At 41.4% G+C, this 72,089-nt stretch overlaps 1 protein-coding gene and 1 long non-coding RNA gene across 2 annotated transcripts; both read left to right on the plus strand.

Annotated features, from left to right (window-relative positions):
* Positions 1–18,819: 18,819 nt before the first annotated feature.
* Positions 18,820–23,471, plus strand: LOC124275503 (guanine nucleotide exchange factor subunit RIC1-like). Its single transcript, XM_046711085.1, has 2 exons — positions 18,820–18,836; positions 22,796–23,471. The coding sequence occupies exons 1-2, from the start codon at positions 18,820–18,822 to the stop codon at positions 23,469–23,471; spliced, it is 693 nt and encodes a 230-aa protein (XP_046567041.1).
* Positions 23,472–30,343: 6,872 nt separating this feature from the next.
* On the plus strand, positions 30,344–56,259 carry LOC124275475. The gene is made up of 3 exons (XR_006898298.1): positions 30,344–30,494; positions 38,274–38,279; positions 56,249–56,259. It is a non-coding gene; the product is annotated as an uncharacterized LOC124275475 (long non-coding RNA).
* The last annotated feature ends 15,830 nt before the right edge of the window (positions 56,260–72,089 follow it).

The raw sequence follows: 72,089 nt of genomic DNA on the forward strand, positions 1-72,089 counted from the left end.
ACTCGGCCCATACGCTGCCTGTTCTCTGTTTCAGAAGAACTGTGAACAGTGGGACATGAAACTAGTAAGCATTACGTCACAGGATGAACATGACTTTCTACAATATTACCTTAAATATACATATGGTGAGTTTAATATATACTCTCCCAAACAAGAAACGCATATAGGAATTTCAACTGTATTTTTATGTTTATTTTGAAACATCTTGTAGGCTTTATGAGTCAATGAAATATAGCGAAATTGCACACTGGGAATGCAGACTTATCCGTCTTTGGCACCAAGTCGAGGAAAGTCAGTTTGAGTGTCACATGGAGACGTGTGGTGGCGCTGAAGTCAATACCTCGTGTGACCACCGTGGGCATCCCGAACTGCACGGCATCGCCTCGGCATCGAACGAATAAGTCTCAGAATCTCGTGTTGCCCAATCGCAGCCCACTCTGCCTGTAGTACCTGTGCGAGTTGCTGAAGTGTCTGGGGCTGAGGGTTACGGCATCGCACCCGTCTGTCCAGGGCATCCCACAGATGTTCGATTGGGTTTAAGTCCGGTGATCTTGAGGGCCAGGGGAGCACATTGATGTTGTGGTTCTGGAGGAAGTCTCTAGTGTGACGTGCTGTGTGGAGCCTGCATTGTCCTGTTGAAACAACTCCCACTGGCGATCAATGATTGGAAGGAGGTGTGGGCCTAGGATTTCGTCACAGTACCGTTGAGCTGTCAGGTTGCCCTGGATCATCACCAAATCACTTCTCCAACGGCATGTGATCGCTCCCCACATCATAACACTTCCCCGGCCGAATCTGTCCACCTGGGGAACGCAAGCGACGGCGAAACTTTCACGTCGACGTCTGTACACCCGCATTCTTCCATCGCGTCGTTCCAATAGAAATCGTGATTCATCACTGAACCAGATTCTACGCCAATTCGGTAGGTTCCAGGCCTGAACGTTGGTGCACCATTGAACTCGATGTCGACGATGTTGTTGTCGAAGCACCAGGCCAAAATAAGGTCTTCTGGCACGTAAACCAGCCTCCCTCAACCCGTTCCTGACGGTCTGTGCAGAAAGCCTCCTCAATCCGGGTATTTGTCGAGCGGTACTGGTCGCCGTAGCTGTTCGATGACGCAGGTGATGTACCCGGATGTAGCGATCCTGCGCCGCAATGGTCGCTCGAGGTCGCCCACTACGAGGGGCATCTGCTACCGAATTCCGCCGGCGATATCTCTCCCAGAGCCGTGAAATGGTGCTTTGTTGAATATTCATGCGTCGGGCAACTTCACGTTGAGACTGGCCAGCTTCAAGCAAACCAATGGCGATATGACGGTTGGCTTCACTTAGACGTGGCATTTTGCGTTCGTCAACAATATTCCAAATACAGTGAATAATCGACAGACAGCGATCAACCTTTTTTACCCATCATTGAGACTATCTGATCCCCAACTTTCACGTGCATTGCATGTGAATGGTGTATTCTGTGACACTACACGCCGAAATTGAAAATCATGCTGTTAAATACGGGTATTTTACGGATGGTGCGTTTTGTTGTGATGTTTCAAAACATAAACACCATAGGACTCATAAACAGAGCAAAACCTTTTGTAAACTGAATCATGTTTTAATTCATTGCTCCATGAAATTGCTATTTTCATGATGCGTTTCTTTTTTGGGAGAGTATACTTACTTATTTCGGTGTCCATCTGTTCTTGCATTAGCATGCAATAGCATCATTCGGATGCGGGAATAACTCCACCTAGGGAGTCATCTTATATATAAGCAAACACATGTTGAGTGTTTAAGCTACCTCGCTAGTTCACCGACACCATTGAAGATACAATGGATGATTTCGACAGAAAGTCTCTTCACTCACTGGGGCGGTGGGGTAGCCCAGTGGTTGAAGCGTTCGCTCGTCACGCCGAAGAACCGGGTTCGATTCCCCACATGGGTACAATGCCTGAAGCCCATTTCTGGTGCTCCCCCCGCCGTGATATTGCTGGAATATTGCCAAAAGCGGCGTAAAACCCAACACACTCACTCACTCATTGGTTAAATTCACTTTATAGATACGTTTGTATATGCTAGCATATATGTTTGTTTATCGCATTCCTTACAAAATTGAAATGTGTGATATTATTTATTGTTTTTTTCAGTTTTTCCAACTGTAGTCGTAATAAAGCGTACGACTTAATGGTAACAACTTCTTGTTGATTGCAAATGACGTTTATCAAGCCCACGTTTAGCTTGATAACGGTATAAGAATCTACACCAAAAGGTCGCTCGAAGCAATTGAAAAGAAGTTGCTATCCTTAAAGACGTACGCTTCAATATTAACTCACCAGCTTCTAGAATCCCGTTCAAACAATTCGCTGTAGTACGTCGTACTTCAGAAATATTCCCGGAGAGCGGAAGGTCGATGGTTACATCGCCGCAACAACTCATACACAATGACGTTAAAAATTGACATTATTTTGTTGGTGCGGTCTGATTCTCATCATTCGTGTTATAATATCAACATTGTATCTCACAACAAAACACGGTTGGCACAAGTAACCTCGAATACGTGCAAGCACGTTGCTTTATAAGTGGATTAGAAAGAATCCTTAATTCGAACATAAAACAATTTCACCTCATTTCGCCTATGTAATCAGGATGATCACTTTCAGACTCGAAACGCTTATTGCAAAGACTGCTTAGTCCCTAAACAGGAATTGCAGTATTTTCCCTTTTACGGGCTCTGAAACTACAAATAACTGGCTGACGGTTACAATACCTGCATCGTGTGTACAAACCGAAGCCATCTGACGTATTCAGGTCATGATTAAATACTGTTATGCCTGTCAGATCTGGGTAACGATCAATAGCGTCCTTTATCTAGGAAACACCTCCGGTCCCTCTTCGTTCAAGTGCATGAGGTGAAGTGAAATTGGGTTTAACGTCGCGCTGGAGAATATTTCGCTCATATGACGACGTGCATGCGTGTTTATGTGTAGGTGCGGCTGCTTGTACTAGCCCAGACTGAAGCTGGTTTTATAGTGCTAGCCCACTGAGATACCATGCCGCAGTGAAGCATGAATACCCCACTCAGACACATTATACTGACTCCGAGCCGACCAGTCCTTGTTGTACCCATTAATGCCGAGCGCCAGGCAGGGACCAACAAGTACCATATTTTAACGTCATTTGGTATGACGCGGTCGGGGATCGAACCCGCGACCTTCCGCTCTCCGGGTGGACGCTCTAACCACTACACCACGGTATGAACCCTATGTTGATATGTAATTCACTCCCCTTCCTGAGCCTAGATTTTCGAAGCTCTCTTAGGGCTAAGATGGTCGTAAGTTAATGTTAATGTATGGCACTAGACTCACGCTCAGTCTCTGAATATATATATATATATATATAATTTTGATAGTAACAAACAAGCCCATATAAATTGAAAAGGAGCCCCAGGGAGACCAGAGATTCCTGAACCTGAGGAAACCTAGACTGGCTTTATTTATGGCTTTAGCATTGCAGAGAGGGCTGGGCAGTAGGGTAAATAATGTGGTTCAGGGACTTTGAGACAGACTACAGGGAGACTAGAGATTCATGAACCCGAGGAAATGTAGATTTGCTTCATTTTGGGCTTTAGCATTGCAGAGAGGGCTGGGCAGTAGGGAAAATAATGTGGTTCAGGGACTGTGAGACAGACTAGTTTGACACTTACGTCCATCTTAGTGCTATGAGAGCTTCGAACATGTCGGTCCTAGGTCCGTTCCACAACACGATCTTAGCACTAACGTGCTCGTAACTTCCACGTCATCGTAACGATACGATCCTTTTAGGAACGGAGCCCGTGGCCGGCTGCTCGTTGGTATTGTAATGCAAATGTGATCGTAACTCCCTACGCCAATCGAAGCACTAAGACCACTTTGTGGAACGGAGCCCGGGTTCTGCTGCACATGGGTAATCTTGTGCAGACTGATCGTAAATCCCTACGCCAATCCTAGCAATAAGACATCTTTGTGCAACCATTGCCAGTATTGTAAGCAATGACAGATACTGTTTTTCCTGTAAGTTTTGTTTATGTCGTGTTCAGGTACTGATCTTCCCCGATGCATATGGATTGGTTTGAATGACCGTCGAGTTGAAGGAACTTGGGAATGGCAGGGGGGAAAAGAGTCTGTGATTTTCAAGAATTGGGCAGCTGGGAAGCCCAGTGATGTTGAAACAGAGTACTTCTACCCCAGTGACTGCGTGGCTCTCAACAAAGACCGACAATGGGAGGACATGAATTGTGGGCTTCAATGCGATTTCATATGTGAGCTTACATATGACAAATGAGGTTCTAGCGAGAGCTGATCCAGGTTTATAGTCTAAGGGTCTATCTTTGCGGTGTACTATTAATCTGCAATATACAGTTTATGACCTAAAAGCGTGTGTCAGTTTTAAATGTCAGGGCCCTCAGCAATCTCTTTCTCAGTTTTACAATTAGCACACGAATGAGATTAACAACGTAGTTTTTTTTATAATTAAGAAATAACTACCTTTTATTTAAGTTAAATCAAAATTTAATTACAGATTACCTCTACCAAGCGATTTGATTTGTAATTTCAGTATAAATTCACGAGGGATAATCCGTACTTCCATGTTACGAGGGAGCGATGAGCTAGCTTAGCTGTTAAAGCGTTCGCTCGTCACGTCGAAGGCCGGGGGTCGATTCCCCACATGGGTTCAATATGTGAAGCCCATTTCTGGGGTCCCCCGCCTTTTTTGCTGGAATATTGCAAAAACCCAGCTATCTCACTCACTGCAGGATACGTGTATGTTTTACTTTATAAGAGTGCAGCCTGAAGCATTATGAGCCCAGCTATAACAGACTCTGTTTAAGGCGTTGGGCGATAATTAATTTGTCAGTGAGCGGCGCTCATGATACCAGAGTGTCATAAAACAAGAAACACGTGGATTGATAACTTTTTTATTGCTCTCAACTAGTTGCATTAAGAAGCGACAATATTAAACATCAAAGGTAACTAAATTACCTTCTTAGCAATTAATTATGAAGTTGGAAGCGCTAAGGAATGACAACAATGGATGGATCCAGCCAAAAGCAACAAGAACCAGTGGGTACCAGTGCAATGTGAGCATGCGTATGTTGATGAAAGATTCAGACCCCTTACAACCCGAATCAAAGAGCGGGGCGGTGAGGTAGCCTAGTGGCTAAAGCGTTCGCCCGTCACGCCGAAGATTCCAGGGTGCGATTCCCCATCCCCCCCCGGCCGTTATCATGATATTGCTGGAATAATGCTAAAAGCAGCGTAAGTCTAAGCTCACTCACCGATTCAATGAGCATAATGAGCATTAGAGATCAGCAGTGGCGGATCCGGGGGTTGGGGGTTTCAGTGAGTTCGACACCCCCTTTTGAAACTGACTTTAGACCCCATTGAAAAAAAAAATTGCGTTGGCGGAGCCAAGGGGGGTTCATGGGGTTTTAACCCCCCCCCTTTCAAAATTCCTGGATCCGCCCATGATCAGTATCACCACTTGATTCAAAATCAGCCTTGGCAGAGTATCTCGGAGACAGTCCCGTCCACAGCACCCAGGGGGACAAAGTCTAAATCCTCACAACCCTCCTCAAAGACTTAAAGGGCCACCAGAGCAATTTCCGTGGACTGGTTGTTGCTTTTGTTATTGTTTTCTTACCCTGAATACCCAGAAGATATCCCAGAATTCATGACTGGTTCTTTACCTCTGCTGCGCCACCCTCATGCGCAATTGATAGTATAAGTATAGACTGATCAACAAAGAAGAAATCTTTTTTACTCGATAATATTTCCATCTTCATTATTTTGAAAACAAATGAAAACATTTTAAAGTTTAACCATCTGCCAGTGGTAAAAAATGTTAGGACTGAAATAACGAAGTCAATGTACGTCTATATATTTTGTCTTTTAATCCTAACTAGTTTATTTTCGTATTTGTATGCATTTTGAAACTTGATCAAATGCACACGATCTGCTTATACTTAGTGAATTTATAACATGACTGTAATATCTAGACATTTTTTAGATTGCCAACGTGAATCATATTTCACACACACGCCCTAAGTGCGCCCTAAGTGTATGTTGTGTGCCTCATTACACTTCACGGCGATAAAAATGATTCTGTTGAATGCTGCAACAAATGAATAAAACAAAATGCAAATATTAAAATTAAAAGAGACTAAAATATAGCAACAATGTCAGGCTATTACCTTGTTCGAGGAATGTATCCATCAATATATCCACATAAATGAACGATATGCCATTCATCTGCAGCTGACATAGAATCCAGGGCCTAGATTTTCGAAGCTCTCTTGGCGCTAAGATAGTCGTAAGTGCCATATATTAACATTACTTTATGACTATCTTAGCGCTAAGAGAGCTTTGAAAATCTAGGCCCTGTTCCATGTCATGTGTCTTGTAACAGTCTAATATGCGGAATAGTGATAACACATCTGGCACCTAATTGCATGATGTCCGCCATTCTTTAAAAAAGGTAATTTAGTTGGCCAATAATGAGCAATCAATCAACGTATTGGCGGTTAATCAGACACTTTACAACAAGGTGTATTCAGTATAGATTAGTAAATCTACATACATAAACACTACCTTTTGACAAATCCGCCGTGCAAGATAAAAGTAATAAATCAGCGTGTTATCGATTAATCCTTTGATCGATGTTTGTTTTCGAAACTTAGCTGATAATTCCTCTAGCCGCACTTCCATACGCATATTACATAAGATGTGACATGTGAAGATCCGGGGTAGAATAGGTTTTCAGCAAACCACGCTTGCCACAAAAGGCGACCATGCTTGTCGTAAGAGCCGACTAACGGGATCGGGTGGTGAGGCTCGCTGACTTAGTTGACACATGTCATCGGTTCCCAATTACGCAGATCGATGCTCATGCTGTTGATCAATGGATTGTCCAGACTCGATTATTTACAGACCGCCGCCATATAGCTGGAATATTGTTCAGTGCGGTGTAAAACTAAACTCACTCACTTACATAAGATGTAATACATTTTCCACATCAGACCTTAATTAATAATGTTGAGTATTTAGTCCAGACACGAGAAATGCCAAATGGGAACCTTTGTCGGGTAATCTGAGTGGTGTTACCACTAATTATACCTGTTATAAATTCATTAACTGACCATCAAGTGAATGATGACAAATAACATGTGTTGGCTTACCACCAAACAAGGGTTACAGCAAGAGAGTAGTAATCGCTGCATTGCATGCAAGTTTGATTGCCTGAAAACTTTAGGGACCGTCACTGTTTTGAGAATACGAACTTCATTGTTGCATAAGAAAAACATATAAGTATTTGCTGTGTACTTAGTTAAAAACTGTATATACCTATGTACCTGAGAAAAATTTCAGATTTTTTAGCAATGGCAAAGTAGGGTTGTTTAGTTAATGGATTCAAATACATCAAATATGTGTTTTTGATATCATAGCATAGGTAATAGACATCATATGTATATCGAGGTAAAAAACACAGAAATAGGATCAAATTGGATCAGTCACTATACCATCCAAGCATTTGAAAATCTGAAAAGGCTCCTGGGATGGGCATCCACCCTTCCTAATTTCCCACTGTTTAGGTTGAAGAAATTCTGCCAAGGTGGACAGTGGCCGAGTCCGGTGCGGTGGGGTAGCCTAGTGGTTAAAGCGTTGGCTCGTCACGCCGAAGACCCGGGTTTGAATCCCCACATGGGTACAATGCGTGAAGCCCATTTCTGGTGTCCCCCGCCGTGATGTAGCTGGAATATTGCTAAAAGCGGCGTAAAAGCAAACTCAGTCAGTCAGTCAGTCAGTGGCCGAGTCCCCGTTTTCATCTCGGTCGAGGGAGCAGGGGCTGACCAGTTTGCAGCTAGGTTTCGTAATTAGACTGTTGGCAGGAAACAATAATCGCTCTGGATCAGTGGCCCTTTAAAGGTAAAAAAACTCCAAGAAGCTATCTACATCCAAACACAACAACGATCATTCAACCGTGATCTAAACTATCGTGTATATAACGGACTTCCCAAAACTATTGCATCTCTAATCCAATCGCGTCATCCAATCTCAACTACGTAGGGCGATGCTCATGATATTGATCGCTAGATTGTCTGGTCCAGGCTCGATAATTAACACACTGCCGCCATATAGCTGGAATATTGCTGAGGTCGACGTTAAAAAAACAAGCAAATAAACCAACCTAATCCAATCGACTGTAAAATCACTACACATGTGCACATGTCTCTCAATATATACTCTGTTCAGGAAGGATAACAATATATGGATAAACAAATTTGTGTACAGTGGGAGCGATGTTTCGGTGTAGGTTCTAACAACCGTTAGCGTGTTCATTACTTCATTCATACAGGTGTTAAAACATACACCAAAACGTCGCACCTAGTGTAATTGAAACAGTTTGCGCTACCGTCTTAAACCTAGAATGGTTACGGGGAATTAGCTCCGGGATCTCCACGCCTTCAAATACAAACAGAGAGGATCTCAGGCAAAACAGGAATCTTTATTAAATATATGTGAAAGCAACATACATTCAATTAGCATTCTATAGTTAACATTTAAGTTCTTAGTTCATCGTTAACACAATGTGATGTTACAATATACATTGTGTAAAACACTTATATATATTGATCACTCTGCAATACTCTTCTTGATCAATGGATCAATGAATCCATATTACATTTTCGTAAACACTGTAAAGCCAGACACTATCATGAGATAATACAGCGTGGCAATTAATGTTTCACCTATTCTTACTCTCACCTAACTATTCATTCTGACATTCATATACTTACATTTTTAACCTTACATTTCCCATAGCTTAGAATTTAAATGTGACAGATAACAGGGCTACTTAGCTTGTACAGAAAAGTAAATATGACAGCGCGAATATATCTGCCGTGTAACGATGGTAACTACAGCAAAGATTAAAAAGCCGGGCGTCACGGTCAGTGCGCCGTAAAGTAAACAATGACCTGACGGCTGTGCGAACCGTATTACTTTCCTGTAAACCAAGATAACCCAAAGATACTTACAAAAATTATGACGATTAAACATTATAACATTAACCTAAGTTTTATTGAGATGCCTGACACTTTGTGACTACTCTACAACATAAAACACTAAAACGACCGGTGCTTCTAGTTAATTCAGATACATTAAATGAATATATATTTAAAAGACATTGCCATATCTGTGCGCATTTTGTTATAGAAAGAGCATTATATTCTTGACATATACGGTCACAGACTGGTTATCTTTAAATAAATACCTTCTGCTACCGGCAATCAGAAAATAGATACATAGCTGTAGACAATACTCGTATGGACATTACAAACAATATCACAAGTGATATGGCAGAGATAAAAATACAGATTCTTGGAATATGTTCCAAACGTTACACACGTTGGGCATATATTGACGATCGGCATCCACGACTCCAGTAACTAAAGTGAGCGGTATATTCTAGCTGAGATAGTTTAGGCTTCTGGTACACTAATGGTGGCCTAGGACAGTAATGATTCCTTATCTGGGATTCGCTATTATTCATAACCTATTCAATATCTATTGAAACTACAAGGAATTAACATATAGCGACTAAACGGAAAATTGGAGCAGCACTTTAGAATAAGTAAGATGATTTCATTGTTCAAGCAGGATAACACGGTTAGAAGGACTTTAAGTAAATTTAACCAAATGAAAAAGTAAAAAGTAAAGGTGACTTACCTTCAAATACAAACAGAGAGGATCTCAGGCAAAACAGGAATAACTCAGTGGCGAGTTACACCTGTATTTATATCCGAATCTCCTGTCCGAATTTGAAAGCAAGTCGAAGACCGCATGACACACTGGTCATATTACGCAAGTTTGACAAAGCTGAGTAGCCAAAGCTGGGGGAAAGTTAGCTAATTGGAAAACATAATTGCTGCTGGAATGTTACCGTTCGGGTCGGTGTCCTTTGTTAATTATTTTGGGTTGGCCAGCCGTGTCTAGCTCGACAATGCACCTACTCTGATAATCACTGTGTGTTTGAGACACAAAGAGCAGTGGCCTAACACTTACTAATCTCCCAGAGTCGCTAGTCCGGTTCTGGCAGCTTGAATGTTATAGATTTGAGGAAAGTTATGTAGGTTCTGAAAACTATGTGACTTAACTGGACTGAGAATGTAAAATTATAAGATTGTAAAACAAATCCAAAATAGATAAAAACTTGAAGAAAAGTAAGGTAAATTTTGGCACTGTTATAGTACCCCTGGTCGTCGTGGAGCTTTTGACCACAAAAGCCTTTTGTTTAGCTTCTGCTATTGTAAAGACAAAGATGTAACGATGCTATAATGCATACAATACAAAGCACACAATAAACTTCAGTGAAAGAATGTACAAACAATATAATGATATGACACTAGGTATGTACTGCGCAGACAGCCCACTTAAAATTCTTTTGACATAGAGGAATGATTTATGATTTGATAACGACCATCCTTGACCATACCAAAACCACCACCGTCCAGATTTCACAAATTTTGTCAAGCTGTTTGGTTACAATGAGGATCGACAGTGCCTGCTGTTCCCATTCTATTTAGAGGGGACAGCCAAGGTATGGCACCAAGATCTTCCCAACGATACCAAACAAAGTATGACCCATCTGGAGGAAGCCTTCACATTAAGGTTTCACAGACCAAGAACCTTCGACGTGAATGTGTTACAAATGTCGCAGTCTACGGGAGAAACCAGTGCAGATTATTTGGCAAGATTACAGAAAGCTACACATAATTTAGCACTGCCAGTGTCTGTGGCTGTGGCAGTAGCCGTCAATGGGCTTAGGCCTAGCATCCGTTAGTGGGTTATCAACAAAGAGCCTGCCACCCTCGAAGATGTTCGTCATGGCCACGAAGGTAGACCACATTTTCGGAACACCTGAATCATCTAAAATGTGTTTTTCAAAAGATAAAGCAGGCGGGCTTGACTTTGAAACCAAGCAAATGTAAATTTGCAGCAAAACAAGTCCAATATCTAGGGCACATTTTCACAACAAATGCTATTGAAGTTGATCAATCTAAAATAGAAGGAGTCACACAAATTCCCCCCCTCCCCAAAACGTACATGATGTTCGTCATTTTCTCGGTCTGTGCAGTTACTATAGGAAATGTGTTCCCAATTTCTCAGGTATAGCAGCACCTCTCTATGATACTCTCAAGAAAGATGTTAAATTTTCTTGGACAGACAGATGTCAGCAGGCTTTCTCTCTCTTAAAACAAAAACTGACAACATCTCCTATTCTTGCCTATCCTGATCCAACAAAACCCTTCATTCTCACGACAGATGATTCCGCCACATCTCATGGATACATTTTAGGGCAACTTGGTCCAGATGGTATGGAACATGTCATCTATTATGGGAGGTGATCACTTCATTCGTCAGAAAAGCACAGCTAGAATGTTTGGCAGTCGTAGAGGGCATAAAAACGTTTAGAGTCTATTTGGCTGGAAACAAATTCAAAATTTACACTGATCACAATGCACTTACTTGGCTCAAGAATATTAAAGAAGAAACAGGTCGCCTTGGGCGATGCTCAATCATGTTACAAGACTATGATTTTGAAATCGTCCACAGGCCAGGTAAATCAAACACAAATGCAGATGCTCTATCTCGCACTAAATACCCTGAGCCTAAGATTGCACCTGTCACAGATGACATTCCGTACCCTTCATTGCCCTCCAAAAGGAAGTACATTGTATGTTGTCTCATGCAAATCCAACACCACAGACAAATCAGTTTTAGTCGTATCTGCATCTCCCTTTCTAACCCCTTCAACCCCTGATGCATCCCCAACCTCACCCCTTCCTTCCACATCAACCTCTGTCCCTCTTACAGACCCACCATCAACCTCCCTATCTTCTCTTCACCAGAATCCAGACACTCCTGGGCCACTAGCTGTTGATTTGTATTATGCCACCAAACCAACCCCATCTGGTCCATCTCCCATCGTTGCAGCGATTGACACAGACGATGATCAGTTGGTGACACAGCAATACAATTCCCCTGACCTTAGACCCATTATTGACTACATCTCCAAAGGTGAAATCCCTGCAACTTACAATGATGTTCAAGTCAAAGGTCTTGTAGGTCGCTCACAGGAATATGTTGTCAGAGATGGTATTCTCTATCATGTTTATCAAGATAAACATAGAGGTGCCAAGGCCCATAGACCTCCTCAAATTACACAGCTTGTTGTCCCACTTATCAAGTGCAAAGATCTTCTATTTGCCTATCATGACTCAAAAGTAGGAGGTTGTCATCAGGGTAGGGATTCTACTTTTCAAGCGCTCGTGTCTAAGTATCACTACATTAGGTTGTGTGAGACATGTCAGAAAATTAAACCCATAACTCATGGCAGACATGCTCCTATGGTCCCAATGCCCATCAAGGATACCTTTTCACGCATTCATATAGATATCCTTGGTCCCCTCCCTGAAACCAAAGATGGTTTTAGATATGTCCTGCTGGTAGTGGATTCCTTTTCCCTCTGCACAGAGGGCTTTGCTATCAAAACTCAAGATGCCACTGAGGTAGGCAGCATTCTTTTCAATCAGGTCATCACTTGCTTTGGTGCTCCCAAAACTCTCCTTTCTTTTAGAGGTCGGCAGTTCACTTCTAAACTTGTCAATGCCCTTTGTGAATTGTTGGACATTAAGCATCACCTGACATCGTCATATCATCCTGAAACCAATGGCATGTGTGAAAGACGCAATAGGACCATTGAACAGGTACTCAGAGCATACTGTGACTCTGACCAGTCCAACTGGGCAGACCTAATTCCCTGCAAAATGATGTCAATGCGCAGCGCACCATGTGCCTCCACTGGCTACACTCCCTTCTATCTGCTCTTTGGCAGAGAGATGCATCTCTCTATTGATGTTGCCCTTCTTCCCAAGCCATCCCTAGGCAAAACTGCAGAGCGTCATCTTAAGACTCCTCTGGACAATCTCAGAGTAGCCAAGACCATTGCCAAGGACAATATGAAATTGTCCCAAGACATCAACAAAGAGCGCACTGACCTCAAAGCCAGAGAGCCCTAATTCTCTATAGGTGATTTGGTCCTGATGAAGAATTACCATGTACTTCCCGGTCGGTCCCCAAAGCTGTCAGTTAAATGGTTAGGTCCTTACTCAATTCTCGAGTTAGGTCCAAATCACACCTTCAAACTGCAACATGTCCAAACAAAAAACCCGCACAAGGCCCTTATCCACGCCAATCGAATCAAGCCTCACATTGCTCGCCAAGCCAATGACAGACTTCCAGATTACATTCCTACCCCTGGAAGTCAGTCTCCTAATCCCAGCACTTCCTGCTGAAGACAACACACGCCCTGACACACACCAGGCCCCACTATCCAGCACTTCTGCTGACAATGACACTCAACGCAACACACAGATGGTACCTCCAGAGCCACACATCTCTGATTCAGGCTCTTCACCATCGACTTCTCAGCAACAGGAAGACACATCACAAGACGATGAAACATATCCTGTTGAACAAATACTTAGATGTAAACGGGCAAAGGGTACCAAAATGTACCAAATCAAATGGTTAGGCTATTCACAAAATACTTGGGAGCCTGCTTCCAATCTTGATCCATCCCTGATCAAGCATTTCCATAGGTCTCGGACAATGTCCGGTAGGCGGCGCAAACTTGGTCGCAAGTTCTTTCAGTAGGTCATTTGCTTAGGTGTTACCTGGCTACCACAGTGATCTCTGTGACGTGAGTCAATTTGCCATTGTTATGAGTGACCAACCCCTTTTGCAGTTACCCAGTTTCTGTGTCCTATAGTGCTAGGTTGTATTGATGTTGGGGGCCACAACATTCTTCTCAGCCAGGTCAACTCTAATGGCTTCCTAGAGTTGTTATGGGGAATTAGCTCCGGGATCTCCACGCCTTCAAATACAAACAGAGAGGATCTCAGGCAAAACAGGAATCTTTATTAAATATATATGAAAGCAACATACATTCAATTAACATTCTATAGTTAACATTTAAGTTCTTAGTTCATCGTTAACACAATGTAATGTTACAATATACATTGTGTAAAGCACTTATATATATTGATCACTCTGCAATACTCTTCTTGATCAATGGATCAATGAATCCATATTACATTTTAGTAAACACTGTAAGCCAGACACTATCATCAGATAATACAGCGTGGCAATTAATGTTTCACCTATTCTTACTCTCACCTAACTATTCATTCTGACATTCATATACTTACATTTGTAACCTTACATTTCCCATAGCTTAGAATTTAAATGTGACAGATAACAGGGCTACTTAGCTTGTACAGAAAAGTAAATATAACAGCGCGAATATATCTGCCGTGTAACGATGGTAACTACAGCAAAGATTAAAAAGCCGGACGTCACGGTCAGTGCGCCGTAAAGTAAACAAGTTCCTGACGGCTGTGCGAACCACCAACCGTATTACTTTCCTGTAAACCAAGATAACCCAAAGATACTTACAAAAATTATGACAATTAAACATTATAACATTGATGTAAGTTTTCAAGGTTTACAAATTGTATATGATATATATGAGAAATGGCTGTTTATAAGGGAAATGTTGGTAATTGCCAACATTGTATTTCTTACGTAGTTATTAAGATGCCTGACACTTTGTGACTACTCTACAACATAAAACACTAAAACGACCGGTGCTTTTAGTTAATTCAGATACATTAAATGAATATATATTTAAAAGACATTGCCATATCTGTGCGCACTTTGTTATAGAAAGAGCATTATATTCTTGACATATACGGTCACAGACTGGTTATCTTTAAATAAATACCTTCTTCTACCGGCAATCAGAAAATAAATACATAGCTGTAGACAATATTCGTATTGACATTACAAACAATATCACAAGTGACATGGCAGAGATAAAAATACAGATTCTTGGAATATGTTCTAAACGTTACACACGTTGGGCATGTATTGACGATCGGCATCCACGACTCCAGTAACTAAAGTGAGCGGTATATTCTAGCTGAGATAGTTTAGGCTTCTGGTACACTAATGGTGGCCTAGGACAGTAATGATTCCTTATCTGGGATTCGCTATTATTCATAACCTATTCAATATCTATTTAAACTACAAGGAATTAACATATAGCGACTAAACGGAAAATTCGAGCAACACTTTAGAATAAGTAAGATGATTTCATTGTTCAAGCAGGATAACACGGTTAGAAGGACTTTAAGCAAATTTAACCAAATGAAAAAGTAACAAGTAAAAGTGACTTACCTTCAAATACAAACAGAGAGGATCTCAGGCAAAACAGGAATAACTCAGTGGCGAGCTACGCCTGTATTTATACCCGAATCTCCTGTCCGAATTTGAAAGCAAGTCGAAGACCGCATGACACACTGGTCATATTACGCAAGTTTGACAAAGCTGAGTAGCCAAAGCTGGGGGAAAGTTAGCTAATTGGAAAACATAATTGCTGCTGGAATGTTACCGTTCGGGTCGGAGTCCTTTGTTAATTATTTTGGGTTGGCCAGCCGTGTCTAGCTCAACAATGCACCTACTCTGATAATCACTGTGTGTTTGAGACACAAAGAGCAGTGGCCTAACACTTACTAATCTCCCAGAGTCTCTAGTCCGGTTCTGGCAGCTTGAATGTTATAGATTTGAGAATAGTTATGTAGGTTCTGAAAACTATGTGACTTAACTGGACTGAGAATGTAAAATTATAAGATTGTAAAACAAATCCAAAATAAATAAAAACTTGAAGAAAAGTAAGGTAAATTTTGGCACTTATATAATGAAGAATTTGTTCATCCATAGTGTTGAGCCGACTGACAACTCCTTTGACAATACCACAGATCACTTCCATGCCACAATGATGGGCTAAATGCAAAATCTCATGGCCATATTTCCTGATATTACTCTTTGAATATGTACATTTCTATATATAATGTTAAGGGCTGGGGCTTAATAGCTTCAGCAAGAAATTTTACAGTTACATTTCACAAACATCATGATTTCTGAAGGTGATTTCATTGAAACGTCGATTCGAACTTGAGTAAGAGAACCTTGGCACTCTATCTACCCCATACTTATAAGAGTTCGTAAATGGGTCATTCGAACCCACACCGTCAGAGGCAGGCACCTAATTTCCACCACTCTGCGGAAGCTAGTCTGTCATACAGACCCTGAAACAAATATATCCCAGAAAGCCCATGCAAGTCTAGAATATGTGGTAAGTCTAGATTTCAACAATATCTGAAAATAAAGAAATTGTCAGGGCTCCTTTTCATTACATTTTATTTCTTTTCTATTATGAAGTGTTTATTTCAGAGACTAGTTGTTACTCTATGTGCATGTCGCGGTAGCTGAACGGGTTAGTTTTGTGGAAGCAGCGGTGGCTGAGTGGGTTAGACGGCTGACTTTGTGTGCTGGCGATAAGGTGCCTGACTCTGAGGTTGTGGGTTCGAATCTCGGATAGGACTCAACCCAACAAAAATTACTTAAAGAATCTGTACTTTACTGTGAGAATGTACTCCCAAATATAACATGTGTTACAATGGAACAGTACTAAAATATTTTGTCATATTTCATGACAGTATGCTTTTGAGTATTACAAGGAATTCAACGTTTTCACAATTTAGTGTGGGGAGGAAGACGGAGTATATCTCAAAGTCTCAAAACTTCGCAGAAGCAATTAAGATTTTTGTCCAAAATTGAACTTTTAAACTTTCCGATCAGGTCAGAGTTGATAGGTTGAAGGGTCAGTAGGTCATGACGTCTAATAATTATGGGAAAATGTCTCTTGTATCACATATACAGAGAAAGGGGAAGTGCAGGTGCTTGTGATAAATGCATGTCACGCTTTTAACATAGCTAGAATATCTTGCCCAAGTTAAAATCTTGGGACAATGACTAAATCACAGTTCTATGCAGCATGCATGGTCCACATATGTGACGGATAAGGAGCCAATTAAAGTCCAACGTTTAAAATAAGAATGGATTATAATTCAAAGGCAGTAATCAAATGTAACAAGTGTCACGCTTTCTAACACAAAACCTACGAATACACAATGTTATTTTAGAAAGTGGTCAAATGTAACATATGTTATATTTGGGATTACACTTTCTTAGTAAAGTTCAGATTCTTGTATTTTTTGTTGGACTGATTCCCATCGCGGATTCGAACCCACACCTAATCGCCAGCACACAAAGTCAGCCGCCTGAGCGGGTAGTTCAAAAGTACTAGAATCTGTACTTTACTAAGAAAGTGTAATCCCAAATATAACATATGCTATAATATAAACCTTTTATAATGAATAACCATATAATTTGAAGTAATGTCAAGGGTATTTCAGTAAAGTGCAGACATGATCATCGTTAGTAGAAGAGTAATTTTAATTATTTTAAATAGAAATGAATATCTAATCGGTAACGTCCCTCAGGTGGATTGACTCAGGTTTCATTGCTAGTCGTTTGCGCCACAGGAGGAAATTTCTTCATTTAGAAACACCGATAAAAAATGTTGTTGTCATGGAAGAAAGAAAATAATGTCAGTGTCAGGCTACATTGAATGCTGTGCAGATGTCAGCACTGATGACACTTGCCTTCTGTATCTGATTACTGCAACGTATCTACCAGAACGAATGTAGCTAAAAATTAAGATGTAATCTATCCTTTTCACAAAGATGTAGTGTTTACGCATTCATGGTAGCTGCCTAATATTTTGCTGCAGATATGATCAAAACAGACAGATATACCACTCGCGTACGTGTATTCATAAATTATGCATGTAAGACAGTTCGTTGAACTCATTTGGTCGTTGTCAGTATCAAGTCAGCTATCAAACACTCAGCAACCGATGCTTCAACACAATGGAAGCCCGACAAATGGTTGTCAAGGTCATATACCCCACGGAGAAGTGTTAATTGCAACGACCCCCATGACCGAAAGCTATAAATACCTTTTAAAAAGTGGCCAAATATAAAATAGTTTTCATTTGAGATTACACTTTCCCGCAGCCTGATAGTGAGGCACCAAATCGCATGCGCTGTCTAACCCATTCATTCACCGGGACGTCCGCAACCCCCTGTCGGACTTCTAGTTCTGTGGAAACCTAGGTTGCCCAGTAGGTTTGATCGCTGACTGGATCACCCTGAGAGTACGATTTAGAATCCTGCATGGGTCACAGACCCAAACGTAATACAAATATAGCATGCAGCTTTGTGTTCAACTCGCAAAAGTCATCAATGACGCCCTTATGACACACGGGCTGTGCTGCGATCATCTCGCACAAGTCATCAGAGACGCCCTCAAGACACATGGGCTGCGGTGCGATCATCTCGCACAAGTCATCAATGGCACCTTTACGACACATAGGCTGCAGTGCGATCAACTCGCACAATTCATCAATGACGCCTTCACGACACATAGGCTGCAGTGCGATCAACTCGCACAAATCATCAATGACGCCCTCAAGACACATGGGCTGCGGTGCGATCAACTCGCACAAATCATCAATGACGCCCTCAAGACACATGGGCTGCGGTGCGATCATCTCGCACAAGTCATCAATGGCACCTTTACGACACATAGGCTGCAGTGCGATCAACTCGCACAATTCATCAATGACGCCTTCACGACACATGGGCTGCGGTGCGATCAACTCGCACAAATCGTCAATGACGCCTTCACGACAGATGGGCTGCGGTGCGATGAACTCGCACAGCTTTTGACTCGCGCTATCATGTTACTGCAGGAGCGGAATGTTCAACTTGTTGAGGTCAGTAGTGATATCATAATGATACCCAGAAGACCGTGCATGAACGTAGTTGCTATCGCTACCAGCCACTGTTTTGTTGGATTCATGTTACTGCTATGGTAAAGCTGATGTTACAGTAGTTTAATACCACACACTCTGGCTCACTGAAGCGGATGTTAGAAACATCACGACGAGAGTACTCGCCATTCGGTAAAGAGGGAGTGGTGTGAAAATGCAGTCCTGTGTTAAACAACAGGAATATAACAGTCGACATGGGGGCTGTTATTGTAACAGATACTGCGCCATTGCTGTAACGACTCAAGTAATTTCATTCAGCATTTTCAAGTTCTCGCTATTCTATTTTCATTATGAGTCGTGGGTTCTGTCGTATTATCATCGATGGGTTGCGTATATTGCCCTCCTGTTATCCTAACAGCACTTAAGTGGTTTCGTTTCCAGGTGACTAATTGACTTGTCCTTGCATGTATTTGTTACGGCTGTCACAGATGAGGGAGGATACACCCAATTTGTCTTGCAACACAGTATCTATTCCAATAAGAAGGGGGGTCTGTGGGATAGCCCAATGGTTAAAGCGTTCGCTCGCATGCTGAAGACCCGGGTTCGATACAATGTGTATAGCCCATTTCTGGTGTTCTCCCGCGGTGATATTGCTGAAATATTGCTAAAAGCGGCGTAAAACTAAACTCACCCACTCCAATAAGACGCATTGGTTTTTTTCAGGAGAACATTTGATTTGACCTTGTTCAACTAGGGAAGGGTATGTTCGCCTTCTTGTGACCACCTTGTATCATCTCTATGTGAGTGAGTGAGTATGGTTTTACGCCGCTTTTAGCAATATTCCAGCAATATCACGGCGGGGGGACACCAGGAATGGGCATCTCTATGTGATAGTGGTCTATACACCCATGGTTATGATAAAATCGGAATCGAACATGGGCTTTGCTTTACTAAAGGATTGTTTCGTGATTATGGAATCAGTCTCCTTTATTGTTATCTGTGTACACAACATGTAAGGTTCACGGTTTTATTTTCACCTTTTGCATAAATATTTATAGAATATTAGGTTCCACTTTGTTACACTTGTAAGTTGATACATTTATGGATCGAAAAATGTGCCTGGAAATTCAGAAACGGTATCCAATGCTAGCCCTCTAATATAATGAGTTCTGAAGTGTGGAAATTCTCACAGTATCATATAATAGAAACAGTACCCCTTCATGCCAGGTGCACCTCACAACACATGTCAGAGCTGTTCAGTAAGAACGTTTCAGAATGTCTGACCATTCTTGTAAAAGACATTCATTTAATGATTAATATAAATACTCCCTACTCTTTGTAAATGCAACATATTCAAGCAAACCATTTATCACCGTAACGAGGTTCACAGCAATAACAGCCAGATCGAAATGCTAAGATGTCACGCAGACAGAAGGAAATTACTTCAGATATGAATAACGGTACCTCATAAGCCATAGTCATGATTTTAAATCACCTGGGAAACATGATGCAGGGAACATGGTCACCTTCTTTGTTTCAGTTTCTAAACAATTAGGCTAAGGCTTTTCCCATTCCTGACACGTGCCTCAATATGCTCGTGGTCAAGTCTCTGCTGGACTGTGCCCGCCTGTGTGCCATCATTGTAAACTGCACCACCTTTAATTGCCGTACACAGACATGTGCCCTGCTGGATATATTTGACGACGATCGTGTGTTGGACAAGAATTTGAGATGCTTCACAAAATCCAATGAAGGTACAAATATCTTTGGTCTGAGTGAGTTAGTGAGTTTTACGCCGCATTCAACAATATTCCCGCTACATGGCGGCGGTAATCGAGTCTGGAACAGACAATCCAGTGATCAACATCATGAACATCAATCAAACCGAAACATGAGTCTCATTAACCTATTCAGACAATGACCTACTTTTCAGCCGATCCGAATTTTCTCGAGTGAAAGGGAAAATAGATATATTACAAATAACTATGGTTACACTGAATTCCAATTTTTTGTTTATTAAGAACATGGTATTTATAAATGAATTTTAATTTTAAACTTTAATAACATCGTATTTCTATATTTTATGGCGAGGTGTAGGCAGCATGTCGTTAACTAAGACGTCACAGACTGCCCCTAGTGGATGAGGTCGTAAAATGATTCACAATGCATCTGGCTCACTGACTACACCGGTTATGTGTTTTAACGCTTATTCAGTGTAGTTCTGTAACGCACAATGTGATTGATATAATATCAATTCCGTACCAGACCGCCAAACTTTTCTAGCGACATAGCCTCGTTTTGAGATTTCCACGATTTCCAGGTTTCCGTTTGTCAGAGCTCGCTGTACGACAGAGCACGCTGCACGACGTGTTTGCAAGGATTAGACGGAGCGTAGTGTTGCACTATACAAGTGCTTAGATGTGTCATATTATACTGATTAATATTTATGTATCCAGTTAAATGATTTGGTCTCAAAATTCTGGACTGGTTATTGTACTAAGTTGCGCAAGAGGACGCAACCTAGTCAACAGGAAACGAAACTGTTGTGTAATCAATGTTTTGACTTGCTACGCAATTGGGATACGATGACATGTGTCAACCACGTAAGCGAGCCTGACCACCCGATCCCGTTAGTCGCCTCTTACGACAAGCATGGGTTACTGAAGATGAATTCTAACCCGGATCTTCACGGGTGTCTTTGGTCTGAAGGTTACATGAATCTGTAAACGCATGTACGTCGCTTAACAATTCAACAATGTCATTTTATGTAATAGACTTTAACTTATAGGTCGTATTATGACAGAAATGTTGTCATCAAGGATGACATCCTTTCTGATCAAGTTCGAATACTCACGAACGCAATGTGCAAGGCCGTTGATGCCGACTTAGAGCATAGACCGTAGACCGCACAGAGTGGCGCCCAGACCTCCACCCTATCGAACATGTGGAAAAGGGTTATATATCTCCCTCTCTCGACGCCATGTCCTGGCAACAAGGCTACAGGAACTTGACAATGCTCTTCCTGAAGAGTGGAATATACTGAAGACCATGGATCATTGACTACTGGGAGTTTTGCGATATTTTTACAAAATTTTGTTGACGTTTCGGTTTGGTGAGATATTTTCATATTGACAGGTGATCTTTCTACTGGTTGCTTACTCTTCGTTGGTATTGTGTGACACGTGTCAACGTATCTTTGTTCATTAAAACATGTCTCCTCGCAATATTGTCTTTAGCTATTTCAGCCAGATTCACACAGTTTGTATTACCCTTTAAAATGGGTATCTTAGTAAACTTAGTTTTACATTCCATTTCCCAACTCTTCACTGATTAATATGTTGAGATGTAAACTTTCGAAACTTAATTCAACTCGAAAGTTCAACAGGTTATTTATTTCAATGTGAGATTTTGTTAATAATCAATAATCAATATATTTCATTCTGTTGTTTTGACAGGACTCCCTGCAATGTCAACATCTACTCAGGCCTCGATGGGATTAATTTCCTTTACGTCATGTCGTGGATCTTCATCCAAACCTGAGGGAGAACAGCCTGTATCAACATCATACGAAACCTCCCCCTCTGAGTCCGGCTCTGACATTCGAAGCACAAAGAAGACATCTTTGGTTTCATGGGACAACGCACCGACTACTGGGATCCCTAACAGAAAGAATTTCACTATTGCTGGAAGCAGGGTGACATCAAAGATGCCTTCCACTGCGTCAATGTCCACTTCGATCACAACACTCAGTATCAGCAGCCCTACAACGTCCGGTTCTCCAACTACTGACGCTACAGCTACTACTGCGTCACCTACAGTCGACACGACCCCTACCACTACCGCCTTTAGTCGTGTTGCCTTTGCTACCGGTTTTACTAGCACAGCAACTACAGCGGTAGTTAGAGACAACAATGTAGATCACACGACTTCATCTGAGCCATCTCGTGAACCTCCCACAACAGCTACTACTTCAACAACTACCCATATTCCCACAACAGTTTCCCCTACTGCGTCATCTACCCAACCTCCCACGACAGCAACTACTTCAGCAACATCTACCCAACCTCCCACTACAGTTTCTACCACTGCAACATCTACCCAACCTCCCACAACAGCTACTTCTACTGCAACATCTACCCAACCTCCCACAATAGCTACTTCTACTGCAACATCTACCCAACCTCCCACTACAGTTTCTACCACTGCAACATCTACCCAACCTCCCACAACAGCTACTTCTACTGCAACATCTACCCAACTTCCCACAACAGCTACAACAACATCTACCCAACCTCCCTCAACAGCTTCTTTTACTGCAACATCTACCCAACCTCCCACAACAGCTACTTTTACTGCAACATCTACCCAACCTCCCACAACACCTACTTTTACTGCAACATCTACCCAACCTCCCACAACAGCTACTTCTACTGCAACATCTACCCAACCTCCCACAACAGCTACAAGGACATCCACCCATCCCCCCAGAACAGTTTATTCTACTCCAGCTACACGTTTTCATATTTCTATAACTGGTTTCTATCCCACTCTGTCTGCAACAACTACTTCCCCTACACCGGCTACACCGGCTACACCTACGACTACAGCCACTGCTGCAAAGTATTCTCCTGCCCCTAATGTAGAGACGGAAGGGACTGATGTACTAACAAACACTACCACGAACCCTACTGCGATCATCACAGCAACCACAAGCACCGAGGACCATATTCCTGCTGGTCATCTGAGTATGTCTGTATCTGGTCGTGCTATTTGACACATATGTTCTTCTTAATTGCGGTCGGTCGGGTAGCCTAGTGGTGAAAGCGTTCGCTCGTTATGCCAAAGACTCGGTTCGATTCTCCACATGGGTACAATGCGTGTTGCCCATTTTTGGTCTCCCCCGCCGTGATTTTGCTGGAATATTGCTAAAAGCGGCGCAACACTAAACTCACACACTCACTTATGTTAATTGTTTGATTGTTTGATATAAACATTCAGACCATGTGTTTATATATTTAACGTATATCTTGATTCTGGGGGGTTGGGGGTGGAGGGGGAGGCGTTGGGATGGGTGGGTGTGTGTTTAGCCTAGTGGTTAAAGCATTCACTCGTCACGCCACAGACCCGGGTTCGATTCCCCACATGGGTACAATGTGTGGAGCCCATTTCTGGTGTCCCCCGCCGTGATATTGTTCGAATATTGCTAAAAGCGGCGCAAAACTAAACACACTCACTCTGTGTGGACTGACACATTAAATATAATCCGACTTAATAGTGATCTTTGTAAATATCAATGAGAGAAAGTTTTGATTCTCAAATACCCTTTCAATTTTTGATGAGACATTATTTCCAGGAATGTGTGCGTTTGGAGGAACATTCTACAACGGTTCATGCTATGTATTTTGCAACAGGCAGGAGTCATTTTCATCGGCACAGGTAGGTATTATACAAGTTATATTCAGTTAATACCATAGCCCCATTCGCCAAACATAGATAAGATTCGGACCCGTCACCAAATCTCAAGCCTCGTTCAAGTGGGATTTTTGATTTTTATAAAGCGTCTTGAACGTAGCCTAAAAAAGAACGACAGTAGCGTAATGGTTCGAGGGTGTTTGTCCTAAAACGAATATAACACCCTGGACACACGAAATGATGACATTCTTGCATAAATCCATTTTTTATTTGAACAATTAATATGAGCATGTGTTTGTGACGCATGTCACCGATGGTGTAAAATACAACCTTATATGTCGTAAACACCTTGTATCAACAATATTGTGATTCATTAAAACGTGTTTAGTGTACAGTCGGAATTGTGTACAGTCGGATTCCTCGTGGCGTCGGAAGGAGTTTCGTCACGTAATATTATTCTCTATGGGAATATAAAACAATTAAATGACCTGAGAGGTTCACTCTCATATTAGAAATATGTTACGTCTTCTTAAACGTAACCCGTGAAGATCCGGGTTAAAATTGATCTTCAGTAACCAATCCTTGTCGTAAGAAGCGACTAACGGGATCGGGTGCTCAGGCTTGCTGACTTAGTTGACCCATGGCCTCGTATCCCAATTGCGTAGATCGATGACCATGCTTGTTGATCACTGGATTGTCTGGTCCGGACTCGACTATTTACAGACTGTCGCCATATAGCTGGAATATTGCTGAGTGTGGCGAAAAACTAAACTCACTCACTGTTAAATAACATGAAATGACACTCGCAATTTGAACCACTTTAGTACAGAAACACGGCCACGTGGTAATGTCCTGATTAACAAGGCTTCAACATTTTCAGAGACACACCATTAGATTAACTATTCGTAATTTTTCAGACTAACTGTAAAGCCAATTCAATGACAATGATTGAAGCCAAAAAACGAAGAGATGGATAAATTTCTGGTCCGTTTTTTGTCTGGAAAAAGTAAGTGCGCTGTGCTAAAAGTTCTGTAAGTGGGCTTAATAAAGAAAGTCGTTAACTTGAGACCCTGGTTTAAATGGCCCAGTTCTAATCTGATATGGTGATTTCTAGTGTTAATATTCTGATAATATTCTTCTCCATTAGTTGTTTGATTACAATCGCATACTGCTTTATGAATGACTTTACTGACAATCGGAAAGTACAGTAATTATTCTTGAAATTGCCAAATTGTCTGTGGATTGTAAAGTCATATGCATAGACTTCTGTGAAGGCATATCTATGGACTTCTATGAAATATATATATGGACTTCTGTGAAGTATATATATGGACTTCTGTGAAGTATATCTATGGACTTCTGTGAAGTATATCTATGGACTTCTGTGAAATATATCTATGGACTTCTGTGAAGTCATATTCATTGTTTTTTGTGAAGCCGGGGGCGGTGGGGTAGCCTAGTGGTTAGAGCTTTCGCTTGTCATGCCGAAAACCCTGGTTCGATTCCCCACATGCTAAAAACGGCGTAAAACCACACTCACTCACTCACTCACGTACTCTGTGAAGCCATATACAGTCTGGGGCAAACGAAACGATACCATATTATTGAGGCTAATTAATAAAATATGACAAAAGATAAACAGAAAATCAATGTTGTAATTAGAAGACAAATAGGTGAGGAGCATGGAAAATCAAATTCATTAATCGAGGCCAATAATTGTTTGAGATAATTTCAAAAAAACACATTATATTCATATGTCCTGTATTCGATCACTCCAGTAAGATGAGATACGTCAATGTCTCTGACACAGAGACACTCCTGCTAGTCAATATCGAGTGTGGTCACCACCGGCATCGATGCAGGCTCTAACACGACGTCGAACAGATGAGGTCAGACGTCTGATCACGTGAGGAGGTATCCTGTTCCACTCCTCCCTCAAAGCTTGGATAAGGGTTTGTCTGTTGACTGGGGCGACCTGTCTGGCACGAATCTGTCTCCCAAGATGGTCCCACAAATGCTCAATGGGTGAAAGATCCGGAGAGCGTGATGGCCATGGCAGGACAACAACGTTGTTAGCGTTGAGAAAGCCTTGCACACGTTGTGCTGTGTGACATGGGGTGTCGTCCTGTTGAAATACAGTTCTTGGATTCTGTTGTAGGAAGGGTAGAACAACTGGCCGAAGGATTTGGTCGATATAACGCTGCCCATTCAAATTCCAACAACCAGATCTGTCTTTCTGTCACCACATATATTCCCCCACACCATAACGCCACCACCGCCAAACGGCTCAACCTCCTGCACGCAGCAACGTGCCGTCCGCTCTCATCTGCGTCGATGCACTCGTGTCCTGCCGTCAGGTCTGTTCAGGAGGTATCTGCTCTCATCGGTAAACAAGACTCTGTCCCATTGTCTGCGTTGCCAACCTTGAACGATGCGCCCATCTCACACGTCGACGCCGATGTACACGCCTCAGTGCTACACCACGGTAGGTCTGTAGGATCGGATACCATGCTGACGAAGTCTCCTGGACACCGTCCTTCGGCTGATACGATGACCCAGCGCAGTCGATGCTGATGATGTCACGGTGAGGAATCGGTTCCGCAAATGCAGGGTACGCAAGTAACGGTCGTCAGCTGGGGTCGTGACCCGAGGTCTGCCACTCCTCGGCCTGTCCTGAGTCCTGCCTGTCTGTCTGTAACGGGTCATCAGCCTGGTTATTGTCAGTCGGTTACAACAGAAGATCCTGGCGACGTGATTGTAGGTAGCGCCAAGCTGGATCATGCCGATTGCCCTTTCTCTCTCTTCTTGCGATAATCTCGGCATGGTCGCAAATGTAATCGTAAAATGTGGATGTCCATAAACATTTTCACGTGCTTTTATACCGAATATTTGTCACGTGTGTCATGTGTGCACGTGCACGAAACTATCGTGAATAAGTTCACTTTTCTGGGTTCTTGCTTTGCACGTGCATCACTGTTTCATTGAGTCAGCTTTGTTGCGTTCGGTTGAATGTTTCTAGCCATAAATATTCAAATATCAAAGTCCAAACACAAATTATCATTTTATAAAGTTTGGTATTGTTTCTTTTGCCCCTGAGTGTATGTGGGCTTCTGAGTGGGTTAGCATGATTTTACAATCACTTTCGGAGGTATTCCTTCAATCCCATAAAACAGTATAGTATATATACTGTCAGACGAAATTCGCCGTGTACTCGCCGAAACACCGCAATCTTTAGATCCTAAACACATTTTCGATTCTCATAGTAAACGCAACACCATCGATTAACCCATTCCTTGTCTGCTTCAGTTGTAGCCGCCAGCAAACATGGGTGTACATTTACTTTCGCATTGCAATTATTTAACACAATTAACGCTATCTATAGGCTGGTAAATCGTGACATACGTATATGCGGGGTAGCCTTGTGGTCAAAAGGTCACCTCGTCACGCCGAAGACCCGGGTTTGATTCCCCACATGGGTACAATGCGTGAAGTCTATTTCTGGTCTAGCTCGTCATTGCTGCAATATTACTCACTCACTCACGCAATGTTAATATTATATAATACCTATTTAACTATCATTTAAAACGTAACACGTAATTTAACTATCATTTCTAGCTGTCACACTAACCTTATGCATCTACACACTGTGAAGGGTGCAGTGGCTGGTATGCAGGTGTAATTCAGCTCTGTGTTCCAGGCAAGTATTACGTATGGTTGTCCGGTACCAAGATAGGTCAACATTGGGTGTGGTCAGAATCCACCCAAGAGTTCACATACACAAACTGGGGGACAGGTCAGCCGGACAACATGGGACGGTATCATAAAGACGCTGACTGCTTGGCTCTCCGAACTCAAACCTTCCAGTGGGAAGATCTGGCTTGTGGCGAACGCTCCGATTACGTGTGTGTCTTTAAGTAAGTATAACGATTGTCGTACCTGATAGTCTCGATACTGGATAGTTTTCTGTATGTAGGTGTGATAGTTTTCTGTCTGTAGCTTTGGTAGTTTTCTGTCTGTAGCTTTGATAGTTTTCTGTCTGTAGGGTTGATAGTTTTCTGTCTGTAGGGTTGATAGTTTCCTGTCTGTAGGGTTGTTGATAGTTTTCTGTCGGTAGTGTTGATAGTTTTCTGTCTGTAGCTTTGATAGTTTTCTGTCTGTAGGGTTGATAGTTTTCTGTCTGTAGGGTTGATAGTTTTCTGTCTGTAGGTGTGATAGTTTTCTGTCTGTAGGGTTGATAGTTTTCTGTCTGTAGGGTTGATAGTTTTCTGTCTGTAGGGTTGTTGATAGTTTTCTGTCGGTAGTGTTGATAGTTTTCTGTCTGTAGCTTTGATAGTTTTCTGTCTGTAGGGTTGATAGTTTTCTGTCTGTAGGGTTGATAGTTTTCTGTCTGTAGGTGTGATAGTTTTCTGTCTGTAGGGTTGATAGTTTTCTGTCTGTAGGGTTGATAGTTTTCTGTCTGTAGCTTTGATAGTTTTCTGATTGTAGGGTTGATAGTTTTTTGACTGTAGGGTTGATAGTTTTCTGTCTGTAGTTTTGATAGTTTTCTGATTGTAGGGTTGATAGTTTTCTGTCTGTAGGTGTGATAGTTTTCTGTCTGTAGGGTTGATAGTTTTCTGTCTGTAGGGTTGATAGTTTTCTGTCTGTAGTGTTGATAGTTTTCTGATTGTAGCGTTGATATTTTCTGTCTGTAGGGTTGATAGTTTTTGTCTGTAGTGTTGATAGTTTTCTGTCTGTAGCTTTGATAGTTTTCTGATTGTAGGGTTGATAGTTTTCTGTCTGTAGGGTTGATAGTTTCCTGTCTGTAGCTTTAATAGTTTTTGTCTGTAGGGTTGATAGTTTTCTGATTGTAGGGTTGATAGGTTTCTGTCTGTAGGGTTGATAGTTTTCTGTCTGTAACTTTGATAGTTTTCTGTCTGTAGGGCTGATAGTGTTCTGATTGTAGGGTTGATAGTTTTCTGTCTGTAGGGTTGATAGTTTTCTGTCTGTAGCTTTGATAGTTTTCTGATTGTAGGGTTGATAGTTTTCTGATTGTAGGGTTGATAGTTTTCTGTCTGTGGGGTTGATAGTTTTCTGTCTGTAGGGTTGATAGTTTTCTGTCTGTAGGGTTGATAGTTTTCTGATTGTAGGGTTGATAGTTTTCTGTCTGTAGGGTTGATAGTTTTCTGTCTGTAGCTTTGATAGTTTTCTGTCTGTAGTGTTGATAGTTTTCTGATTGTAGCGTTGATATTTTCTGTCTGTAGGGTTGATAGTTTTTGTCTGTAGGGTTGATAGTTTTCTGATTGTAGGGTTGATAGTTTTCTGATTGTAGGGTTGATAGCTTTCTGTCTGTAGGGTTGATAGTTTTCTGTATGTAGGGTTGATAATTTTCTCTATGTAGGTTTGATAGTATCCACAACTGTTATCAAATACACTTTCTATTTAAACTAATAATTTATTGCCAGCACGTTACCTTCCTGTTTGATCTTCAGTAACCCATGCTTGTCGTAAGAAGCGACTAACGGGATCGGGCGGTCAGGCTCGCTGACTTGGTTCACACATGTCATCGTATCCCCATTGTGCAGATCGATGCTCATGCTGTTGATCACTGGATTGTCTGTTCAAGACTCAATTATTTACAGACCGCCGCCATATAGCTGGAATATTGCTGAGTGCGGCGTAAAACTAAACTCACTCACTCACTCACCTTCCTGTCAAATATGTGTGGTCTCTCTGTACGTATCATACTTGTTTACTAATAATTAATTGCCTGTTGATTGTGTGGTATAACTGAGAATCTAGTGCATAATGCATCAAGCCATACGTTACTACACCTGAAATAATTAGTGCCAATTCATTTCAGATGGAATGGTACCACATTTCCTGCAATATCACTTGATGGGAAAGCCAGCTTATTAAGTAAGATTTCTTCGGAAAATTATGCAAAGGTCTTTTATGCATAGAGTGGTGTGTGGTGGTGTGTAGTCCTGTGCATAGATTCAGGTAACAAGTCAGATGCAGTTAAGCAGCTTTGGTTGCTGAGAGTCATTGGATGGGTGACCGTGTTTGGCAACTTGACTCCTGAGAGTTTCCATGACTTCAGTCCTGCCCCACAACGAGGCACATGTGATACACGTGGTCTCACCTTAGGCAAATGAGTTTGTTCAAAATTGCCTCTGTTCACCCAGTAGAAAATGGGTACCCGGTGGGATAAGTCATGTGACTGATAACCTAGCGCCTCACTGGCAGGTTGGGTTATCCGGGGAAATAATAGTCATACTGTTAGAGCTATGAGCATCCACCTAGTAAATGGAGCTTGGCGCTTTATAAAGGCACTTATTATTTTTAGAATGACTGGTTCCACAGGTAGGGAACACATTCTGGCTCCCTTCTGTGGATACTCGCTGTCGTCACTGATTTTAGGGATCCATTCATATACATTTTACAGCAATGTTGCCCTTTTCGTCAAATAGAAACCGGTTCGGCGGAAAATCGAGGTTATTATCTAATGTAGACGTTATATATTTCTATACCCTTCATTGTTCATGGTGCTTTCTGTTATCTGTTACAGTGATTATTTATAAAAAACGATCTCTTTGTATCACTACATACATATACAGTTTCGAAAATATCGAACGCTGGTAAAAATAGTCTGGCCCGTTTACAGATGACTGCGGCAACGACGGAGGAAAAGCTTTCAATGGATGGTGCTATCGTTTCGTCCACCCACCTGAAAAATGGGAGAAAGCCAAAGTAAGCTAAAATTAATATCATTTGGAGTTATATCAGTCAGATCGTATAATATTGAGGATATTTGAAAAATGCATTGCTACACATACTGAAAGAGAAAACATGAAATATAATCGTTTCACAATACAGCAGTTCTAAAACACTGCCTTCAAAGCAATATCAATAACTGCTGGTTTTGACGTAGTCCGATTGAATTAGATAAAATATAATGAAAAGATAGGAATATTATCCTATATCTCATAATTAACCACTATGAATTTGGGCAATGTTCAGCGTGGTATCCTAGTGGAGATTCGCTCGTCGCGATGAAGATTCGGGTTCGATTCCCCACATGGGTTCAATATGTCAAGCTCGCTTCCGGTGTCCTCCGCAGCGATTTTGCTTTTTATATTGCAAAAAGCAACATAAAACTCACCCACTCATTTTCCTTTGTTTGTTATGCATTAAAATGTATATATACCAATAGGGAAAATTGTGTATGCTTTATATTATTAGTTTATAATTTATATTCTTGTTTGCGACATTCTGCAGGCCTACTGTGAAGAAAGACACATGCGACTGCTTGAAATAAAATCCGAAAAAGTTCAACGTTTCATTGCCTATTTCATGCAGTATTTGAACCGTACGTACCACCATGGCATTTGATTGAAATATTCATCACTTTGAAAGTTAAAAGAGTAATTTATGTGAATATTGTATGTTAATATGTCAAATAAAAAACAACGAGATAATCATCAGAAATCAGAACGATAAGTTAAATTCACTGTGGGAATACTCATGGTTATAATTAATACAAGATGTATATCAATTCGAGCTGGGAATTTATTAATGTTGACTATCCGTCAGCCTGGGAAAGCATATCTTATATGTATCATCTTAATTGCACACGCTATACACGCGGTGGGGTAGCATAGTCATATCGAAGACCCGGGTTCGATTCCACATATGTGTACAATGTGTGAAGCCCATTTCTTGTGTCCCCCACTGTGATGTTACTGGAATGTTGTTAAAAAGCGGGCGGCATAGAACCTCACTCACTCACTCACTCACACGCTCTATACATGTGCAGGGAATAACTTATACTCTTAACAAATACTTAACAAATACTCTAAAAAGTGAAAATGGGGACCAAAGCGAAACATGTCGCGGTACGACATGAAATGATTGTTTTATACAATTGTGCGCAAAACTTTCCCTCCATACTCACCTCGGTCTAAAGGAACGGTTGTTTGTTTAATTATTGGACCTGTTCAATTATCGTTAATATATCAATGTACATTATTATAACTCTTTAGGTAAAGGTTTCATTGTGCCCACCATATTTGCATATACATGTAATACATATACTCATGCCAATAATGGTTGTCACCCCCTTCAATTTTTTAATTGGAAAGGGGGTGTGGGGTTGGGATGTGGAGGGGGATGACAACCATTATTGGCATGAGTATATATTCAACATATAACACGTCATTTTAGCCATCGACTACTTTTGCGTGTGGACCGCTCTACAAGAATCGAATGTTGGATGGGTGTGGCAGGGTAGCCAGGAACACGTTGACTACACTAACTGGGCCAAAAATCATCCAGATGGCTTGAAATCCCTTTTTTGGAATGAAAAATGTATGACCATGAATGCCGAAGGACATTTCTGGCGACGCTATTCCTGTACTGGAGAGTGTCATTTCATTTGCGAATACTCGTAAGTTTTTTTACAACCTAAATTGGTAACACATGTTTTATTTGGGATTGCACTTTCTTAGTAAAGTACAGATTGTAGTACTTTTTTGAGGTTGAGAATCATCAGAGGATTCGAACTCACACCCTCAGAGTCAGGCACCTAATCGCCAGCACACAAAGTCAGACGCCTAGACCGCTCAGCCACCGCGGCTTCCACAAAAATGGAAGTGGGACAACTGGTAGTCTAGACTGAGGACTTTGTGTCCGCATTGGCATTGTGTATATCCTAAATTGGTAAGATAAGTATGTGAAATAATTTAAGAAGAGATTGACGATGGCAGAGATTCAACATATTAAAAAGGTCTTACCTGATGAAACGGAGCCCGATTAAAGGGAAACTAAGGGCGCCATTTGGCAGTGATAGTTCGTTTGATTGGCCATTTCAAAGTCACTTCATTGATGACTGAAATTTGATGATGCACATAAACCTTAATAACGCAATAAGCAGCGTCTCAGTGTACGTACCACCCGTAATAAGTATGCATTGTAGCTAGACCACATCAGAATTCATGGCAGTCTGAAGTGTTATCTTGAAACTCGAATATCAACTGTCATGTCTTTTATCACGCGCATATGAAACAGATGGTTTTTACTTTACACGACTAAGGCAAATGACTTTTATCATAAGATAGTTGGTTACTAAAAATAATCTTATTGCAAGTCGCTATATTCTTTCAGCAACGTCACTACAACAACAGCCACTCCTACTACTACGACAGAACTTCCACCAGGGCAATTGAGTACGTACATGTTGAGTGAGTGAGTGAGTTTAGTTTTACACCGTACTCAGCAATATTCCAGCTATATGGCGGCGGTCTGTAAATAATCGAGTCTGGACCAGACAATCCAGTGATCAACAGCATGAGCATCGATCTACACAATTGGGAACCGATGACATGTGTCAACCAAGTCAGTGAGCCTGACCACCCGATCCCGTTAGTCACCTCTTACGACAAGCATGGGTTGCTGAACATCAGTTCTACCCCGGATCTTCACGGGTGAACATGTTGAGAATAGCGTCACATTTAGTGTCACAGAGTAAGGTTAATCAGAGGACCGTTTAGCGACATTGAAAGGGTGTCTGGAAGAGCAATATGCATGAATTACGCTGGGGAGTCGGGTGCCTTAACCAATGTAGCAGACCAATGTGCCTAGACGTAAACTGGGTGGGCTTATCTTTCCGGATAATCGTCCCACTCAAGAATTCATTTTCCCCTTCAAAGAAGTGAAAGCTCACAAGATATCAAGATACTGTCATCATCCATCTTTGCTTGCCTTGGTCACAATACATCATCTTCCTCAATCGAATACAAGCAGTCCCACATGTCATCTCAGCCTGCATTCCGATGGATCCATAACAGATAGGTTTCAGCAGCTTCACTAAACTTCTATCACATAACGTAACACAGTTTCGTAGTAGTCGATATCAATAACAGTACTTTCTATTTGCAAATGCACATACGATTTGATGTACAAAATATCCTACTCAAAGAAATTAGGAACACTTGCTTCTTTCATATTACTTCAGTCAGTGTGTGTGCCACGATGGCTCATCTCTAGTAACATGAAATAATGGAATGTTCTTAATTCTTTAATTTCTTTTGTGTAGTGATCTAATGGTATAGTGAAACCATATCTCTTCTCCAAGGTTACCCGATGTATTTTGTTGGCAATGGGGTAGGCCATGCCAATGTTATCATCGTACCGTGCAGACTTCAAGGAAATACAAAGCCGTGGCAAGTTACATGGGCTATTTGCCTTTATCTATGTTGTAGCATCTTATATAGTGTATATATTTTTACATTTTATTAATATTTCTAGAACCAGGCAGGCTGAATATGTGTGTATGTCGTGGTGAAAGCATGTGGTGGTTTTGACATACTTGATATGGAGGTCATGCTGTGGCAATAACGATCCCTCTAAACAGAGTCTGTGTATTTCAGGACAATGTCGGTTTGGAGGATCCTACTTCCTTGGTAACTGTTACGTCTTCTTCCATGACCTCGGGACAGCAGCGACTGCAAAGGTAGGGGGTTCTCAGAGATCCCGCCAACACCGCTCTAATTGCATGTTCTTTAAAGGTCTTTAGAACATGGAAAGTATATTCTGATTTCAAAAACAGACATACCTGGCTAACGATTCGCCTTTCAATAAAGGTTTCACAAATTTTACAGAAATTTTATGGTATCAACTCAGAGGAATAATCTGTCCCCATGGAAACTGTTTCAGCAGATATTACTGGCGGTGTGAAGGATGTCGTGTAATGTATTAATATTAACTAAAAATAAAACAGAACCGAATACGACATACTCAACATTGTAATGAAACATTTTACAATACATTTCAGGCCGAGTGCCACTCACGACATATGGCACTGTATGAAGATACAACGATGGAGAAGTCCACGTTTATTGCACAATTTCTTAAAACAAGGAGTGAGTTGATCAGCTGTTTCTACACAGGACAGTCTTCTCGTCCACTCTCCATAACTTTCACCTGTCCTTGTCACAAAATGTAGCTTTATCATTATCATTTTCGGCACTGTGATGTATATAAGAAGATGCTTGGTTATTTGATGTAAGTAAGTCAATCTTTTCTGCCCGGATTTAACCACTAATGACCTCTTGTTAGTGTGAATGAGGTTTTGGCCGCTTGTAGCAACAATCCAGCTGGGGGTACCTTCAAAGAGTGAGTGAGTGAGTGAGTTTGGGTTTACGCCGCTTTTAGCAATATTCCAATATCACGGCTGGGGACACCAGAAATGGGCTTCACACATTGTATCCATGTAGGGAATCGAACCCGGGTCTTCGGCGTGAGGAGCGAACGCTTTAACCACTAGGCTACCCAACCGCCCCTGTGGTATATTGAATGTTGTTACTGTAACATTGCTGACTCATACGCTAAGAAAGCTTAAACCATTATACCCTCATTTGGCATCCAAACCGGATAATAATTCCTTACCACTGTGCTACCCCACTACTGTGCTATGGTAAGAGGGTTAGTCATATTTATCAGCTGGTCAGGTTCGGGGACTGCCTAGAGCTGTTCTGAGACAATTTAAGACCATAGTCGTACGTGGTATTGCTCTTTGATTGCAGGTAATGGTTTAGTTTGGATGGCAGGAAGTGACAATGAAGTAGAAGGAAGATGGGTTTGGTCGGAGTCCCGAGTCCCTGTTAGTTACACAAGATGGGGGGGTAGCGCAGCCTGACAACGGTAAACATACTACTGCAGAGAACTGTCTAGCATGGGACACAATAACCTCCACATGGAACGACCATGATTGCCAAATGACAGCTGGATACCTGTGTGAATACAGGTGTGTATTTTAGACCTTTCTGATAGTCGTGTCTGTTGACTGGTATGGAATCGGTCATATGTAACTGCCGGACAAGTGAAAGGAAAAGCGTACAAATCTAAACAATCACAAACGCTATGAAAATGTTCAGAGGATGAAAGCAGTCATCAAAACACTTCGAGTTAATATAATGAGTGCAAGGTATTCAAGAACAACGTTGAAATGGTATCAAATACACTAGGTACCATGGAATAACCATTTGTGTTTGTTTCATTGTGGTCACCATTAAACATGGGTGTTCACTTTCGTTTGTCCGGAGTGGTCCAGTATGAAATAGACACTGGTCTGATGGTTCTTATTGACAGAATGTGTCTGTTCTCCATGTTCTCCAACTAACAACGATATGCTCAGACGGGGTTGATATTTGTTCGTGTTATCAACCACTGTTTAGCAATCATTTACAGACCTGTCCGATATTCTTGCCTGCGGTGTAGAAGAGCAGCCATTCAACATAGTTAAGTGCCTCTGTTCGCCCAGTTAACTGCGTTTCAACGCTAACTTTAAGGTTCAAATGAGAATAAACATATCAAGTGCTAAACATTTTTTAGGCATGTTTGAAATTTGAGTGGTGGAAGTATATCACCTGTCCACATTCATAGTAAAAACACCATATCCTTAACCTCTATAACCAATATAGTACACAATGGAATGGTTATTTTGCAGATGGAACGGGTCTACGTTTGCGGAAACATCTCCTGACCGGAACGTTAGTTTAACAGGTAAGAATTGTTGTTAACGCCACAACCGCAATACTTTCTTTGGCTGTACATGATCGGGTTGGAACCAGACAGACCAGAGATGGTAAATATGGCACCGATCAGGAAGGTCAGCGAGATCAGGAAGATCAGAGAACCTGACCTACTTGGACAGTCTGTTCCTAACTGTATTCGCTCAATATTCGTTGTTCCTAAATGACAAATTACAAGCGTTTCAAGTTAACTTGTTTGTTTAAGTATTTGACATAATTAATTCAAACATCCGCAACACTAACAGGTGACTGTGGCCAGGGAGGGAAGGAATTCATGGGACGGTGTTACATATCGGCCTACCCACGGGCAGCATGGGTAGAAGCAAAGGTAAGTGAGGTGAAATTGGGTTTAACGTCGTGCTTGAGAATATTTCGCTCAGATGACGACGTGCATGCGTGTGTATGTATGTGTGGCTGCTAGTACTAGCCCAGACTGAAGCTGGTTATAGTGCTAGCCCACTGAGATACCATGCCACAGTTAAGCATGAACACCCCACCCAGACACATTATACTGACTCCGAGCCGACCAGTCCTTGTTGTACCCATTAATGCCGAGCGCCAGGCAGGGACCAACAAGTACCATATTTTAACGTCTTTCGGTTTGACGCGACCGGGGATCGAACCCGCTACCTTTCACATATTAAATATTCCGCTCTCCGGACGGACGCTCTAACCACTACACCACGGAGGCGGTCAGCAAGGGTAGGAAAGTCTGGTCGATACAATCGCACTGGTTCTTAAGCTACAAGATTCACAAGAGAATCACTAAATGCTGCTACGTTTATGTACACATTTCAAGACAAGAATGATTAAGTCAGTTTGATATGGTTATCCCAGTTGCGATGAACACATTCTTTACACCCTGAATCTAATCCTCTAAACCAGCCCGCTGTGTGCGTGCCGGCTACAACATCAACATTGTCAGACATGGTCCATAAGGGGCCGTGCAGTTGTATTGCAGCGGAGGTCGTAACAAGTTTGATTGAAATAATCATTTTGTGAAATGTTACGATGTACACTAATACAAGAATTTGTTAAGCTTTTTCCTGAATATTTTCCTCTTTTTTACTCATGCCAATAATAGTTGTCAACCCCCTCCCCTACCCCCCTCACACCCATTATTGGCATGAGTATAGTTACGACAACAAGATACTCATCGGAGAAGTAGTAATCCGTCTGTAAACGTTTCAAAATGATTCACCGTGAAGAACGAAAATCCAATTTTTGTCAAACCATACAAATTGCAAGATGTACATGGAATACACGTTGGGACGGGTAAACAAACTCTGATAGTAGCTTTGATAGTGTTGGAAACAGGATGGGGATGCATTCATCCCAATGCTTTGTTTCGTTCACATAACAGAAAGTCTGCGAGGAAAACAACATGAAGCTGGTGGAAATTATGTCTGCTAGGGATCAACAGTTCCTGGAATACTACATCAAGTATATTCGTCGTAAGTGCTGGGTTCATAGATGTTGACGGTCTGAAGTAAGTTTTTGCTGGAAGTTTGCTAGATGAGCTAGTTGACACACCAGGCCATAGAGTGCCGTGATAACTAGGACAGTTTAACAGTAAGCAATAGTTTTAGCATTAAATTTTTGAACACCTGGTGTCATCATTGATATCGTTGGTTTTCATCCTGTATTCATTGTCCACACTCTGGTCAATGTTCTGTGATCGACGTAGCAACATGAGTAGTGATTCGGATATAGGATTGGTACACCCGACACATAATTTACATTTCGGAGTAGTTCCAAGGGAATTATTAGCACTGGTATCGTGTCATCTATTTGATAACTCCTATGGATTTTGTCACTTTTTAGCATTGCCTCTGACTCCTAATGCTAGGATTCATCATTCGTCCATCTGTTCCACACGTGAACACTATAAATCTATTTTGGCGTCCAAACCCTGATACGGGTCGAAAAGTGATGAAAGCAGGATAACAACCAAAACGTCAATGAAACCAAATACATAGTCTTGACTATCCCCCGGAACAAATTCCGCTTGGAAAAGTGAGTGAGTGAGTGAGTTTAGTTTTACGCCGCACTCAGCAATATTCCAGCTATATGGCGGCGGTCTGTAAATAATCGATTCAGGACCAGACAATCCAGAGATCAATAGCATGGGCATCGATCTACGCAATTGTGATACGATAACATGTGTCAACCAAGTCAGTGAGCCTGACCACCCGATCCCGTTAGTCGCCTCTTACGACAAGCATTGGTTACTGAAGATCAAATCTAACCCGGATCTTCACGGGTCTGTTTGGTAAAGGGGAAAACAGCTGTAAAAATTATATGAATGGGTCACAGAATTATGAGTGTTGATACCAGGTACTTGCGAAGACATCATTTATAGATGAAAGAGCAATATATTCGGATCAGAAGTCAATGAGAATGACCCGAGCGGTATATGCTGAATTTCGAGGATCTCTTGGCTGCAAAATGGTGTTTGCCTTGTCAAATCGATTCAGCATGATGTGAAACCTGCATCAAGCTAGATTCGTTACACCTCTGCTATTATATTCTAACTACAGTATAATATATGCAATATGACCTGAAATACTTATGTCACTGACATAGAACTTCAATATGACTTCAGCGTCAGAATATGAATGTGTTTGGATGGGGTTGTCCGATGCTGTGTTGGAAGGCCACTGGGTATGGAAAGCCAGCAATGAGATACCTGTATATAAGAACTGGGCGCCGGGTCAGCCCGACTGTCTGGACACCTTCCTGATGTACGGCGAGGACTGTGCTGCCATGGATCACCATGACAACAAATGGCACGACAAAGGATGCACGTCTCTAATGTGTGACTACGTCTGCGAATTTAAGTAAGTTCAAATGAAAGTAATCAAGCTGACGTTTGGTAACACTTATGTTCAGTGTCCTTAATATTTTAGAAAATATATCGCCAACAGCAGAACTTGTGTCCTTGGCTGCGGCGGTTTCCGTAAAGATGTGGCTGATGCTACAGAGGTGGACCATCACACGACAAGCTGCGGGTGTGTGTGTTGAGGTGACGTTATTACAGAAGTCTTGGTTAAGACAATAGATATAGCTGGCAGTGCCAAAGGTTTGTTTGGGCCAGAGAAGGATCGTGTCTGGTTTGGACACGTAACCTTCCTTATAAGGTGTAACGAAAAATACTGAGCCTAAGTTTACTTAGACTACTTTTTTGCCATCCAGAAGCGATGAAGTTGGAAGGTGAACAGATGCAATTATGCCATTTTTTTATTGTCGACAATTAAAGTCACAATAAACAATATGAACAATTTCCGTTAATACAGAATATCCATGTTAAAATGCAACGTCGAGCAAAGTTTCTAGCGTGTCTGACGTCCATTGTCTTGTCACGGCAAATCAAAACAGTGTCGACTTCTTCTGTTTACGAAATGACGAAAGCCTCGGTATTGAAGTTATTATAAAACATGTAACAATTATATACATCTGATTTAAGTCAAAGATACGTTAATCTTACAGCATACCATCTACTTCAACTACTACGTTGAAACCACTTCCACCTGGGATATTAAGTAAGTAATAGTAGATCACCCTACTCTTTCATTTTACAGCACTATGACATACCAGATTAACTGTTGTGATATGAAGGATCGGGAGGCCTTTAGTTTTGTTTGATTAGCGTAGTAATATATTTACGAAAGCAGGGCTTAGTACTGAACATGTTTTGCTCAGACAGCCAGTTCAAATGTCATATAACAATATGTCCGAATAATAATTATTATATGTGCCCGCAAACTTGCTGTTTCAACATAAAAGTCCTTCATGTCCTACTCTTAATAACATGAGGCATAAAAACACCCCGTCTTCTTCCATCATCCAATACATAATAAATATTTTTGTAAGAATATCTTAGATTACGACACAAGCTAGATGTAATCTTACTATTCGAGACACCAAACTCATGGGATTTATTTGTCACGATACAAATAGAGGAGATTATTAGGCTGGAGGGAAACATCCCAGTCTCTAACGCGTCGCTGTTTAAACCTTGTGGACACAGCCTTTCTTATCAAAAGCAAGCGTGCTTTAATGGCTCAATACCATTGACTATAGAACATGACAAATGTATATTAGAACTTATGTAGCTTATGTTGCACAACTTTGTTGCAGGACAATGTAAGTTTGGCGGTATCTTTCACAAAGGTCATTGCCATGTGCACTTCCACGAAATGGTCACGTACGTCAATGCCGAGGTAAGAATACGGTCTTTTCAAAAAGTCATGTTAGAGATAACTTCTTGTTGCATTAAAGATGATATTTCCAATCTAAAATGTGGTTTAAACATAATTCTTCTCTTGTGGGTGGCTTTCGTAACCTAACACACAAAACGTTAAATACCCCGGTGAATTCATTTGCCAGATTATACTGTCACATAGCAATCATCAGCGTTAGAAATATCTACAGTACAACATTATATAGTAGTTCTAAAGTAATTATATACAGTATTATACTGTGGTAAATCTTTTCACCCGGGAAGAACCGGGTTAGAATTGGTCTTCAGCAACCCATGCTTGTCGTAAGACCCGACTAACGGGATCGGGTGGTCAGGCTCGCTGACTTAGTTGACACATGTCATCGGTTCCCAATTGCGCAGATCGATGCTCATGCTGTTGATCACTTGATTGTCTGGTCCAGACTCGATCATTTACAGACCGACGCCATTTAGCTGGAATATTGCTAAGTGCTAGACTCACCTACTCAATCACTCGCTGACTATAACATTTTCCATTGTACTGTAGCAAGACTGCAGGTATATTTGGCATACTTTACTAAGGAAATTATCGAAAGTGCTATCATATGTAATCGCCACAGCTTGAAATTAAATAGAAATCCGTTGCTGGTACCACGTCAGCTTTGTTTCAGATAGCATGTCACACACACGACATGCGAGTCTATGAAGAAACATCAAAGGACAAGACTGAGTTCCTTGCACAGTTTCTGGGTACAAGAAGTGAGTAACTTTAAGTTTTTCCTTTCTCTCACGTAGTGGTAGTCATGGCGATTCTGCTGTCACTCTGTCAGTGTTTCCTCAAATAGATGAGGTTCAAGATTTCTGCACTTTACAGTGCATGCATGCATGCATGCATGTATGTATGTATGTATGTATGTATGTATGTATGTATGCATGTGTATGTATGTATGCATACGTGTATGTATGTATGTATGTATGTATGTATGTATGTATGTATGTATGTATGTATGTATGTATGTATGTATGTATGTATGTATGTATGTATGTATGTATGCATGTGTATGTATGTATGCATACGTATGTATGTATGTATGTATGTATGTATGTATGTATGTATGTATGTATGTATGTATGTATGTATGTATGTATGTATGTATGTGTGCATGGATGGATGGATGTAGGTAACAAGGTAGATCGGTAGGTACGTATATATGAATTTACTAATCCGGACGAATGCCGATTGTGTATAGAGTCCACTGAGATACTATGCCGTAGTTTAACGTGTACCTCCCGCTCGACGACAAAAAGCACCATCTTTCAACGTCTTTGGTATGTTTCGGCCCTGAACCCTTTACTCTACCCTACCTTACATGAGGATTAATTGACTGCAGGTTTTTGCTATGCTTGGGTGAACATAACTAGTACATTATCACACTGACAAACCGCGAAACAAAAGGCTATACAATTTTCAATACCCTTTTCAGCATTATTTTCAATTAATACAATAAAATCATCCTAAAAATATACAATCATAATAAATTCCTACTACAAGCGCTGTAGGAGCACACGTTTATGAATAAGTATCAAATAGTTGTATAACCTGGTCTTTTCGAGAAGGTTTTTATATCCTGCTCCGTTTGTGGCATACGTAAAAACACATGCAATGGCGAGCGAATTGTTCATCTTATGAAAAAAAGATGCGACCAACCAATTGCTAACTGATTAAAATGCGACGAGGAACATGCTTTTTACATATGCCGTAACTCTGGCTCGTTATATCTTCTCATGCACATGCTCATCACATGCTTATGCTCGTGATATATGCTCAGTGCATGCTTATGCACGTGGTATATACTCACGTTCATAATCACGCATGCTCTTGGACATGACAAATACCCATGCTCATAAGGAACATATAATATGGTCACTATTCATCGCAGTGCCTCATCTTCCAGCCAAGAACAGCGTTTGGCTAGCCGGAAGTGACCGTGACAGCGAGAACAACTGGCGCTGGCTCGAATCCAAACAACCTTTCACGTACACAAAATGGGCTGGTGGTCAACCAGATGATGATGGGGGCTATTTTGGGTCACAAGACTGTTTAGTGTACAATGGGAAATGGAACGATGTAAGCTGTGGATCTACGGCCGAATATGTTTGTGAAAGCACGTAAGGATACGTATACTGTATTTTGTACAGTGATAAAAATAATGTATTATTGTAAACGTAGGGATTCTCACTTAAGATTGGTCCCCAGGATCCATGCAGGTTGAAAAGGGCGACCAAATGTGGTCAGTTGTCGAACTTGGTGACTTTGTTTATGACGCGACATCAGACCCTGAGGGTGAAGGTCATTGCTGACAATATCGATGAATTGTCTGGATTGGACTCGATTGTTTTCAAGCCACTTTCACATAGCTGGCATATAGCAGTGTGGTAAAAAACAATTACATACTAGAAATTAAACACTGACAGCTACGTGGTGTTGGCAGGAGTTGTTGTCAACAGAGAAGATGTAGAGGAATCGATATAGAATGTCCAGCTTTGATATCCTCAGAAACGAATTCCGTATGCTGTAAAGGGAAAAATAGCTGTGGAAAATATATGAATGGATCACAGAAAATCACATGACACCAGGTGTTCACAAAATATGCCTAGACATATAGGTATATTTTGACAGATTCCTCGTTAAAAGACATAGGTGTGTCTATATACACCACAGGAGGCGTTCAGCAAGTAAATAGGAAAAGAATCTGGTTTATACCGCCATACCAACGAAGACGTTGCAGATACTTGTAAGAGTTTGTATGTAAATGCTGATGGGGAGGTTGGGGGAAGAGAAATCATAACTTGGTTGTGACTGTCTTGCCGTATACTTGCAGTAATTGTCAAACCGCTTCTTTACCTGAACTATTTACCATTTCCAGATGGGCTGGCACCACGTTTGATGATAATGACGATGATCTTAATCTACTTGGTGAGTCTTTGGTGTACCACCTTTCATTCTTTATTGTCAAGTACTTGAAAGTAAGCCAGATTTGCATACAGGTTAGAAATACTTTCTCCGATGCAATTGAATACCCGGATGTGATGTCCGTTAGATACTGAGCCCGTATTTGTTGCAGATGATTGCTTGAATGGAGGGAAGGCCTATAAGGGATCGTGTTACTTGTATAGTCATGCAAGCGTATCATGGCATGATGCCAAGGTGGGTATCTTGTTACTGGTTGTAGTTCAAATTTGTAATTAAATATAGAATACATTCCGCCGCGAGATCGTATACAATTAAAATTCAGACTGCGTCATGAATGAGATGAAGTGTCATTCTATAGGGGTCATTATTAATTCAGATACATGTCCTTTTGATGAAGGCATAAATATGTAGGTTTGTGTTCTAGTTGAGAGCAATCTCCTATAGGTCGATGGGATAGCCTAGTGATTAAGGCGCTCGCTCACCACACCGAGAACCTGCGTTCGACTTCTCTGATGGGTGCAATGTGTGAAGCAATTGGAAGTCATAGTAACCGACGGAGTTTGTTGAGTAGGGTCAATATATTGGAGACGACACTGAGGCATTGGGGTATAGCATTGTTATTCTCCCGATAATACATGTCGATTAACTTAAACTAAATTAACTAAATTGGTTTTTAAGCATAATTATGATTATTCTTCGTGCTGCTAGAAAACCTGTGAAGCAAGAAACATGTCTCTGCTGGAGCCTACATCAGAGGATGAACATCGTTTTGTGTCATATTACCTGTCATTCATTAACCGTAAGTTCTAGTTTGTTTTTGTGTTTGTGGATGTATTAGAATGGCATTTAACATGTGAAATGTTCAACGATAGGTTTATGGCGATATCACGAACACAAATAAATGATAAAAACCACAGAGTCGATTGATACAAACCAGATCTAAATGGCTTGTTTCAATGTGTTACACGGTGTAGAAAGGCGACAGAGACCCGATGGCCAGTGGAATGTATGGGGCTGATTGTAACTAAGGCACCGTTCATAATGTTATGGCTAGGGGGGTGGTGATGAAAATTATTATGGAGTACATGTACAATATGAATGCCACCTACACTAAACTGTATGTACAAAGTAAGTGACCCCCCTGCATATCATGTACAAAATCAATTACTACTCCACTCCCATAATTTGGAAGCAAAAGTTTAATATTCGTATGTGCAAATTGCTGACCCCTCCCCCCAAACAAAAGTCATTATCACTCCCCTAGCCATAAATTATGAATGGCCCCTAAGGTCCAAACAGTTTCGCACTAACATTGTACACTGTATTGTTGTTGAAAGGCAAGACAGATCAACGTTTAGGTAGTAACAAAATAAACATAAATTATAACATAGTAATATACAATGTACAGATGTATTGACTGAACCGTAAAACTGTAAACAAGAAACACCGTAACAGAAGTTGATTCAGGTATAGTGTCTATTCACAACGGAATAAATCGGTAACATACTATCTCCACAACACTAACGTCCGGAGGGGCGGTGAGGTAGCCTAGTGATTAAAGTGTTTGCTACTTACGCCGAAGACCCAGGTTCGATTCCCCACATGGGTGCAATGTGTGAATCCTAATTCTAGCTCCCCTCGCCGTGATATTGCTGGAATATTGCTTAAAGCGACGTAAAAACTAAAACTCACTCACTGAAATCCGGAGATTTGATAAATATCAAATTAAGGTTCGTGAATGTCTGGGGCAGTATTAATGCTTGTTTTTCAATGTATCAATTTTCAGCCGAAAATGTCATCTGTTTGTGGATCGGCCTCTCTGAAATTCAGGAAGAAGGTCGTTGGATGTGGGAAAGCAGTGGGAAGCCAGTCGATTACACTCACTGGAACGAAGGCCAGCCTTCAGGGAAGGCACACTTCTACAGCTCGGACCCTGACTGTGTCTACATCAAGATGGATTCAAATAACACGTGGCACGATGGTGTTTGCTCAAATGGATGCCCCTTCATCTGTGAGCAAAGGTATGCTTAGTTTTATGCTAACTCTACTTTATGGCAACATGGATGCAATATGTGAAGCCCATTTCTGGTGTCCGACGCCGTGATATTGCTGGAGTATTGCAAAGAGCGACGTAAAAGCATACTCACTATTTTTTTTTTTTTTTAATTCATTACTTTATGGGCGATTACTGTAAGAAACGCCTACTTACTCGCTTCATTATTCTAGATGCGTTTACAAAATGTACGTTCTGGCTGATCATGTTGGCAGTAACTATTTATGTGAAGATTATGACGCTGTAACGCTGATGTATTATCCCCAAACTAAACTATTTGTACCCTATAGGCTGTTACAGTAAACTGACACTGTATCGTGCGTTGCGTTGCCTTGGGTTGCGTTGCGGTGCGGTGCGTTGCGGTGCGTTGCGGTGCGTTGCGGTGCGGTGCGGTGCGGTGCGGTGCGGTGCGGTGCGGTGCGGTGCGGTGCTTTGCGTTGCGTTGCGGTTTCACAGGGTTTCAATTCTGATATTTAACCGTTCTCATTTGTGATATTTGTTGCAGGATGGACCAGCACGACTGATAAATATAGCGAGATGGCTTTTGGTTTCGAAGTGGGACCGGGATGCCACTGTGTAACTGAAGTGGAGACGAAGTTGTGGGGAATGTTCAACTTTTAAACTGAAAAAACTCCTTCTATTTGTTTTAATTTTGCAAACACAAATCAGTGATATCCTCTGTCAATATCAACTGCTTAACAATAAACACATTTACTTCTTGTCTCTTCGAGTGTGACATATGATCTTATACCTGACTGATCCCCACACTTGGTGCCACCTATCTTATCGTGTCACTTGTGACGACCTGGTGAACCAGTTGATCAGACTCTGCGTGTTTGTCGATCTACATGCGTCCACCAAGTCAGCGAGCATGTCTCTGACCACCCGATCGCGTTAGTCTCATAAATTAGCACGGGCATAGGGTTCGAAACAGTATCGGGGCGAATCAAGATAAGACTGACTGACTGAGTTTGGTTTTACGCCGCTTTTAGCAATATTGCAGCAACATCACGGAGGGGGACACCAGAAATGGGCTTCACACATTGTCCCCATGTGGGGATTCGAACCCGGGTCTTCAGCGTGACGAGCCAACGCTTTAACCATTAGGCTACCCCACCGCCTCTAATCAAGATAAGATGAGGTGAGGTGAAATTGGGTTTAACGTCGTGCTTGAGAATATTTCGCTCATATGACGACGTGCATGCGTGTGTATGAGTATGTGCGGCTGCTTGTACTAGCCCAGACTTAAGCTGGTTTTATTGTGCTGGCTCACGGAGATATCATGCCGCAGTGAAGCATGAATACCCCACTCAGACACATTATACTGACTCCGAGCCGGCCAGTCCTTGTTGTACCCATTAATGCCGAGCGCCAGGCAGGGACCAACAAGTACCATATTTTAACGTGTTTTGGTATGACTCGGTCGGGGATCGAACCCGCGACCTTCCGCTCTCCGGGCGGACGCTCCAGCCACTACACCACGGAGGCAGTCTTCAAAATAAGAACCCCAAATGACCCTGACTAAGCTTTATTACTCGTCCCCCAAAGGAGTGTCAGTAATAGGAGTGGATATAACCATACCAGGCGTCGACGTGGTATATAAAGCCTAAAAGAGTAGAAGACTCTCTGAAATAGGTGAGTGAGTATGGCAATATTCCAGCAAATATCACGGCGCGGGACACCAGAAATGGGCTTCACACATTGTACCCATGTGGGGAATCGAACCCGTGTCTTCGGCGTGACGAGCAAACGCTTTAACCACAAGGTTACCCCACCGCCCCACATCCAGATGGAGCGTGATATCAGTCCAGTACTGACTTTAGTACGGCTACATAAATATGCACATATTAATGATTTATGATTACATAAGTAATCTGGGTGGACATTGGTTGGTTGGTGGGGCTGTCGTGTTAGACGACACAAATTACTGTACATTCAATTGCTGCATTCCTTAAGAGAGTCATGTTCCCTTGAGATCGTGGGTGTGAAATCCAGACAGGCCCAAATTATGGTTCGACAGAGCATACACGTGTTCATTGGTTGTACCAAAGAGTGAGTGAGTATGATTTTAGGCCGCTTTTTGCAATATTCCAGCAATGTTACGGCGGGGGACACCAGAAATGGGCTTCAAACATTGTACCCATGTGGGGAATTGAACCCGGCTTTCGGCGTGACGAGCGAACGCTTTAACCACTAGGCTACCCAACCGCCGCGTGTACCAAAGAGGTAAACGCCTGACACTTGCATCATATAGAACGTTTCTCTCTGGTTAAGATGCAGTGATACAACGAAATACTATTGCCAGTGGAAGCAAACATAAGTCCCCCACCTCAACTGAATGACATTATATCGGGCACCAGCATTGCGATTTGTTTCACTTCGTGAGTGAGTTAGTGAGTGAGTGAATTTATGTTTACGCCGCTTTTAGCAATATTCGAATGATATTACGACAGTGGACACCAGAAATGGGCCTCACACATTGTATCCATTACGGGAATCGAACCCCGATTTTCGACGTGACGAGCGAACGCTTTAACCACTAGTCTACCCCAAGTGATTGAGTGAGTGAGTGGTTTGAATCGTTTTAGCATTATGACGGACACAACGAATCCGCTCACCAATGTAGGGTATCTAACACCGACTTGAGAATACATTTCTTTATAAACCTCCAGAGTTCTATTGTCTCGCCAAGTTCTCCTTTTACCGAGTAAACCTCTACAGGCAATTTCGCGGGCATTCTCCAAGAAATCCGAGGGATTTTCAACAGAATTGCCCGCATCTGGGGAATTTTCTACAGAATTGCCCGCAGCTTGGGGATTTTCTGAGAAATTTTACTTGTTTTGAAGATCGATATAACTTTGTCTTGCTATTACTGAATACGATCGTAAATATCTCATTATTGAAAACATCCAATATATAGTGCCGATGCCTGGTTTCGAACCTGCGCTTTCCCTTCCCTTTCCAGCTCAATGGTTTTATCCACTTGGCAACGAAGGATCGCTGTGAAGAATTAGATTGTACAGTATGAACCATGTGTTCCTCTCACAACACGGGTAGTACGTGTAGCGCACGTGCAGGACATGGGTAGCGCGTACAGGCAAGGTATCGGCTGTCAGTCTCAGTTTATCCCAACAGTAAATATCAAGTACTAAAATTATATGTGTAGGATATAACATGACCCGCGGGCGTTGAGTGAGAGAGTGATTTAAGATGTAAAGCCACATCGGCAATATTTTGGCCATATCGTGACTAAAACGTAATTACATGTTCAGAGATAGATAGATAGATATTCTTTATTTCCTCCAGTGAATGAAGATACAATGTGATATGATATATTTACATGCAGATCAGAAACAGGGGAATACAGATAGTTACAAACAGTTTACAAAGAAATGTTTCCAGTTGTTAACAGTTGTACATACATTGGTCATACATTCAAGCCATACATTATCATCAAGGGATAGACAATATTCCGTTGGAAGTCCTCCGAGTAAGAAACATAGAATCAATTCTTCATCATTGTTCCAAAGGCTAGAAAACGTATTTACATCTACTATGTCAATAATTGATTCGATAAGAAGATCTCTCTGACGGCTTGTCAGCTCGCAGTACATAAAAACATGTTTGACAATATCGTAGGCAAATGTGCCACATATACACTCTTTTGATTGGATACGCAGAGTACTAATTTGCACCAAGTTTGCAATACAGTGAAATAGATCAGGTCGTAGGATCGACATTTGCCATAATCTATGTATATTCTGGTCTCGCACTGAATAGTATCTATGTTGATTTTCCCTTGACGTTAACTCTTTACATATATGGATATTTTCAGCATCATGAATTGTTTTCGTAACATGGACATTCCATTGTGCTTTATTAGGAAAGTTGGCAGACACAATGTATGTATTTACATAATCTGTCAGGTCGTATTTATATGTTAATAGTAGCATATGGTAGATAGGGGATTTTGTACTTTTAGCTTCTCTTTCATAACATGAGTCAAGTAAGAATTGACTAAGTTTAAAGTTTAAGACATTCTTGAATACAAAGTTTAAATTACCTCTACATAATTTGCCAAGGAACATAAGACAACGTTTTTCTATGTATGCTTGGACTGATAGTAAATTTAAACAGTCTCGTGCGACAACTGTCGAAGAACATTTAGAGAGCCCCTGGATGTGTTTACAGAAGAAAGATTGAGCTCGTTCAAGTATTTCATACTCTTTAGATGTTAGTTTACACCATAATTCACAAGCAAACAGGGCACATGGTAACATAACTCTGTTCCAGACTCCACAAGCAGACATGGGGTTTAGACCACCAAAGAACAAACCATTGCAGCGATTTGTGTTGACTAACATTCTAAGTTTATCACATGATTTTTGAGTACGCACTAAAGTTGAAGATGCAGTGGTTATGTACAAGCCAGCATACACAACAAGATCTTTTTGAGTTACAATCTTCTCCCCAATGTAAAATGATGGACATGTATGTTTTTGGGTATTACCAAACAATAAGAATACACTTTTGTCGGCATTATATTTAAGATGCCATTTACAAGAGTACTCAAAACACACATTTAGTGCACACTGTAGGCCATCTATGGCTCCACTTACAATAGTTGTGTCATCTGCTAATAAGATACCTGGCACATTACCCCATGGAAGACTTAAACCGTGTTGTAATGATTCTAGTGCGTATAATAGGTCATTAATATACAATGAAAATAACCAAGCTGACAAAACACAGCCTTGACCAACACCTTGTTTTACAGGAAATGGAGCAGATGCAACTCCCCCCTATTTTAACACAAGACTGCATTGAAGTATATTTAGTACGTAAGATACGCCACAGTTTACCATTTATACCAAAGTGATGGAGTTTATAAAATAATCCATTAAGCCATATTCTATCAAAGGCCTTCTCGTTGTCTAGAAAGACACAATACACTGGTGAGTTTCTTTCCCTGTAATAAGCTATACTTTCTAACAGTGTTAATGCAGCTGTTTCAGCGCCAGCACCTTTACGGAATCCAAATTGATACTTGTGCGGGAAAGGTTTACTGTGGCAACACCAATTTTCTATTCTTTCTAAGATGACTCTTTCGAATAATTTGCTGAAAATAGGAGTTAAAGTTATTCCCCGGTAATTTGAAGGGTCGCATGTGCTTTTACCTTTTCCTTTGTGTATGGGAAGTATGGTACCAACATTAAAACCACAAGGTAGATATTCATAATGAACAATAGCATTGTAAAGTGCTACTAGGTGATTAATAACAGATCTACCGGCGTACTTTAAGTGTTCATTAACAATACCATCAGGTCCAGGTGATTTGCCGTTCTTAAGTCGCCGAATAGTGCATAACAGTTCATCAAACGTAAAAGGACACTGAAGCAGTGTAGAAGCATCATCACAGTCATCATGAGTATTATCAAGTTGAGATACAAAGTTATTTACATAATCAGTAAGATCTGAATCAAAATTAACATCTGTACATGGTAGAGATAGGTCTCTGAAATATTTAGCAAATAGGTCACATATACCTTCCTGAGTATTACAAGATGTGTTTTCGTAAGTGAGAACTTGAGTGTATTCTTTTTTACGTTTGTATATTTTGGTAGCTTTAAAGTACTCTTGTATACCTAGTTCAGAAGCCTCATAAATTCTTTTGAATTTAAGATCATCCTCATGTTTCTTTGATTGACGATGTCGTTTTCGGAAAATACGTTTTGCTTCTTTATATGCAATGTAGTAACTATTCTCTTTATCATGGATTTTACCATTACGGATCCATTCATTACGACAATTTCTCATTGTATTATGTAGATCTTTCAAATTATCTTTTTTCCAATATGGTTTCAAGTTTGCCTGGTAACGAGAGGAAGGGATACTTATATTTGCTGCAGAATGGAGAGATTGGGTTACATATGCATAATGAGCTTCGATGTATTCTTCTGGAGATGTATACTGGGAGCATTCGAATTCAACATTTCTAAAATAGTTTTCAGTTTCATACCGATACAATGAGAGATCTACTTGATTGGCTTTTCGCCAATTTAGATGTATACCACCAGTATAGCTGTATGTAGGAGTTTCACTACGAAACACCGTGAGGATAGCAAAATGGTCGGATACAGCATAGCTTATGTTATTGTCAACAGCATAACCCAGTACCCTATTTCTGAGATCACAGTCTATGAAGACGTAGTCAATCAAACTTCTTTGTGTTTTACACTTGTTGGAATAAGTAAAAACATTACTATCATCCAGAGGTATAACAGATACAAGGTTTCGTTCTGTTAGAACCCTATTTAGATACCTAGCTCTACGCTTTGAGTCAACACAGTGTCTTATGTCAGCATTAAAATCGCCAACTAATATTGTCTCTGCTTCTTGAGCGCACTTGTCATATAGATCAAAGGTATTATACAGTTCTTCACAATACCGAGAATCAAGCACGTTTGTGGACGGAAGTCGGGTGCCAATTATAAATGTTGTGCTCCCGTTAATAGTCACCTTTGCACCAAGGATGTTTTCACTCTCTGATACGTAGAGCGCAGAGCTGTTTAATGTTTTCCGGATAAACAGAGCAACACCACCTGCTCCTCTCTGTGACGAATGGTCAGTTCTACACTTATAGTATACACTAAAAGTCATGTAGATCGAGCAGTGTTGATATTTCAGACTTATTCATCCAATGTTCGTTAATGAATAGAGCATCACAGCCATCGAGCTTTGTTTTGAGATGGGGCAAACAGTTACTAGCACCCCGTACATTCCACGTTATTACACTGAAAGCTGCCATGAGAATATACACTCCAGAAACTCCACACCACGCCCTACTTGTGTGCTTCATTGTCTTGGCTTTTCAGAAATGTCGTCAGTGTACCAATCGCTGTTTGGAATCCAGTCCCTGCAGTTTACGTTTTCGGGCCAGAAGCACTCGTCGTCATATATAATATCCGCACATCGTCTTGACACTGTTATTCTGATGGTGTATGTTGGATTACGTCCCCCTTCCCAATGTTTCATCAGCCTGGTATTGGAGACGTTAACGCCACGTCCTTTGGCATATTCACAGATGGCGTCTTTAACGACTTCGTAAGGTTCATCAGCACGAACATAACTCAGTACAAATCGTTTGTTTCTATTTCTGGATACTCCTGAGAAACACTATTTCCAGTGGTTAGTGAAAGTTACGTTTCTTCTGTCTGTTGATTGGTTTCGTCTCGTGTGTGAGGAGTACTGGTTGTTAGTGACGTAATCTACTGTACCAGTGTCCACAGGAGGGTTGATATCATAGCTTGTCTGGGTCTCCGCGTGACGTCATCATTGAATGGCTGGGGTGTGCTGACAGGGCTTGATTGACTATCCCTGGGCTCCATTGTCGTCTTGCTTGGCGTGGTTACATCAGTGCTTGTATCCTGGTTTTATTGTGCTGGCTCACGGAGATATCATGCCGCAGTGAAGCATGAATACCCCACTCAGACACATTATACTGACTCCGAGCCGGCCAGTCCTTGTTGTACCCATTAATGCCGAGCGCCAGGCAGGGACCAACAAGTACCATATTTTAACGTGTTTTGGTATGACTCGGTCGGGGATCGAACCCGCGACCTTCCGCTCTCCGGGCGGACGCTCCAGCCACTACACCACGGAGGCAGTCTTCAAAATAAGAACCCCAAATGACCCTGACTAAGCTTTATTACTCGTCCCCCAAAGGAGTGTCAGTAATAGGAGTGGATATAACCATACCAGGCGTCGACGTGGTATATAAAGCCTAAAAGAGTAGAAGACTCTCTGAAATAGGTGAGTGAGTATGGCAATATTCCAGCAAATATCACGGCGCGGGACACCAGAAATGGGCTTCACACATTGTACCCATGTGGGGAATCGAACCCGTGTCTTCGGCGTGACGAGCAAACGCTTTAACCACAAGGTTACCCCACCGCCCCACATCCAGATGGAGCGTGATATCAGTCCAGTACTGACTTTAGTACGGCTACATAAATATGCACATATTAATGATTTATGATTACATAAGTAATCTGGGTGGACATTGGTTGGTTGGTGGGGCTGTCGTGTTAGACGACACAAATTACTGTACATTCAATTGCTGCATTCCTTAAGAGAGTCATGTTCCCTTGAGATCGTGGGTGTGAAATCCAGACAGGCCCAAATTATGGTTCGACAGAGCATACACGTGTTCATTGGTTGTACCAAAGAGTGAGTGAGTATGATTTTAGGCCGCTTTTTGCAATATTCCAGCAATGTTACGGCGGGGGACACCAGAAATGGGCTTCAAACATTGTACCCATGTGGGGAATTGAACCCGGGCTTTCGGCGTGACGAGCGAACGCTTTAACCACTAGGCTACCCAACCGCCGCGTGTACCAAAGAGGTAAACGCCTGACACTTGCATCATATAGAACGTTTCTCTCTGGTTAAGATGCAGTGATACAACGAAATACTATTGCCAGTGGAAGCAAACATAAGTCCCCCACCTCAACTGAATGACATTATATCGGGCACCAGCATTGCGATTTGTTTCACTTCGTGAGTGAGTTAGTGAGTGAGTGAATTTATGTTTACGCCGCTTTTAGCAATATTCGAATGATATTACGACAGTGGACACCAGAAATGGGCCTCACACATTGTACCCATTACGGGAATCGAACCCCGATTTTCGACGTGACGAGCGAACGCTTTAACCCCAAGTGATTGAGTGAGTGAGTGGTTTGAATCGTTTTAGCATTATGACGGACACAACGAATCCGCTCACCAATGTAGGGTATCTAACACCGACTTGAGAATACATTTCTTTATAAACCTCCAGAGTTCTATTGTCTCGCCAAGTTCTCCTTTTACCGAGTAAACCTCTACAGGCAATTTCGCGGGCATTCTCCAAGAAATCCGAGGGATTTTCAACAGAATTGCCCGCATCTGGGGAATTTTCTACAGAATTGCCCGCAGCTTGGGGATTTTCTGAGAAATTTTACTTGTTTTGAAGATCGATATGACTTTGTCTTGCTATTACTGAATACGATCGTAAATATCTCATTATTGAAAACATCCAATATATAGTGCCGATGCCTGGTTTCGAACCTGCGCTTTCCCTTCCCTTTCCAGCTCAATGGTTTTATCCACTTGGCAACGAAGGATCGCTGTGAAGAATTAGATTGTACAGTATGAACCATGTGTTCCTCACAACACGGGTAGTACGTGTAGCGCACGTGCAGGACATGGGTAGCGCGTACAGGCAAGGTATCGGCTGTCAGTCTCAGTTTATCCCAACAGTAAATATCAAGTACTAAAATTATATGTGGAGGATATAACATGACCCGCGGGCGTTGAGTGAGAGAGTGATTTAAGATGTAAAGCCACATCGGCAATATTTTGGCCATATCGTGACTAAAACTAGTTCTAAATTCAGAACACATACACATAATATATAAAACCCTGTCAACGAAGAACAGTAAAATTACTAGATTATCACAAAATGAGTTAAAACTAGCTAGTATATATCTTTAAAAGTAAAGAACTATTTTTGGACAATGTAGTGTAAAAATGGGCTTTAGATCACCAGCAACTGAAGGTAGATCACCATACTAGAGACCATGGGGACTTACAGTGCCTTTGCTACCTGCATGGACCTAGCTGGATTTACACCATCCCTTCAGCCACTGGCGATTGTAGTCAAATCTAGTCATAATTTAAAATCACAAACGTTTAAAAAATAGTCATGATTTATAATCACAGGCGTTTAAAAAATATGGTACGTAGAAATTTACCTTGAATGTTTTGGGACTTAAACATAAATGATTAATTCAGATTTAATTAATTAATTTCGTGTTTATTGTTTGTCTGGTATATGAAGTATGATCGGTATGGGCAGTCGCGTCAATAGTATACCTGCAATGTTCGTTAACCAGATGACGAGAATACATGGCCCGATATATGATGAAGCGGTCGTTCTGTCAAGGATCTGGTAGTCAATTAATTGGTCATCTCTATTTATATAGCATACATGTACCTCTAAACGAGGTGTGCAAGTGTGAATCTAATGATGTTTGTAATGCATTAAAACGTACGACTGGGAGTGGAGGTTTGATCTTCCTCAGCGCCACGGTCAAGTTGTTCTTTTGAACAAATGTAGTCTATTAGTGAGAAGGGGAAGAATAGGTAAGCGTTTGCTTTGACAATCTATATTTACGATTCATTATTACCGTGTAGGAATCTACATCGAAACGTCTCTCTCCAATAAACAAGAAGTTGTCAGCCATAAAACTGCTTGCTTCACCTTTAGGTTACATTCTTATGGACTTGCAAACAATCTGAAAAATGTCCGAAGACCACAGTTGTCCAATTGGTTATCTTGCCATACATAATTTATAAACAGCGACTGATTATCATCATGCGATGAATTAGGCCAGACAATTATTAAATCATATAGTGACCTTGAACAGATAGTGACACGATAATGATGACATAAAGCCATTACACCTTTGCACATGATACGCACTTATACTAACACATGCAAAAACGAATATAATTAGTTATCAACCGGGGGATTTAGATAACCATTTCGCCACATAACGACTTTCAAAATCACCCAGTTTTCCCTGGAGAGGTCCTAACTTGATCCATGTTCCTCTTATTATAGCAACTATTGAGCAATTGAATTAAGAAAGAGAACAGAAATTAGTTCAAATAGTTTAGACCTGATATTCAATGCATCGTTAGTATTCGTTAACCAGATGAATTCCTTTTCGGATTGGAGAGGTTCACGTTGAATCCTTGATGGGTTACGTGAATTAAAGGAACTCTCGCTTTATCGAATTTGAATGCTTTAAATGTATAAATACATAATAATGATTATTGAATTCAGGAGTGTAAAACAAACCCATATGCTAACTGACAATCAAGATATTGACTGCCATCTGCCTGAAAACAAGTGACAGACACAAATGTATTTTTGGCTGGAATTGCTTTTGTAGCGATAAAAGATCCCCTTTAACACAGTCTTCTTCAAACGTGACGCCGCATGAGATTACTTCCTTTACCATCTGATGTATAGCAGCAGTGCACAGGTGACAGTTTGCAGGAGTTGGGAAACGAAGCGATCGTCACTTGAGGTCAAACTTAGAACATGGTCGTGGGAACCTTATTGGTCAAGTCGCTGCTGGACTGTGCTGTAGTATGTGTAACGGTGTCGAAGTGTAAAGTATTTCTGTACAATACAGCGAGATGCACTCATCTTGATACACCAAGACAAGGAATAGATCATAGCAGTGAAGGTGGGAGATGCTATCAGTATGTACAAGGTACTTCATTTTGTTTCCATCTCCAGTGGGTGATTGATCAGATCAAGTAAACATGTGTCTTTTTCAAACATCAGTAACAGTGTTTCAATATTGATATTTATAATACCATCAGAATAATTATCGGGAAAATCTTGCCAGTTTACCTAGACGAAAACAACTTCAAAAAAAACTGTTTCTTTCTTATAGATGTACAATAGGTAGTTCAAGTGTCGCTTTAGATAAAGAGAACCCTGCTAAGTGCCTTGTCTGAATGAGGTTTCACCAGGTAACAATGTTACAGGGATTCCTGGCCCATTCTATAAACACCACACGTTTACCTCCTGTGCCAAGGCAGACTTACCGCCAACTACTGCAAGACGTTCAAGTGTCTATCATCAGGAAACGAAATATTTAAGTAAGTTCATACGTAGTCCTTATAATATGCTCCTATTCAAAGCAACAGGGGTATCTCTTGAATATATTCTTTTTATAGATACGATGATGATGATGATGACGATGGTGATTTTTCTGATTTCGATTTACGTCAAAAGCAAACAGAATTGGCTTATACATGTGATTTATTTCAGAGCAATGTAAGTTTGGCGGTACTTACTTTCAAGCTACATGCTACGTGTTTTTCTATAAATTTGAAGATCAGGACACAGCGAAGGTAAGTGACCTCAGTACTGTCGGGATACATATCCTCATGTCTTTTAAATAGGACAATTTAAGTGGTAGCGACATATTCGTAGATAACGACAATAAAACTTCGTTGCAGATATACAATGTGTGAATGCAGTATTCCAGTTAAGTTTGTTTGCTACTTAACGCCGCACTCAGCAATATTCTAGATATATGGCGGCAGTCTGTAAATAATCGAGTCTACAACCCACTGATCAACATCATGAGCATCGATCTACATGCGTCCACCAAGTCAGCGAGCCTGTGATCGCATTAGTCTCAAAAATTAGCAGCGGCATGGAGTTCGAAACAGTATGGGGGCATACCAGGCGTCGACGTGCTATATAAAGTCTAAAACAGTAGAAGACTCTCTGAAATAGGTGAGTGAGTATTGTTTTACGCTGCGTTAACCAATATTCCAGCAATAACACGCCGGGGGACACCGGAAATGGGCTTCACACCCATGTGGGCTTTAACCATAAGGGTACCCCACCGCCCCTATAAACAATATTAAAATGTTCTAAATCGGCCGAGATGTTAGTTTCCAGTAATTGTACTTTGATAATTATTGACGAATTGGGATCACATTGCACTTGGTCGTGGATAATAATATTTAACAGTAGATGCCACGATCGCCAACGATCGTGATGTGGACTGCGCAAAGATGGGCACCAAACGAACCTTCACATAAATTTACTCGACAAGGCATCTATTACGTCCCAATGGCGACTTAATTGTGGTTATAGTCCACGGTGATGATCACTGACTGTGAAACATTGAACTATCTGACCAATACACGCCGAGATATGCCAGTCTCTTGCGTGTTCCTAACGTCTGGAGCGTTGTGGAGGCCGCACCTCTAGTTACTACACAAGCAATGTATGAAATCAAACAAGTCACAGTTGTATGATAAGCATAAATAAGGCGACTGACAGTAATAATGATCCACAGATGTTAGATACGTTGCATATTATCATTTATTCATTTCCTTAAATAAAATAAAACCGAAAACGGGCCATGTTGTGTCCAGATTTAGAGACAGTAAAGATGTCATCATTTATCTTAAATCAAATCGCTTTCGCCAGGGAATAGCCAGCCGTGAATATATGCTAAAACATATCCGCTAATTGAAATAGTGATGAAATGTTATGGATAAATAACTAAAAATCAGTGACGACACAAGAGCGAGCGAGACGTACTCACATCCTTTTCTACTTTCCTCTCACACAATTACAATTCGATGTAAAGGGAACATATAGCTGTGAACATTATATGACTGAACCAGTGAAAATAGGTGTTCACGAAAAGATTAAACATTTCCGCTCCCCACGAAACTAATATTTATTTCAGCTCAAATAAAATTTCAGGAGTCATGTCTTGAGAAAGGAATGATTCTGTTGACTGATGTGTCGGAGAAAACGACCAAATTCCTGGCAAGGTTCCTGAAGGGCAAATGTGAGTCTAATTGAGTGTTCAATAAATAAGCTTGGATTCACTTAGAAGATGAGCGTGTGCTATCATGGATTCATAGCAGGAACATTCAGCTCTGTAGTGAGTGAGTGAGTTTAGTTTTACGCTGCACTCAACAATATTCCAGCTATATGGCGGCGGTCTGTAAATAATCGAGTCGGACCAAAATTTCAGTGATCAACAGCATGAACATCGATCTGCGCAATTGGGAACCGATGGCATGTGTCAACCAAGTCAGCGAGCCTGACCACCCGATCCCTTTAGTCGCCTCCTACGACAATCATGGGTTACTGAATATCAATATTCTAACCCGAACCTTCACGGGTATTCAGCTCTGTAACTGTAATAGACATATAGGTACCAGATTATGTATATGCAACCGTTGTAATAAACACAATAATTCGTAATTGGAATATACCCGATTCCTATTACTATTTATTCCAGCATGGAATCATATATGGACTGCCGGAGTTTTTGGAGGAGATGGGATTTGGGTTTGGAAGAAGAGTAAAGGATATGAGATCATCGAGTACAAGAACTGGTCTCCCGGACAACCTCCAGACAGCGACGATGCCGATGGCTATGGCATAGCCTTGAACACGACCACTTCCACGTGGGACGTTGTCAAAACCACTGAGAAGTTTGAATACGTTTGCGAAACCAGGTATCTATGATAGTATCTATAATTATATTATCTATGTAGTGTTTCATACATGTTTCATATGATCGTCTTGGCTTCGTGAGGATTAGCTTGATGTGAGTTCGAATCTCTGACACATCCCAATCACAACATGTATGCACAAGATTCATTTTTATTCGACTGGGCGGGGTATGCTCACATGTTCACGAACACGTACAATTTGATATTTTAGTGATTCATAAACATGTCAGGACACTTCGCGGCGACTTATTGTGGTTATTGCAAGGGTTTGGGGGTTTTCATTTTAATTAGCAATATTATCAATTACAGGTGGGAAAAACGCAACTTCACTGCTGAGTTAGAGGATGGAATTTATAATTTGAAAGGTGAGTAAATTTATTAGTCATGAATCGTGTAAGAGTGTGAAACATTACATTTGACCAATATGAGTGAGTGACAAGGGTTTACGTCGCTATTAGCAATATCCCAGCAATATCACTGCTAGGAACACAAGAAATGGGCTTCACACATTGTACCCATGTTGGGAATCGAACCCGGGTCTTCAGCGTGACGAGCGAAGTCTTTTCTACCCAACTGTCCCCCTGACCAATATGATGAAGAAAGTCTTGAAGCAGCAGCGGAGAAATCAAAACAGACATTTTTATGAATATTTATAACGGTATTTGTTTGTTTCAGATAATTGCGATGTGACACACGAAGTCTTGACAACATTTAGGTTACTATGACAACATTTAGATCACTATGACAACATTCAGGTTGCTATGCCAACATTTAGGTTACTATGACAACATTCAGGTTACTATGTCCCATCTTTGTCAACGATTCCGTTCAGTCCCCTTCTCAACATGGATTCTAGGACTTTGGTATTCCTGTTATACAACTGTAGATAACGTGTATATCATAGAGCTCTTTGACAGCGTTGACAGCTCACTTGGCGCTATCACTGTGTTTTTGTACATAACATATGTTTAATGCTGACACATTGAAAGTGTTATTTGTTTGTGTTTTTGAGATGCTTTAAGACACATAATTACCCTTTAACCACGAACATAAACACATACAAATTGAAGTAAACATATTTAATAAATATCTATTTAAAAGATGAATTGAAATGTACATTTGAAATAACAGGGAATAATTGACCCGTATAGGTGACTGTGAAGGAGGTGGGAAATACTTCAACGGATCTTGCTATTTGTACGTTCACTCTGGAACAACCTGGGACTCTGGCAGGGTAAGTGGATGTTCTCTTTGCACCCCCAACCCCCCTGCCTCTCCCTCTTTACCGCCCTCTCCCCCACTCTCTCCCCTTTATGTCCCTCTCCCCTCTCTCTCTGCCTCTCCTCCCACCCTCTCCCCTTTACTCCCTCTCCCTCTCTCTGTCTCTCCCTCCCTCTCCCCTTTACCTCCCTCTCCCCCTCTCACTGTCTCTCCCACCCTCTCCCCTTTACTCCTCTTTCCCCTCCCTCTGTCTCTCCTCTCCCTCTCCCCGTTACCTCCCTCTCCCCTCTCTCTCTCCTCTCTCCCCTTTACCTCTCCCCCACTCTCTGTCTCTCCCACCCTTTCCTTTACCTCCCTCTCCCCTTTATCTCCCTCTCCCCTCCACCTCCCTCTCCCCCTACTCCCTCTCTCCCCCTCTCACTGTCTCTCCCTCCCTCTCCCCCTTTACCTCCCTCCCCCTCTCTCTGTCTCTCCCCTCCCTCTCCCCTCTCCCCTTTAGCTCCCTCTCCCCGTTACCTCCCTCCCTCTCCCCTCTCTCTGTCTCTCTCTCTTTTTTTTACTCCTCTCCCCCAACTCTCTGTCTCTCCCACCCTTTCCCCTTTACCTCCCTCTCCCCCTATCCCCTTTTACCCTCTCCCCCCCCTCCCTCTCCCCTCTCCTCTCTCCCTCCCTCCCCCTCCCTCTCCCCTCCCTCTGTCTCTCCCTCCCTCTCCCCCTTTACCTCCCTCTCCCCCCTCTCTCTGTCTTTCTCTCCCCCCTTTACTCCTCTCTCCCCCCACTCTCTGTCTCTCCCACCCTTTCCCCTTTACCTCCCTCTCCCCTCCACCTCCCTCTCCTCTCTCCCTCTCCCCTCTCTCTCTCTCCCTCCCTCCCTCCCCCTCTCCCCTTTACCTCCCTCTCCCCCTCCCTATCTCCTTTACCTCCCTCTCCCCCTTACTCCCTCTCCCCTTCTCTTCTCCTGTCTCCCTCCCCTCTCCCCTCACCTCCCTCTCCCCTCTCTCTGTCTCTCCCTCTCCTCTCCCTCTCCCTCTCCTTTACCTCCCTCTCCCCTCCTATCTCCTTTACCTCCCTCTCCCCCTTACTCCCTCTCCCCTTCTCTCTGTCTCTCCCACCCTCTACGTCCCTCCCTTTCTCTGGCAACCATCTTAACGTTTTGTATCGTCACAAACATAATGCCCATCATTCTCATCACCAACACTGCTGCCGACTAGAACACATGTCCAATTCGTCCTCAGAGTTTCTGTGAAGACAGGCAGATGAGTCTTCTGGAGGTAACGTCGGATGAAGAAATGGGTTTCGTTGCCTTCTACATGAAATTCATATTTGGTAAGCCTGTCTATTCATTGAACAAAGCATGAATCAGCTGACCCCACAATTTTCAGTTCACGACCATACCGGTCTGTACGACGGAGTTCAATATCATTAAAATTTCAATAATACACAACCCTTTTACTGTATGTACACTGAAATACGTTTATAACGAACACGCCTTTAACGAAATGAGCGATATAGCAAACTATTTGTGGTATCGGCCACGTGCTGTATAGTGTAGACGAAATTCGTATGACGAACTACGGTTATAGCGAACTATAAGTAGTGGTTACTTCGTGTTCGTGATAAACCTAGTTTACTGTTCGATTAAGTTAAAAATATGCCTTGCATAGCTCTGTCTCGAGCTAAGGATAACTCAGTATGACTGACGATAAAAATGACCAAATCAGCTTGTAATGGATTGTTTTCGCAATATTTCAGCCTTAATACCCGTGAAGGTTCGGGTTAGAATATTGATCTTCAGTAACCCATGCTTGTCGTAAGAGGCGCCTAAAGGGATTGGGTGGTCAGACTCGCTGACTTGGTTGACACATGTCATCGGTTCCCAATTGCGCAGATCGATGCTCATGATGTAGATCACTGGATTGTCTCGTCCAGACTCGATTATTTACAGACCGCCGCCATATAGCTGCAATATTGCTGAGTGCGGCATAAAACTAAACTCACTCACTCACTCTCAGCCTTAATACGTTCACTCACTGTGGCGAGCTCACGATTTTGCCACCTGTCTTTCAAAATACTGTGTACCCTTTTTAAGATAAAAAGATCCCCATAGTGCGAGATGTAAGTTAGTACAATAACGATCCATTGCCTCAAACAGTAATTCGATTTCGGCGTTTCCAGAGTGTGATAAAGATTGCCAATGATATCATTAATACCATTGTTTACTTTTCAGCGGAATATGTAAAATGCCACTGGATTGGACTAAGAGACCGGAATAATACAGGGCAATGGGTTTGGGCAGGAAGCAATACATGGGCAAACTATACTAACTGGCAGAACAGACAGCCAGACGGAAGCACTTTCTTTAATAGTGTACGTGAGAATTGTGTTGCCATGTATTGCGATGACCAGAAAACATGGCATGATTTTCCTTGCGATGAAGAGTGCGATTTCGTTTGTGAATTCGATGCAGTGAGATAGATTACCCTTCAACAACACTTGTTTTTGACTCGAATGTAGATACCTGAGTTGTTTAAACGCTTGATCTGTTTTGTTTTGGTATATAATATCAACAGCGGCATACGTGCCTGTGGCGTCTAACTGATGGATAACCAATGCAATTCTGTTGTCTGTTGTTTAACGCCGCACTCAGCAATATTCCAGCTGTTTGTGGCGGTCTGTAAATAATCGGGTCTGGACGAGGCAATCCAGTGATCACCAGCCTCAGCACCTCGTGCAAAAAGTATTATGACACTTGAAGTAACTTCCATAGACTTACATGTTAATTTAGTGTAGCATAAATAATTTTCTTGAATTTAAATTTCGTAAATTCCAAGTCAAATTTTGTACATTTGTGAGGAATCATCTAACCCACAATCACATAATTTGTGTTTAATTTTCAAACGGAAAATCAATCAATCGAATGGCAACAATTTAATCAACATATGTACAGTGCCGTGAACTCCTTAACATAGCGGCCTATGGGATTGTGTATTGTGGAACCATACGTAAGTTGATAAATGTGATGTCATTAGTTAAATAGTGGTCGGAGAATTGAAATGAAATTATTTGCGCAGAGCAAAGATGATTTCAAATTTGGATGTTAAATTTGACAAAGATCCATCCGGAAGTCACTTCATAAAAAATATTTATGCTACACTTAAATAGCAAGTAAGTCTATGGAAATGATGTCAAGTGTCCAAATACCTTTTGAACGACTCTGTATCTACGCAATTGGGAACCGATGACATGTGTCAACCAAGTCAGCGAGCATGATCACACGAACCCGTTAGTCGCCTCTTACGACAAGCAACTGTTGCTGATGCCTAATTCTAACCCGGATCTTCAATGGACGTATTTTTGTTAATTGTATATTTATTGACATATTTATGCATAAAACAAATAGTCCTAAGACCATATAGAAGCTGAGATAAGGGATATTCATTGAGCATGGTATTCAAAACACTATATTTGGTATCTCTTTTTGCAAGAAATAAACAGATCCAAACGTATATTTTATTCAAGGGTGTGTCTGCCCATGATTGACAATTGGTTTATAGATCATTGGTCCAATAAAGAATATTCAATATAAGAGGATTTCATGTGCGAACACGATTAAGTTTCTTCATGCAGTGGGGATTCTATTTATTGTTTTGCTTTTGCATAGTTTTTTATAACAGTGAGTGGGTGAGCAATATTCCAGCAATATCCCGGCGCCGACACCAGAAATGGGCTTTACACATTGTACCATATGGGGAATCGAACCCGGGTTTAAACTCTAAGGTTGTACTGCAACTGTATTATGTACAATGATTCTTTTTCCTCTGTAGCTGGTTCTGTTGAATTGTAAAGTTAGTTTATTTTAGAATACAAATGTTAATCGTATTGCATTTCTTTGATGTTTGTTCGTTTCACACCGAATTCATTTACGGATCGCTTTCTAGATTCATTTTAGGTTTAAATTTTGAAATCTAGACGTGACAAGAGTAAAATGCTTGAACTCTGTTCTACATAAGCATAGGGGTAAACATTGCGCCCGGGAACCTGTGAAAGGAAACAGTTTACCTTCACGATGATATTGGTCATGATTACGTAAAGGTCCAGGGTTCATGCAACCCATCACGTTAGCCTTATTAAGCTTTGCCCTCATTCGAAAATGAATTTTAATTTTAATAATAATATTGATAATAATGGCTATGTATAAAGCGCCTGTTACACGCACTTGTGCATGCGTAAAGCGCTAACGCATTATTATCCTGGATAACCCAAGCTGCGCTAGAAGGTTAACAGTCACATGACTCATCCCACCGGGTACCCATTCACTGCTTGGTGAAAAGAGGCAATTCATGAACAAACTCACTTTCCTTAGGTGAGACCACATGTGTCAAGTGTGCTCCGTTGTGGGGCAGGACTGCGAGTCCTAGAAACTCTCAAGAGTCAAGCTGCCAAACACGATTACACATCCAAAGACTGTCCGCGACCAACGTCTCTTAACTTCAACTGATTTGTGACCTGGGCTGTATACACCAAATTAAATATTGATTAAAACTCAACTTGCTTTGTCAGACAAACAACTGAAGACGTAAACCATTACACCAGAACTTCCCTTTAAAAGATTCATTCCATGGAATTATATTTCTCCGTGTACATCATTACCGAAGCAATTAGGAACATAACATTGATTCTGATACTGAGCACACATTTTATGACGTTTGAAAATTATTTTAATACGGCTTGGTTCAGTTCGAAGCACTTTGACTAGGACAAGAACGATATTGATCAAGCTCTTCATTTATGTATGTATCGAAATGAAACTTTTTTTAAGACTGACAGAGCTCGGAGTATTCGGCAATGCCATCAATATATCAAGACTGAGTTATCCTGAAAACTGAGTCAATACAAAACGCACGATCCTTATCAGTGAGCGGTGCAGTTCGGCTCAAGGATGCTTGTTCCAGTAACGTTGTGCTGTGAACTATTGGGATTCATCCTTCACTATTTTCCCTCTGTCGGTCGTAAGTCCTTTAGTTACCTTTGGACGTGCAATGATAATTCGTTAAGGAACGGGGCGGTGGGGTAGCCTTGTGGTTAATGCGTTTGCTCGTCATGTAGAAGACCCGGGTTCGATTCCCCACATGGGTACAGTGTGTGAAGCCCTTTTCTGGTGTCCCCCGCCGTGATTTTGCTGGAACATTGCTAAAAGCAGCATAAAACCCAACTCACTCACCCACTCGTTAAGGAACGTGTTTGTTTGTTGGACTGTTTAAGCACTTTTGTCCTATGTTACAATAATCCATTACCCGATTTAACATGTTTGGGCCTGTGGGCTCATACCGATACAAATTCATAGATGTTAAGTCCTTTAGTTACCGTTGGAAGTACAATGGTATTTTGTAAAGGAACACATAATTCTTTTACGGTCTGATTTCTATAGATTCAGTTCAGGTTTTAATTTTGATCGATACATGACAAGAGTAAAACCGTTTACCTTTAAGATACTATTGGTCATTATAACGTAAAGGTCCACAGTTTATAAACCTACCTACCTGCCTACCTACCTACCTGCAAATCGGAATCAAGGGTCGATGATGACTGTAATTGCTTGGTTCCGGATTAACGTTCTTGAGTACCTGCAGTCCTTCATTTGCGTCTATTTCCACCACCTTCTACCCTTTTGTACCAGTTTGGTCGACTGAAAGCTTTATTGTTGGGTGTTGGGCTTCACTGGACCGGGATTCGTCACTCCACATGACACAAGAAAAGCACTGAGCAGCACCATGGGTCTTAAACACAAAGAAACGTGGTATTTCTGGACAATCAGACATTTTGGACGTCTTCTTCATTTAATCGGTTGTATAGAACACACTATTTGTCATACATGTATATTACGACGTGCAGTCAACCTTGTTGCAGAGTCTGATCTTCTGGTTAAAACCCCTCTTGTGACTAGCGCGGGGATTGCTCTGGACCAAACGTTTTACCCAGATCCTGGATGGAACTCAACCACAAATACTCCAAATATAACGTGTTAGTTTCATCTGACCACTTTCTAGAGAGCATTGTGTATTCATAAAAAGTAACTTGGTCACGAAGCTTATATTTATGTTCAGGCATAGTCAAATGACAAATTGTCGTCCACGAAGTTGAACGCTTTAACGGGAAATAGATGATAACAGTCAGACTTCAGAGTCGTCCACTTCATATTTTGGTCTATGAAAATTCATTCAGAGTGACTAAAAAGATTACTTCAAATTTTCAATACTCAGATTTCATTCTATGTGATAGTTCTTATGAAAATGGAATGGGCTCTGTGTCGCTTTATTTACTGAAAATGTGTTGATGTTGAAATCCCTAAGTAAACCCGTCTTTCTCGATCTAACTGTACAATGCCAATTAAGGACATTTGACCAAAGTTGTTATTAAACCAATATTTTCAAACAATTAAGATTGAATTTTGTAAGAGCGGAAATAAACGTTTATCAGTACCTGGTTTTCATCATTCCTGCAGTGTTTAGAAATATTTAATTGTAATTAAAGAGTAATGGTAATGTGCTTTGATGATTATAAGCAATGTACTGTATCCTGACCGAAGTGCAATTTGTTTTCCATAACCTTCTCTGTTAAACGACTGAAGATTCTCACCATAACATTTTTCACGCTCTTTCACAGCATAACTTAACCCTAGCCGCAACTGCAAGAAGCTGCTTTTGTCCACAAACACTTCCTGACGTGGCATTTGGAAGCTGCTATTGTCCACAACCACTTCCTGAAGTGGCATTTAGAAGCTGCAATTGTCCAAAACCACTTCTCGAAGTGGCATTTGGAAGCTGCTATTGTCCACAACCACTTTCTGAAGTGGCATTTAGAAGCTGCTATTGTCCACAAACACTTCCTGAAGTGGCATTTAGAAGCTGCTATTGACCACAACCACTTCCTGAAGTGGCATTTAGAAGCTGCAATTGTCCAAAACCACTTCTCGAAGTGGCATTTGGAAGCTGCTATTGTCCACAACCACTTTCTGAAGTGGCATTTAGAAGCTGCTATTGTCCACAACCACTTCCTGAAGTGGCATTTAGAAGCTGCTATTGACAACAATCACTTCTTGAAGTGGCATTTAGAAGCTGCTTTTGTCCACAACCACTTCTTGAAGTGGCACTTGGAAGCTGCTATTGTCCACAACCACTTCTTGAAGTGGCATTTAGAAGCTGCTATTGTCCACAACCACTTCCTGAAGTGGCATTTAGAAGCTGCTATTGACCACAATCACTTCTTGAAGTGGCATTTAGAAGCTGCTTTTGTCCACAACCACTTCTTGAAGTGGCACTTGGAAGCTGCTATTGTCCACAACCACTTCTTGGAAGCTGTGGCATTTGGAAAGCTGCTATTGTCCACAACCACTACCTGAAGTGGCATTTAGAAGCTGCTATTGTCAACAACCACTTCTTGAAGTGGCATTTGGAAGCTGCTATTGTCCACAACCACTACCTGAAGTGGCATTTAGAAACTGCTATTGTCCACAACTACTTCTCGAAGTGGCATTTAGAAGCTGCTATTGTCCACAACCACTACCTGAAGTGGCATTTAGAAGCTGCTATTGTCCACCTCTTCTTCTTGAAGTGGCACTTGGAAGCTGATATTGTCCACAACTACCTCTTGAAGCGGCACTTGGAAGCTGCTATTGTCCACAACTACTTCTCGAAGTTGCACTTGGAAGCTGCTATTGTCCACAACTTCTTCTTGAAGTGGCACTTGGAAGCTGCTATTGTCCACAACTACTTCTCGAAGTGGCACTTGGAAGCTACTATTGTCAACAACTACTTCTTGAAGTGGCACTTGAAAGCTGCTATTGTACACAACTACTTCTCGAAGTGGCATTTGGAAGCTGCTATTGTACACAACTACCTCTCGAAGTGGCCTTTGGAAGCTGATATTGTCCACAACTACTTCTCGAAGTGGCATTTGGAGGCTGCTATTGTCCACAACTACTTCTTGAAGTGGCACTTGGAAGCTGCTATTGTCCACAACTACTTCTCGAAGTGGCATTTGGAAGCTGCTATTGTCCACAACTACTTCTCGAAGTGGCATTTGGAAGCTGATATTGTCCACAACTACTTCTCGAAGTGGCATTTGGAAGCTGCTATTGTCCACAACTACTTCTCGAAGTGGCACTTGGAAGCTGCTATTGTCCGCAACCACTTCTTGAAGTGGCATTTAGAAGCTTCTATTGTCCACAATTTCTTTTTAAGTAGCGTTCAGAAGCTGCTATTGTACACAACTACTTCTTGAAGTGGCATTTAGAAGCTTTTATTGTACACAACTAATTCTTGAAGTGGCATATAGAAGCATCTTTTGTCCACAATTACTTTTAAGTAGCATTTAGAAGCTGTTATTGTACACATTCACTTCTGTCAGTAGCATTTAGAAACTGCTATTGTCTACAGCTGCTTCTTGAAGTGATATTTAGAATTATATTCATTTAGATGTTTACAAAATGACCATATTCAAACCTTTCAATTTATCAATGAGGAACAATGATTACTGTAAAATATTTCTTACATATCTCGTAACGGTAACTTGGTTGATAGCGTGTCATCCTATCCCGTTGCTCAAAATATCAACCACTAATTTGCCAGATTACTTACATGCCACTGTCAAACAGTTGACTGTCGAGCGAAAACACAGCAAGGACCACGGCTAATAAGACCACTGCCATTGATTATTGGCTGAGGTCTCACAGCCACGAGGCAGTCAGTGATGATGCACCTCATTCACTTCGCGCTCGACATCTCAAGTCCCACTAATTACTGGTACTAAAAAAAACCTTTCAGACTTGACGTGAAGATACCAAACAAAGGACATGAACTCCCCGGCGTTTAAACAATCTGCCAGTAGATCCGTATATGTCTTTGGGATTTCTTTGGTTCATATAGTCTGTTTTCTGGAAAAAGTAAAAGTTGTTGTAAATGCCCCGTAAAAGAAATTGTTTGTATTAAAATGAACACTCTGGTTCACATTAAAAAGCTACCAATCTAGTTGCCAATCACTTCTCCAATAATGACCGTTGTGATTGTATGAACCACCACTGGCGACCACATTTGTACCAGCTGGAGCCATCCCTCGCTAGGATGACATCTCCCAGGCTCCTCCTCGTACTCAGCATGAAAATCCTCTGCCACTCCTCAGGAAGTGCCTGCGTCAGTGACTGCGAGCTCTACCTTTAAGTCCAAGATGGTCAAGAAAATAATCTAAGGGGGTCATATCAGGGCATCTTGCGGGGCATGGTAATGTTTCAATAGCGTCGTTCTGCAAATGGTGACGGTGACTACAAGGAGATGGTTATCAATCTGAGGCAGGACGGTGGTATTCAGTACGTCCCGTTGATAACGGTGACCGGGTATTGTCGCAGGTACGTTACCAGGTACTATAATGAGTAATCACACATGCAGTCATATGAAACGCAACCCCACACCATCACTGAGCCACCACTAACGGGTTCCGCGTCTGTCATGTTTGATCATGCCCTGGTCATATGCACCATTACGATGTCTCCATACGCGACAACGTTTCTAACGTGTAGACAATAGCGCAGCCTCCTTATGATGGTATTGGTGGAGAGCCGGGCTTCCACTCTCCATTGCCGGTGCAGTTCTTCAACATGGGTCATGACAAAACGTTAAACACAATACAGGAATCATTACAAACCGTGACTAAATTGTTAGCTGACATGCCAGAATTCGATGTGTCAGGGATGAACGATCAGGGTGTTATGTTATAGAATTACCACCCCGTAAAAAAACAAAGAAACTCTTCAAACGTATACTTGTCTGTATTCCGTTTCATCTCCAATGCTCCCATGTCGATGAAAGGAAGCATACCGTTACATCAGTATTAACAATAATAAAAATAGTTCCTTTACACGTTGCATGATAATAGCGCTGACAAATTTGCCCTGGTCAAATAGTACAGAACATTCCCTGCGGGGAATACTTCTGAGATGCTTAGAAAAGAAATAAACAAAGTGACGAATCCTTCCACATCAACTGTTACAAGTGCTCACTGTGGTGAAAAGACCCACACAACAAAATATTGTAACAGCGAAACATGTACCAACTGTGCAGGAAGTCACTTGAATTTCTCAAAAGAAAGATTTGGATACGGCAAATGGAGATTAACTGAATTAAAATTCATGTTCAAAGATATGAACAAAACGAAACCTGTGCTTCCATATCCAGAATACCCTCAGATGCCACCACTAAAGTATATGCAGCCAGATCATCTGTAAGCTGTCAAAGGAGCTTGACATAACGGGTCAGAACTGATTCTTCTCATATTGTGTCACCTGAAACGTCTACTGAAACTGCAGAAGAATTTCCTGTGTCAGCCTGTCAGCATCGCAAGAGAAATAATCACATTAAAATCTCATTATCGAGACGAGAAAATGCCCAAACCAAAATCAAATGAAGATGTGAATCTTCACGAGAATGTCACATTGGCATAACCTCTGAACATTCTAATAAGAAAATCCATCTTGTTCATAAAGTTCAATAAGTTTTCAAACAATGACATATGCATATATAATTGCCATGATTTGTCAATTACAGACTCAAGCCTACTAAATGAATTTGAATGGTCAGTCTGTGACGACCTCTGTGAAGAGACCATTTTCCTACAATACTAAAAGTTGAAACCCCAT

Source organism: Haliotis rubra, unplaced genomic scaffold (genome assembly GCF_003918875.1).
Source record: "Haliotis rubra isolate DU_JTF1 unplaced genomic scaffold, ASM391887v1 Scf2, whole genome shotgun sequence".
Classification (NCBI taxonomy): Eukaryota; Metazoa; Mollusca; class Gastropoda; order Lepetellida; family Haliotidae; genus Haliotis; species Haliotis rubra.